This window comes from Poeciliopsis prolifica, unplaced genomic scaffold (genome assembly GCF_027474105.1).
Source record: "Poeciliopsis prolifica strain line A6 unplaced genomic scaffold, Auburn_PproV2 SCAFFOLD001, whole genome shotgun sequence".
Taxonomy (NCBI): Eukaryota; Metazoa; Chordata; class Actinopteri; order Cyprinodontiformes; family Poeciliidae; genus Poeciliopsis; species Poeciliopsis prolifica.
The window spans coordinates 9,652,740-9,724,828 of record NW_026562376.1 but is presented as its reverse complement, the minus strand read 5'-3'; the positions used below and the strand labels follow the sequence as shown (position 1 = coordinate 9,724,828).

Genomic DNA, 72,089 nt, shown 5'->3' with positions numbered 1-72,089 from the left:
TTTCTTATTTCCAGGTACGTTGCCAGTCTTTGTAATGAGAAAACAATTGGTTATCATCATTGGTTAAAAAAAAAAAGTTATTGCTAATAAAGTAACTAATAAATCCCTAATAAAAACAATTACGAAGTCGGTGTTTGTACATTTTTGATAAAATAAAATCCGAAAGGTTTGCCATGCATTCCTACTCAACCCCTGAGTGAATCTGCTGTTTATTATAATCACAGCTGCTTTTGGATATACATCTCTTTCTCACAAGTAAAAACTCCCTCCAGCCCCCCACTCTTGTTTTGAAAAAATAGCTTGAATCACACGTTGAAGTTTTGGATTGTAAGATGACATAATGTGATAGATACTGTGCCAGGCACTAGTGATAGAACTTTGCAAGTGTACATCATACATGAGATGAATATAAAAACTGACAGATGATTGCTTTAACAGTAAAAATACACACTGGACACATTAGCAACCCCAAAGTATAAAAGGCAAAAAAAAAAGAGAGAGAGTGTGGAAGCGTTTTCATGCAGGTAGAGCATAAATTATGTCCGATTGTGCAAGCTCGATGCCACCGTTGAACAGCTAGTCAATGGAGAGGGCAGGGAGAAGCAATGGAGCGATGTAATGTGTAATCTTACTACTCAATGGGCTGTGCCCGGCATCGGGCCTCTGAATGCTGGAAGTGTCAGAGAGATAAATAGCAGAGTGTCCCCCTCGAAAAACATGATTAATACCCCGCCTGGTGACGCTGCTGAAGATGAAGTGGGAGCAGCTGGCTCAGGCAGCGTAGGCACGCAGGGAGAGGTGGAAGAGGGTGGGGTTGGGGGGGGGATGGGTGGACTGGGTGGTTGGTGGGGTGGGGAGTGAGAGCAGCGGAGCAGAGAGGGCAAAAGAGTGGGACACACTGGCAGGTAAGGGAAAGAAAGGCAAGGCAAGGGCAATCTGGGCCACCACAGGCACAGGCACCCCTAACTCTGTTCATCTCCACATGATGGCAGCTTGATCTTTTCTTTTTTCAGTTTTTATCAAGGTTTAGTGGACCAATCTTCATCTATTTATTGCTGTATCACTTTCTTTAACATATCTTAAATAAAATCAGATCTGCAAGTTATTTAATCTTAGTTCAATTAATCATCACAATAGCTTTGCCATTTATGACGTCAGGAATAGAACTACATGTCCTATTAATATACTCTGTGAATGTACTGCCCATTTAAATTTCCATAGGCCCTCAAATAGTCACTTATTTTTTGAAAATTATAAGTCTACTTACCTATTTGCCCATTAATAGCTATTTCTCAGTGCTCTCTTCAGAGAAGAGCATGTCTTTAATGGAATAACTTGACAGTCTCAAAGCACAATTCCGACCACATGAAGTTATTGGGTTTATTCTGTTGTGTAAGTAAACATGTCGAGGGGAGGGCTACTTTTTCATGGTTCAGGGGCCCCCAAACCTCCCCTCACACAATTAACTTTTCCAGTGTAATGAGATGATTGATATGCTGGAAGTGTGTGCTTTAAGGAGATATTAATCATTCCCTCTGGTAATTTTAATCATGCGTTCCATCATCCCCAGCTGCTGAGGATCACCTTCCTCGCAAACAAAGGGCGGCCACGCCACTTGCATAGTCATTCTGTTCTAGTTTAACTTTATTTTATGCTGGTTCCTCCCATCTGTTCGCACAAGCCTCCGCAGCCCACGTTGCACGTTGACAAGCTGGGTAAGCAGTGTGTGGGCGGGTGATTGTACGAGTGTGTCTGTGAGTCTGCGCACTCATGTGTGCACGCATGTGTGTGTGTGTGTAAACTTTAGAAACATAGGCATCTTTGAAATGGTAAATCTAATCCTCCAGGTCCGTGACTGGTTGGTACATCGCCACCAGCCACCTCCACTAACATGCACAGTAAATGCACACAAACGGAGGACACACAGGCACATGCACGGCCTCCAATCAATGTGACACACACATACTGGCACACACACGCAGACATACACAAGCGCATATACCACATGGTGTGGGCAATATGTCAGAGCAAAGCATAATTTGGCATTTGAACCAGTCACTATTATTGGAAGTCTGAAAAAAAGTGCTGCAGGGAAGATTTATTTAGATGACAAACAACTTGGAAACTCTCTTCTTCTCCCCTGACTGCCTTGAAAGTCAAAGAGACATAATATTCCCAAAACGCTGATTAGTTCATGTTGAGTGCCTCCGTTGTGTTGTACTGTACATCTGCATTGTTGTTCCATGTTTTTACCTAAGGCTATGCGAGATTTGAAAGGGTATTCCAAAATGACTGGGATTTCTGCAAAGATTTTTACTCTTGGGGTCTGCTGGTTAACTTTCAGGCATGCCTTCAAACACTGAACAAATCTAATTGCAGAGAACCAAAAAAAGCAACAACTTACTTTGAATGTTAATGTTTTGCCTTCCTAGGATGCAGAATAGAAAAAAAAAATGTATCTAAGAAAATGTAAAAAAATTCTTACACCCACTGAAGACTTTCACAATTTGTTGTAATACATTCACAAACTTTTATTTATTTTAATGTCATTTTATGTAAAACAGCATTAGGAAGCAACATCTAATTGGAAAACTATTAGCCTTGCAGTCTAAAAATCAACTTTTTGTTGAAGAGAAACAAGAAGGAAGATGCTGCTAAAAAAAAAGTCCTAAAAAGATCTATTTCCAAACTTTTAAAAACAAAACATTTACAAACAAAACATACAGAACAAAATTCTGTATAACACTATAGATTTCAAACAGAAAGTTCTCACACATTTTGGCTTAATAAAAAAAGACTTATTTAGTTTTTGGATCAGTTGCTTTCAATCTTCTTGTTCCAGAGTTTGTTTATGGCTTGCTCTTAAAAACAAGAATGGTGCATGGGTCCTTCTTTGTTCGAAAACACAAATTTGACATCAAAAGTTACCAGAGGCAGCTTTTGAGTAAAAGTCTCTGGATGTTTGTTGTCCTATTAACTGTGAAACAAAAAAATAAAGACTTTATTTAATAACATATGGACACATTGTGATGACTGTCTCTTATATAAAATAAGATTTTATTTTGTTTGTTTGGGAAAACATTATACTTCAACAAAGAATGTATCAGCCTCCTTGGTTCACTGGACACATTTATAAAATTCTTGAATTGAAGATCTTGGTCACAAAATGACTTTTAAGAGTCACAGTAAATGATCTTGAATCAGGAAATGCTAGAGCATGTGATGCATGTGTTTAGGTGTGATCTGCAAGTCGCTACATAGAGCAGCAAAGTTGTTAAATTGGTGATTATTGTTAACCTTCTCAACCACACGTGCAAATCTGACCTGGTGGGTCTGTCAGTAAGCTTTCTCTCATGGCAGATCAAACAGGGACAGTAGCTGATTTTCAGACCTTTGTAGAGGTAGATAAAATCAAGAGATAAGATCAGTTTCACATGTATGTATCAGTCAATAAGGAAATTAGTGGCAAATCATCAGCACTCCCTTTCTATTTTATTCCAGGACAATATATTGAAGTTTGTGGTTGCAATATGACAAATTAAAAAAATTGAAGTGATGGGAATAGTCTTGCAAACACTTAATATCTCTGCGGTGAGATAGTGTACAAAACAAACACCTCGCAAGGTTGCACTCAAACTTCTGCTTCAGACATGTGTCTCCAGCAAGTGACAGTTTTAAAACTTCCACCTGACAAGTGTCCCATATGCACACTTAATCATGTACAAAATTAATGACATCCAGCTGACAGATATTCCATCATCACTGCTGAAGTTTTTGAAAGTTATTGAAGGGGGTTGGTCTGGTTGTGCACAGATTAGTAATGCTTTCCAGCAAGCAGATAGGTTAATCCACAGGACCAGTTAATAGGACACATTGCTTCTGAAATCTTTTAATTGAGCCAAATACAGCAGTGAAAAGGAAAACACAACTTTAAATACTGCCTCATCTGTTATCTGTGACACACTTCTGCAGAGCACATATAGGTAATAGAGGTTTTCAGGGGCTTTTCCCCACTTATTATCAAATAATGATGAATGAATCTGCCAGCAAGTGACAGCTGTTTAGAAGTACCCCATACCCCCCTTTGTTTTTTAATATGTGGGGGAGAGGCATCTATTTGTAACTTTTCAGTAAATCTGCTGCTGCTCACTTTGATAATGAAAACCAACTTTTGTGATCAGCTAATCTGATTCTTTTACATCAGGAAATATTACAGTTAAATACTACAGATGCATGTGTTAAAGGCAGTCATTTTCTCGACTGTCACCAAGGAAAAATATAGACATGCATTTTCTTTTTCAACAACATTATATTTAGAGATAATTTCAGTCAATTCTGTTAACAGACCCGTGGACTGTATCGTTAGGGTATTAAAATCAAAACTAAATGACCTAATTTTTGTGACCAAAATAAACAAGCAGGCCTTTTTGGAGGACTCCTCTGATGTGACAAGTGTGTTTTTACAAGTTGTGCAGCACTAGTATTTAAAACTCAAACTGAGCATTGCAGACTTGATAAGATCTTACATTTATTATGACTTAATGTTTATCTCTGCTCTACATGGCGTTGATTGTGTGAAAAGCCTGATAGGAAATGTTTTGTGAAAGGTGCTTTCAAAAAAGCATGACGACTGCTGGCTGGCCCTCAATATTTCCACCTTGCTTTACCCTGGCACCCCTGCTCTGCTGCATGACTAAGAGACAATTAATCCTAATAATCAGGGTCTTAGTCGTCATTCCTCATTCTGGCAGGCCTCTTTTTCCATAGGGGCATGGAGGGAGTGCCAGAGCCATGGATCTCTGCTGCACAGATGAACCTCGTACAGATGTTGAATGAGCACCATGGTTAATGGCTTAGCCTGCTTTATGGCCTCCACACATGTACAAAATTTGAAAAGTGAAGGTGCCATTTTATCATGTCTGCCACCGAATGAAATACTGGTCTGAACTGCTAAGTCTTTTAAAAATGTTACACTTACTGTAAAAGTTTAGCAATGTGGACATCTGTTGAGGGCATTGGCTAAAGCTTGTTGGAAAGCATCCGCCAATGACAACCGACTTTGCACAATCTGCGGATAGAACGTTATACCTGGTGACAGTGGAATTCTGTCCTCAAATTCAAAAGGACCTTCCATTTGTTTTGATCCTAAGCAAATATTAATAAAAATTAAGCATATAAACACTCTTTATTCAATCCCTGGTCCTAAACCAATGGTCTCAAACTTCATTTCTTGAGGAGGAAAGTGTTCCCAATCTTGAATTAATTTGTGAAACTGCTTCACTATGGAATCAAGTAATGCAGAACTCTACAAATGAGCTTACACTAGAGCCAGGTGTGCTGAAGAAGAGAGACATCTAAAAGCTACAAGACTTTGGCCCTCAAAACATACAGTTTGAGGCCCCTGTCCTAAGCTCTTATTCCAAATGGTCTACAAAATAAGCACGCAGCCATAAACTGCTGCCAGATTGCTTCTAATCCTGCCACCCTCTTTGGCCTTTCCAAAAATTGTGTCTTACCTTAATCTACTGTAAGCATGAAGTAATGAACGCATTCTTCGAAGTATGTATGACCCCATTTTAAACTTTTAGTTTAAAAGTTTATGAAGAGTGAAAAAAAATACACTCTGTTACTGCATCGGAATATTTTAGTTGTTTTTATTTTGTTTTTTTTTTCATATGTAAGAATCACCTGACCATGAGTGCCCCCAAGTGGACAAATATTTTTAGCAGAAAATAGACCAGAGCACAATGTCATTGAATCCATTTCCAGTATCCTGTGTGCTTAGGTGAGTGGATCTTCATCAATGCAGACAGAGCATCTGCATGATGCCGTAAGAGTTTAAATAACATTACAAAAGGGTCATTGCTGGACATAGCACTGCTATGGACTGCTATATAGCAGTGAAACATTTGGGTCATATAAAGATTTTATCTCTAAATTGGTAATCATACAATTGTATTTTTCAAGATCAACTCACGTAATTATATATATAAAAAATATTACGTTACAATTGTATTTATATTAAGAGGCTTGCTGTTATTTCACAATTTTTCCAGACTGCTTTGGTTTGTGGAGTCAAAACTCTTTGGATTTTCCTCACACACAATATTAGCTAACATTCAATGGAATTCTTTGTCTTTTTTGTTGTTTCCATTATTTGCTTAGTTACATAAATTAACCTGAATGCTTTGACTCACATGCTTAACAATAGCTAATACACAGTATGTCAACAGTACATTTGTAGCACTGGAAGATATTCTGAGTTTAAATTTTGTCTGTCCACTGTCTTCATTTTTTAAAGAAAAGTCTGACACAGAAAGGCATTTCTTTACATTCCTGAACACAGACTTGTGCTTAGATCACAGGTAAGATACCACCTGATGACTCTTACATGTGGAATGTGTAGAAAATGCAACAGCACCATATTTGCCTTGCAGCATAACTCCTGAACAATACTTTATGTTCTTCACGTATTTGTCCAGGAGAGGTGTTAGTTTCTGTGAATGTTGTGTTTTTGGTCAGGAGCTATTTCACAACATTTATTTAATGATGTAAAGGACAACAGATGCTGCAAGCAACAAGCAGTTATGACCCACTTCAGTTTCCTGGACAACAACTGGATTTATCTATTTATTTATTATTTATTTGCTACTGTAATGTTTGAAAATTTTGTAAATATTTACACAATAATAAATATTAAGCATTTGCCAAGTTCTGTTGTCATAAGGAAGTTAAAAGGTTGTCAAAACCTTCAGAATGCAACTTCTGCTTTTGCACAACATTGCTATCACCATCACAGCAAAAAAGTCTGAATGTGTGAGTTGTGTGGATCTTTACTTGTTGTGGAGTATGTCTGTTCCTTATATGCCCATCTTTTTCTATTTGTGCTTTGGTGGATAATAATGTAAGAAAACTTTTCAGATTTCAGAAATCTGAAAAGAGTGACGTGCATTTAAATTTAGTCCTTTTCAATCAGATACAGTGCCTCTAAATCCCAGTGCAATTAATTGCATTCAGAAGGGAGGCTATTTTTTATATAATAACTGTTCTGTGACAGGAGTACCAATCTAAATTGACAAGGCAATTTAGATTGCTCTGTTTGACATATGTCAAACTGAGCAGAATGAGAGGCAAGAGGTCCATCGTAACGTAGAGATGCAGAAATCCGCAGCTCAAGTACAAAAATTTGTGGACAGAAAAAAACTATCGGTTGTGCAATCTAAAAAAAAGTAGAAGTCTTGGTTTCAGATTGTCTTCAGTCTTGAAGGGGACCCATGAGACACAGAAGTTGATCTTATTCTTGCTATGATGAGCAAGAACAAAAGCAACTTGGTCTTTTTTGAGACCAAATCTAAAGAGTTTTAGCCATGTGCAAAAAGAGGCATGGTGGAAAACCAACTGCCAGAACACACAATCTCCATAATAAAACAGGGTGGAGGCACATTCATCTTGGGGGAATGCTCTCCATAGCAAGAAGAAGGCAAAGATAAACAGGAATACACGATGGACGGATGTGTTTACTTGTGAAACCATATTTCTGCTCTTATACAGAGAAACTGTGTTGCACTCTGAGTTATTAGGGTGGAAATCTAATCTTTGGAAATGCTAGCCCAAATCCCCTGAACATAGTGATGGTTTGGGATTCAAAAGGAGTGCAATGATCTCTGCACACAAGAGGCTCAAGTAGACAATCAAATGCTAAAAGTTTGATTTAAAAGAGACTGAAAAAAATCACTAACAGAATACAGCAATTATATGACTCTGAAATTCACCAAGCTGGAACTCGGTGTATCCTCACAGCATCTTAGCAGCACTCACAACATCCCACACAACAATCTCATTAGGCCTGCACACGCTCCCTCTGATTTGGGGTGAAGGAATAACTCTGAGAGAAATCCGTCGTGCTATCTACTGCCTTCTATTCTCCAGTTATGTATTGTCTTCGTTTTACTTGAAAGCTACATCTCTCTTTTTATTCCATGACTCTGTGTGTGTAGGACAAGAATATTAATCACTCACAGCTACTAATGCTAACAATCAGTCACCGCAGTTGGCCAGGTTTTTCATCTCTGGTGACATAAACGTTTGGCCCGAGAAGTGCTGATTTAAAAAGAAAAAAAAAGCCTTTTGGATGCAGCTTTTATAAATCCATTCATTGCATCACTTTCTAAATTAGATTAAAACCTAAAACAAATCGCAGTGATTCCTGAACATGAGAATTAAATTTATTTCCCTCTTGTAATTAAAAAAAAATGTATATCCCAGGGGCAGATCTAGATTGGAGACAACTCATTTGTTATTGTGGTGATTTTCAACAGCATAGATGCAACATATGTCAAACAGTCAAGTTTTGAGAAACAAACAGCTGGCTAGTTCAACTGAGAGGAAACTGCCTACTGAGCAAGAATGATCTCTCCCTGAGTGTCATCCACCAGCAGCATGAGGCAGAACCAGCATGTTTGGATTCCTACTGCACAACACGAATATGGCTCCTCTTGTCAACTTCACGCTGACAAGTGCAGCACTGACAGAAATTAATACAAAAAGCTTGGACAAATTCATCTCATTCTGGGCTCGCAAAGTTAGCAGGGAAATCCTCGGAATAAATGTGCCATAGAGTTTATACGCACAGTTGCTTATACAAGTCATGAGGAGCGAATCCTTTTGGTTTGTTTCAAGGTTTTTTTGATTGCTCAGAAAGAATCTCTAATTATTGGGCTTCAGGTACCGTAAAATGTGCAGCTGTGGTGACTGTCAGTGCTCGTTGGGCTATTGAGCTGGTGTGCAAAATGACAGTGGGTGGTGTCTAGTGGCTTCAAACTTAAAATCACACGGTTCTGTTGTCATCTTTTATTAATGTCAATCAGACAATTTCTTTAAAACAAACAATATTAAGTTGTTCTATATATTGAGCTCACGAACTTTAAAAAAAAAAATCTTTAACAACTGCCTGAATAAACTTACTGACCTCTTTTTGGGTGTTTATGCCTACCCAAAATGTGAATAAAAGCAACATTTTTCCAGTACATGAAGAAAGGTTAACACATGATATTTATACTTCAGATCCTCACACAGTGTTAACAGCCAGATGGCTGCTACAGTCCTTGCACAGCTCTTTTAAATGGAATCTGCTGCCAACAGCTGCATCATATCCTCCTCTGCTCCAGATGACTACATATCATAATTTGTTCATAAATAAATAAATGTTTCTTTACACTTTATACTTGTGTTTGGGCTGTAACACTTTAAAGGAAACTTTTTGAACTGCCTTGATGTGCCAGTTTTGATGTCTTAGTTAATGATGTGATACAGATGTTGTAGCATGGTCTAAATTGTTAGAGTACACTGGCAACGTACTTGGAGCTGTTGCATTTTTTTAAATTATGTGTTTTTTAATTGGGATCTTCTTGGAGAGTTTGATATTATCAAAATAGTTTAACGTTTGTCTCAAGATTACTAAATCACACAAAATTATAACTTGTGTGTCCATTTCTCATTTTAAAAAATCATTGAAAGTGTTTTGTTTAGTCATTCTGTCCTAAAAATAAAGTCAAAATTCTTAGATTATTATTACATTCATGCTGGTTAACTGATTGTAAACTTTTTGCTAACTCTATGATCCTTTGGACTAAAATATAAGTGTTTTGTATGCAATCAAAGTAACCTGTTTACTCTTTGACTCAGAATTCGTCTTTTTAACACATTTCTTAACATATGATGATGAAAAAGTAGAGCAAATATTTACCTACTGTAATATAATGATGAGAACTAGTACTGGTGTTTATCTGGATGTTAAGGATTATGTTTTCAAAATGCTGCTCTCTAAGGCAAACAATATGATTGCTGCATGATTAAGAGACACCTTTCATCTTAAATGAGACATGTTTTGACGAAGACTTAGATCTGGAAAAATGCAAACCTGTTTGTTTACCTCATGGTTGCAACACACTGTTTAACCTGCCTGTTTTCACACAGGTTTCATTTGAGTACATTATTGCACAACACTCTTTGCATTGGTACTGTATTTGCTTTCAGGGCTTTTTGCAACCTAAAATGTTTGTGTTTAGTTTAAAAAAATTCAAACAAGCAAGGACGTTTCTTTTTTTTTTTTTTTCCTTGAACCAGAAATGATAATGGGTGCAACCAGCCAATTCTGCAAACTGTGGATGGATCTGGTTATGTGATACTAAAAAAGCCCCATTAGTGGTTTCAGCCAATGGCTATACAACTATAGTTTCACTAGATGTAAGCTGATAGTTGGATTAGTGTTTTTTGGTGTTTTTTTTTTTACAACATTAGAACAAAGAGCAAAAGTCAGTCATTTAGTAAACACAGAAAATATGTTAATATCTTTCTTGATGATCAAGTTAGGCAAATAAAATGTATAAAATAGCTACCAATCATATAATCTAAGCACAGTACCCTGTATCAACCACTGAATTTAAATAAACTAACAGTGTGCTTAGTACTCCCTCCTGCTTTTAGGAACTAAAAGCATAGCAAGATAGATAATAAAAAAAAAAAACCAGGTAAAATGATTTAACTTACAAAATAATGGACCAAACATGTACCTGGTTTGTATGGCTTGTATGAAAAACAACTTAGAAAAGAAAAATAATAACAACAATGTATGCACACTTATACATTTATATGATTTCTTTTTCTTGAATAAATTTTGTTTTTGATTTGAACTGTAAGTGGAAAACAGCTCTGAAATTATTTACATGGGGTTTCATCACAAAAACCCAGCATTCTAGCAGGGGTGTGGACACTTTCAGAGTTATTGCATATTTTCTGGTATTAGATCATGGTTGAATAAACTGACCTCTTACATTTTAAAGCATATATTTTGCCATTTCTTCTTTAACCCCCAGACTTCTGAACTACAGTGTCTGCAAATTATACCAACCTTCCGAATGATACATTACCATCACCACTAAAAAGATTTCACAAACATGGCCTTGAGGGTGAAATCCTAAAAGAGCAGCATCCAACAGCAAGATGTGGGTATCAAGATCATAGGCCATAGTGAGGTCATTGTCTTGGAAACAATTTGTGACAGCTTGAAGGTAATACACTCATTGGAATATAAAAGTGTCTCTCCGTATAGGTCATTACCAAGGGACAAGACATTATACCCATGAACTTTTCTGAAATGACTTTTGACTTTCTTTTCTTTCTATAAAATCTGACTTATGACAGATTCGCACACCATATATTTTATGCTATGTTGTACATGTGTTATGTCCAAAAGGGCACAAGATATTTGAGGACACATGGCATAACATGAAGCTACTTACATGTTGTATATGGACATAAAGTCCATATAAAACAGCCCCAAAAGAAAAAAAAACATCAAAAAGGCTAGCAATTCATGACATGCATCCATTCAGTTAGTTCTAATATTCAAAGGATACCTACTGAATACATTTTGGTATCACAAAGCATCAAGTGCTTTGTGATACCAAAATATTATTAACTTGGTATTTTATGTTCCTGAGAAAGTCCTTCCACCACAGTGTCTCTCTGTTTGGCTGTTAATTTTCTTGCTATTGCTACATATAGCGATGTGTGTTCTCTTTATTTTAATCCATACAAATATACTACTAGACTTGTAATTTGGATTGAACTTAGCTGCGTTTAGCTCAATTGCAGTATGTGATTGGATTATATTAAAATGAAGTATATTGATTTTAAGTGACTTTAGACTGAATTTAATTAAGCATATGTGAATATGTAATATTATTGTCTGACAAAGTACCTTGAACTTTTATTTGTCATAAATTGGTGATAAATAAAGGAACTGAATTGAAATTGAAAAATCATACTAACGGAAAATTCTGATCTCTGGTTATGTTTGTTTTCTGTCAGTGTTTAATTTGACCTCCATATTTCTCTTAGAGCAAATGTTTCCTCCTTGCTCCCATCTTGAATGATAGATATGTAAAGTCTCTTTCTGTGTGTTTGTTTCTGAGTGCACTTCTCTATCATAGCAATAGTTCCATATCAACAGCTGCAAGAGCCTGGGGTAAGTACGATGTTCTAATCATGGGCACCTGATTTGATCATCCTATGAGTATCTTTAGCCATGTTAATTAGGAATGAACATTTGGATTTCTTAATTACTCCTCTCTCAAAATTGTATTTTTTTATTACATTCTACAGAAAATTTGAAAAGATCTTTCATTCTGATTCTACTATTTTATGTTGCATATTAAAGAAAAACAGGACATGTCATGTCCTAAGTGTGAGTCCTTATTTTTTAAATGTGTGAAGTGCTTTCAGTTTTGATTTGATTTTACACTGAGTCAGAATGAGGAAATACTTCAGACCTAGGGAGACTGTGAGACAACTGCAAACCCCGTCTGACAAACCTTGTCCGAGAAAGCTTTGGTGACCACAATGACAAGTGAAATATGGGGTCAACTATCAGTCATTCATCAATGAACCCATCCTGTCGTCATTTGAATTTTGAGCACAAGCTGACATTAACCTTCATAACCCTGAGTCGCATAGGACAGCTTAAGACTGACAGGCACAGTATCAAAGTAACTGTTGGGTGTCAGTGCAATAAATGCTTTCAGTCACATAAACCCATGGATGAAATGGTATCGGTATGATGATTGGTACTTCATAAAGTCATTTATGCTGAGCCTTTCACACCAAAGTCTGGAGCTTACAAAGCACATTTATTATGTTCAGAAAGAGTAACCAATCTTTGTGTTCTGTGCTGCATGTTTTCTGTGCTCTTAAAGACAAGTCTGACAAGTTGCCAGTGAAGTCAAAGCTCAAGGTTAATTATGGTGACTGTTACACTCAGTCACCATAATTAGTTTTGTTAAATATAGCATAAAAACAGTTTTTTATATAATTATTAAAACTGTTGTGATAGTATATTATGAAACAGATAATCTGTGAAAAAAGACAATCCAGGTCCTCCATCGCTTCCCTGAGCTTCTTCGCAATCTGCAGAAAAGCACCATTCCTGATCAGAAACAACCAATCAGACCCAGAAGAAAGGTCTTAGCGCTGTGAATCAATCGTGTGTATGTGCTAATGAATAAACAATTCACTGTTACAGAAAAACTGTTTTTCCACTGTCATTGGTGACCATGTTAACTAGCCTAAGCATTCAAGACAGGCTCTACTGTCAGGAAGAACCTATATAAGAGAGAGCGAAGGAGAAGGTGTGAGCAGCACATACTGAACACAAGTATGATTGGCAATGTTATGACATTCCTCCTCCGATCCTTCGAGGAGGATCCTCAGCCTGCTTCAGTCACTGTATTTCTGACTGAACAAATTGATCTGACCTAAACAATGAAGATAATCTATGGATATGTCAACTGTCCTATGTACTTTAAAAAATCCTTTTATTCATGATAAACTAATTTGGCCTTTTTTCCCTATTTCCCTAAACTTGACTTGACTATTGATAAATTACTTTTCTTGGAACTGGAGAATTAAACCAGATTTCCATATGAAAGCTTCATAATTTCAGCCATTTTCAATGCCCTTGGAATCCAATGGAAAAGACAGTGGAGAGAGTCTATAGAGGTAGCCTGCAGTGATATGCAGGCTATACAGGGTTTCTTTTTATGGCAGCAGCACTGTAACACAGAGAATCAGCAGCTTTCAACTGAAGCGAAGAATGAGATCACTAGTCTTTTGGAAGGTCAACTATGAAGCAAGACACATCGTGTTTAGAATTCAGTCTTATCCCTGCCAACCACTTGAAGCTCACTGTGCATGCTGATATGCAAAGAGCTGGTGGATTTTTAGTAAATGCGTAATCTTAATGAGTGCTGAAATCTGTAGAGGTCTGAGCAATGCAAGACTAAATCAGGCTGAGTAGAAACACACTGTGAATAATCCTCTATGTCAACGAGACACAACTTGTTTTCCACCCTAGTATATAATCATGTTTACTGTTAAAAGAACTCAAACGTTTTCTCACGTCGGAATAACTCCTACTGGCAAAACAGCCATGACCCATTGAATCATAGTGGCCACCAGATCCTTGGAGGCATGCATACAAAAAGTCCTCTGCAGTCCTCTATTTGGATAACACATTTCATAAATGCTTGATCTGAATAAAATCTAGGGAATCTTGATCCAAAATGAACTACTCAAATGTGTTGTTGTGATCCCAAAACAAATCCTGAAAAATTTTTGCTTTGTTTTTGCAAGTAGAAGTAGTATGAGTAGTTTCCTTTTATCATTTACATTTGATACTAAGCCAACATCCTTTGCCTAAGCAAGGTGTATTAGAGAAAATTAATTTGACCCAAACAGTTCCATGCACATTAAATGAAGTCAAGGCATTCCATTAGAATAGTCCCAGTGAGTAATAAAATCTGGAGGGGTCCAAGTTGTCTGATCAAGGGGGATAGACCTGGAATAATGATTGAATGGGTAAACCAGGCTGTTACACAAATCTTCAGAAAACTGGGGCATAGTTTCAAAAGTCTCATTGTCCTCATCCGCTTATTCTCAGAAGTAGTGGTGATTGAACAGGCAGAGATGGTGGCTAGCAGGCAGAGACAGTGGCTAACTGGCAAAGCTGGTAGCTAGCAGACAGGGAAGATGGCTGGCAGGCAGATTAGGTGGCTAGTGGGCAAAGCAAATAGCTAGCAGGCAGGACTAGCAGGCAGAGCTGGATGGCTATCAGGTGGTGCAGGTGCCTGGCAGGCAGAGAGGCTAGCGGGCAGAGCAGGTGGCTCGCAGGCATAGTTTCTGATCTGCAGTGGTGAGTATATCCCTTTTCCAGTTGAGTCAACCCCTGTAACATTATTTGTTTTGGTTATTCTAGTCTTCCATCTCTATCTGCTGCTGCTTCATTTGCCAGTAGTGCTTTTGCTTAATAGTTGTGCTTTTTAGGATGCGTGGAGAAATGCAAGCTAGTAACCCAAAACCGGGTGAATTCTGAGACTTGCTTGACCAGTTTGATGTTTTACCACACATGGAACATTACCATTGCTTGGATTGGGAAACTAACAACATGTAGGAATGTTGAAGTTGTCTGGATTAAATACAGTAAATAAAAAAATTCCTACATAGTGGACTGTCCTGTTATACTGTACATTCCATTTAGTACCAGGTGCAATCACAAAACATATTTAATGTTTATTCCTTAAACCCGAGGTTTAGTTTATTTTTTATGTAAGTGAGCAATGTAATGTAACAAGGAAAAGCTAATATAGGAAATCAGCCACACATTACAGCAGATGCTGAGGCCCAAGTGACAGACTTGGGACAGACTGGAGTATTTTAATTATTATTATTTTTTTTATTTCTTAAACATTATGTTAATTTTTTGCCTTCTAAGAGCTGGCTTTGTTTATTCGTCTTGTGACCTTTAAAATTGGCCCCAACTTATCCCTGATGGAAAGATCTAAAACAAAAGGACAGTCATTAGATGACATGTCACACAATATAGGGGTCTTATTCTGGACCTGTGCCTGCTGGCTCTGTCCTTTGCTTTGCCCACTTTGCTCTGCAAGTATGCCAGGACATTGAGCCTGACACATCAGAACTGCTGCTCTCTCTCTGTGCCCTCTTTCATTCGCGCTATCACAGAGTCAAAGCCTGCAGAGACGGAACTGTCCAAAGACTCAGCCCTGCTGGGTCTGACTGGGCCAAGATCCGATCAAGCCTGGAGGAGAGGGGTCATTCTCTTCCCTGACTTCTACTTGCTATGATCTCTGAACCGCTTCTAAAAAGGCCTGTGACTTGATTTGAGCAGACAGTCCCCCTTGAAAGCTGCCTTTGGTTTGGCTTCTGTAGCCTGGAATGGGAAGAGCAGGGTCATACTAGACAGAGGCAGGAAAAAGCTCAAGCGAAAGCAGCGTGGGGGGTTCGGGTGGGAAAGAGAGAACAGAGCTGATAGCCATGCTCCAGGTGCAGATGGCATACTGTTTTATGTGTGGCCTCAGTGGACTGTGTCAGTGGAGCTACTGGAGGCATATAACACACAGAGATCACACAAAAACATTGTCAACTGAAATTCAAAGATTCATTAACAAAGGTCATTTCCATGATATCAGATAGCAATGGCTGGCCAAGCCTTTTGAAGATATAAAAGCAGACTAAACAAAAAGGCCATGAACGAAAGACAGAAACTGCACTTTAACCAAATTTATTAAACTTTTTTGTTTTTCCTTTATCACTCCAAAAAAACTTAAATGAATAAAGAAATGAGAGAAAGCTTGCTCATCAGAATACGTTATTCAAGAGTCCATTTTTATTGGAGATGTGGTGCTGCTACTTCTACAAATAGTGATGACATGATCAAGGCAGACACAATGCCTAAGGAGCCGAGGTTGCAGCAGCCCTTAAAACCAATAATGGTCAGAGGTCAGAGAAGGAGAGGCAAAGATCCAAGTCCCATCCTATTGTGTGACATGCTTCCTTTGCCTACTCACCCCAAAGGCGCAGTGTCAGGGTTAACACTTCAAACACTCAATATCTTCACAAAACACAAAGGACACCACGACTTGCCATCCACGTGAATTCTTCTAGGAACAGAGATATGGATCCATCTTAAAGGTTGATGCAAGTTGAAGTTTTAATGATTAAGCAAAGGTTTGTCCTCTCACTTTGTTGCACTTTTAGGAATAAGTAAGCCAGTTAACTCAAAATTGTGCCAATATAACTAATTTCTTCTTTATGTGACAGCTTTAAGCTTCAAATGATGGCTATTTGTGTTTCTTAACTATTTTTAACTAAAATAAAAAAAAAATCACTTCTCAATTTTCATTTTCAATACAAAAAAGTTACTTATTGTCATTTTTATATCAGAGTATATATCATTTTTGTAGTATTAGTGAGGGGCGAATGGATGAATGGTGACTAAAGTAAATCAATATAAGTCTGTCAATCATATTAAGTAAATCCTTAGTGCATAAATGTGAACCACATGATGTAAGGCCTCCAAACCTTTTAGAAATAAAAGTCTGACAAGTGTTACTGGCATATGCACTCAGCCTAGACTTGACATGAATATGTTTTGATCTAAACCATTCCATTGTAGCTCACGCTGGATGTTTAGGGTCATTGTGCTATGGGTCCAGTCCCATAAAAAGCCCCCAGGCTACCCTATCTATTCTCAGCAGCAAGCAGGTTTTCATGAAACCAGTTGCATAAAAACAGTTGCAAACTTGCTCAGGGCATATTGGACAGATATTAATTTATTGAATACGTATGATTTAATCGTTCCCCTTCCTATGCTGCCTTGGGCAACTGCTCATATAGCCTCAAACAAGTTTTCTTCAAAGACAGTCCTATATTTAGCCAGATATTTAGATCAGTTCAGACATGCTTCAGTATTCATGCTGAAGTAACAGGGGTGGGATAACAGTTTGTATGATGTTGTCCAAAAAGTTACATGCTGATCTCATCAGCCCAGAGCAGCTCTCATTCAATTGTGAATGAAGGCAAAATGCAAAGGAACTTATCATGGGTTTCTTTTTTAAAAATGTGCTTCTTCTCACTTCAGAGTTCATGACAAGTCAGTTACCCTGTGGACAGATTCTCCTATCTGAGTTTAGGATGTCTGCAACAAGTCCAAAGCTAACTTTAGCCCTTTGGCTTGTCTGATTAATGCTCTCCTTGCCTTGCTTGTGTGTTTGGGTGGATGTCCATATCTTGGTACGTCAAGGCTTGAACAATACTTTTTGTGCATTATTGTTTTCTTACAAAAAAAAATGTGTCGTCACTGAATAACAAATTTTCTATTGAGAAAGAATTGACACTGGGTATCTGAAGGTAATTAGTTTAATTGGATTTTATTCTTTTAGAAAAAAACGGGGTCATGGATGAATGTCACACTTTTCAGATTATGTCTTTTACTTTTTTGAAAATATATTATGATGTAATATATTTAATCCATTTCACAGTTTTATACGCTGCACCAACACAACCACTTTGTAGTTGTCAAGCACATAAAATATTAGTAAACTGTATTAAAGTATGTTTTCACAAGTCCGGTATCGCTATGGTGCTGCTTGAGGATACTATGTTACACATTTATAAAATCGTCTACCAGAGCACAAACTAATCTCACAAGACCGGGATCTCATTTCACAAAAAATGATTCAAGAATCAATGTAGTTAGCTTGCTGTTCTCAGCCTGCTGCAATTTGTACTACAATTGTAGCTCCATAGCTCAAAGGGAGCCACACTTTATCATGGATACTTTTGTACCGCAAACAGTTCCAAACACAGATTTTCAAGAAACTTTTATATTTGTTGTTTCTCTCAATTTTGTATTTTCCCCTTTATTTTTTGAACACTCACAAACAACAGAAAAATAAAGAAATCTCTCACAAATGTGCCGGATAAATATATAATTGTTCAAGTGTGTTGTGCACAGTATGAGATCTTCCGTTTGCTTCACCAAGTAGAATGCACTGCAGGCAGTCTCTTGAGGGAAGGTCTCATTTTCTGCCTCCTGCCGTGAAATATTCAGTCCGGCCTGAAATAATATGGGACTCATTTCAAGGCTTAGCACTTTTCAAATATGCTGGCAATAATGGACAGGGCATCAAATGAAGCACAGACTCTCACAGAAAGGGGAACAGAGGTTTTGCATCCACAACCGCACAGTAAATTGAAGTGTTATCTACATGTACACTGTAGTGATTATTATTGAGTGTATGAATCTATAAATATTTGCAAACTCTTGAAAATATGGTTAAAGTGCACAACATGTACTTGGTTTTGATACTCAAGTATTACAATTATATTGCATGCTTCCATATTATTTCAAAATAACAAAACAAATTTTATCCAGCTTGAAAAATTAAATTAAAAGTGCAAGGCGTAAAGCCATATAAATAAAGTGCAGAAGAATGCAAGGCAAGAGGGCTTTGGTGAGGGGATTCAAGACTTTAACAATCCCACATCCTCTCAGCCTGTCCTTCATCTCTAATAATCAAGCTTGGCCACAGAATATCCCTCCGGATGGAGGGGGAAAAAGAAGAAACATGTTCCCCATCCGCCTCTCACTCATCTTTCGACTGCCAGTCTTGGGTCTTTTCTCTTGAAGTCCTCTGTCACGTTTATGACTTCAAACACAAAGCACAACCTCTCTCTTTCTTTTCTTTTCTTTTTTTTGCTTAAACTGACTGCCATGTCTTTAAAGCTAGGTATCTTCATTTTTTTTTTCTGGTCCTACATTAGCATGAGATGAAGGGGAGTTTGTGTGATGTGAATGAAGCCCTGAAAAGCTGAGACCACAGACACTGTGAACTTGTTTGTTGGTGGACTCCAAAGGCCACTAAATTACACTAACTGGTTTCAGGCTTTACTGATGCAGGGGCTGGGATTGATAATTACAACCATATATATATATATATATATATATATATATATATATATATATATATATATATATATATATATATATATATATATATTATATATATATTATATATATATATATATATATATTTATAGCCTCCCCGAAACACAAGAGACTAATTAAGTGGCTTTTGAGGTTCTGAAGACAATTGTTTGCATCGGAATTTATTTGGAAGTATAGAGAAAGTTTTATGGGTGTGTACAGGTATATAAGAATCTATCTATCTATCTATCTATCTATCTATCTATCTATCTATCTATCTATCTATCTATCTATCTATCTATCTATCTATCTATCTATCTATCTATCTATCTATCTATCTATCTATCTATCTATCTATCTATCTATCTATCTATCTATCTATCTATCTATCTATCTGTCTGTCTGTCTGTCTGTCTGTCTGTCTGTCTGTCTGTCTGTTTAAAAGTGTTTGAAAATGTAATTGAAGCCTAGAGGGAGTTCCATCGTTTGACAAAAATAAAATGCCAAAATGTCCACTGAGTGGCGCTGTAGCCCATCACTTCCTCCGGTGAGTAAGCCAGTCAGCCAGCCTCTCCCCGCTGCCTGCAGGTTCAGTCTTCTCCCTCTCTGGGTGACTCCGGCTCTCCCTCACTCCGTGTTGGGTTACAGTGACAAGGCCCCTGTCTGAACCAAGACTTTCAGAAAGATAATATTACAGGTAGGTGTGAGCCACGCACCGTGTCACTATCGATGGACGAATTAAGCACTGAAAAACAAGACCGTGACCCAGAAATTTCCCCCTTAATCGGGTCACCGTGCTCGTTTTCATCACCGAGCTGTAATGGCGGCCTCTTACTTACCGTCTTTACTATGGAAGTCCCTTTTACCTCAACCTGTAGCTTTTGTTGCTTTTACCAATGTTACTATATTTTTAGAGACTTCATGTGTGGCTTTCATTTTTCTTCAGCAGGTGCAAATCAGTTTCCTCCTACAAGGACTGATATTAGCAGAGATATCCCAGAACGAACTGAGTTGACCTAAATGAGATGTGAGTATGCTGGATATAATGCAATACTGGGGCACAATGTGTATATTTAAGAAAACATAGGACACGTGAATACGAGCGACAAAAACGAGCTGGCTTTGTTTTTTTCTCTCACTGATTTTGTAATATAGAAAACAGGGTTCAAAACTTTTCAGTAAAAAATGATTGATTGATAAAGCCATCTTGCAAATATAGCAGTTATAGGAGATGGATGGATAATATTTCCAATTAACCTTACAAGTTTGGACATAAAAATTTGTTAAATGTTCTGAACTCTTAGACTTTGTATGTATAAAGCTACATTTTGCTTAATAATTATGGTTGCAAAATGCATAGCTAATTTGATCAAATCATACTGCAAAGAACTGCATAGTCTGTGATAAATATTAACCTGTTTTATGAGTACCATGCATTCAGACTCCTCTATCACATTGATGAATGTGACGATACTTGTTTAATTCAGCAAAAACAGTTTTAGGAGGGTATTGAGCTTTTTCGGGTAAAGTCATAAAGAAACTACAATTAAGCTATTTCTTGCCAAAACAACATGTGGCCAGATGCAAGATTTCTTTTAATGAAAGCATGTTTCATGCATGAAAGCAATGCTATTTCTGTTCTTTTGTTTGTTTGTTTTTTTCCCATTACTGGACACCTTAGCGCTATTTTGGATCTATGTTTGGAATGACCCCAAAGCACAAAGAGATTCACATTGCTTTGTATTAATTCATTGCAAGTCCTATCATGATTGCAACCTTAACAAATGTCCTATATGCGTGTTTTCCAATTTTGTACAGTCGTATTTACAGTGCTCTCTTCACTAGCAGTACGGTGCATAATTCTGTAGTCTTTCCTTATTCCTTTACATTTTTGTGTCATACAGTCAGATAAATCAGGTGACTTGTACCTCAGAAAAATGGACCCCATGCTAAAAATTTAAACTGCCATTGTGCACTTAAAAACTGAAATGCTGGACTAATGTCTCTCCAATTACATCAAAACCTGTTGAAAAACCTATTTGATCAAAAATAACAAAATGTTTTGCCTTTTCATTTCATAGACATATTGGTCCTTAATTTAACCGAAAGCTAATCTTTTTGAATATGTCTTGAATGTCCTTTTGAATACATCTTTTTACCTTTAAAAATATTTATATAGCACATGCTGCTCCAAACTGAATGACATCCTGCTTACGTCCTGTTATAACATAAAGAACAGAAATATATTTTCAAGCAGGCTAATTGAGCATGTGTTCATCTACCAAATCAATAGAATTTTGTAATACATTTTGTTAAAAAACAACTAACAAATTACTGGTGAATTTCAAAAAGCACGTTCTGATCTCTAAGTTAAGTGTGTGTTTATTTTTACCAACAAACACATATTTATTGGTAAAACAAAAAATAAAACTTGACGATAAGCTATGGCGATTACAAATACAAAAGCTTTATGCTATCGGTATGAAATTGATAGCATAAAATTGCAAACCACTATCACAAATCAATGCCATGTCTTTACTACTTTTTTCTATAGAAAAAAAAAAATAAATAAAAAAAAATAAAGACCAAATTGGTCAGGTCTTGAAATTTAGAATTTAGTTCTAATCTTCATGTAGAATAGAATGCACTGATGTGTGGGGGAGATCGTCTAAAATAGGCCAAACAGAGAGTCTTTCTTTCTACTAGGGGGTTTTGTTCTTGGTTTCATCGAGGAAGCCCAATGCAAAGTGGGCCTACAGCCAACTGGGATGAATTCTTGGGTGGAACCTAAACAGATGGGAAATAGTATAAATTTGAACGGGAGGTCAGCGTGAGCCTTGCCGATAGTGCTGTGGGCACTGCTCATAGCAGTGTTTTAAAAGTTCACTTAAGAAAACAGATTGTGTGGTCGGAGTAAACTCTTAAGACCATATTGGACCATTTTTTTAAGGCTTCTTTTGTCTGTATAGCCACAGGCGGAAGCAGCAGACACCAAATGGTGAAATAAAAATTGTTCATCATGTTTGTCTGGAAAGCAGCAGAACGGGGTGTTGATTTGCAGCGGATTGTTTGTTTTTGTCCCTGTTTTCTATTCTAACCCAGATTTTCATATTAAGCAGGCTTCAATCAGGCCTGCCCTCTTGCACACAATTGACACAGAAGGTTAAAGAACAGTGAGTGCACAAGATCATCCGGCTGTTAATTAATGTCAGCTCAATGATAAACTTCATCAGTACATCCATGCTTGTAGTTATTTGTAGCTGGAGTAGCACAAACCAGAAGTGGATTTGTCTGTTAGTAAACACTTCATAGTCTGTGTTGTGACTGTGGAGGTAGAGGCGCTCCTCTCTGTCCAGTAGCAGTCATTTTTTGCCCCTCACCTTCTCGCTGCTGTAAAAACACTCACTGTTGCTTGGGTAGATTAACAGAGAGCCCCCTAATGGAGTAATTACACTGAGCCAAACATCTATTTTTCACCTGTGCTCTGCCATTATTCTCTGTCCCCCTATCCACTCCATTGGAAGTCACTTACTCTCCTTACAATGAGTTATCATTGACTGCCATTTAGGCGTTCTGGAGCAATTTGTCTTACTGAGGCCACGCACTGGCCTCATTGCAAAGAACAATCATTCTCCCTCCAATATATAAAACATTCATGGGGAAAAAGGAAGAGAAAATGTCCTGCGAACAGATAGCAGAGAGTGGCTAATAGATACTATAAAGGTGACAGACAAGGAAAATAATGTAGGCGATTACTGGAGCAGGAACAAGCTTGTGCCACCAGCACAAAAGCTTCAGGGACTAGGTTACTGGAAAAAAAAAAATCCTCCACAAGACAAATGTGCTAAATGGGTAGTGTGTCAGCTACTGGTGGTGGTAATTGTTCGCCTTACAAACAAACCATAAATCCCAATCTAAATCACAATTCTAAGCCTAATTTCCCATCATGATGTTTACCATCTTCACATTTTATGTAATTTTTATCCACTTTAGATCAGTTTCCTACCTGATGTGATACAAAATTTATTGGTTTTATTTTGATTGTCCATTTAATGCTATGTATCTTTAGTTTATTACTCAGATTTATAGTTGAGATAATGTGAAAAACCACAACACAGCACACAATGGCATAATACTTAGCATGTTTTCCAACCTTATTGGTTCATACTTTCGTCATTCATTTTAGAAACAAGCAGCTTCTTTTGAATCTTGGGGCTCTGAATCAAATTGACTCAGCTTCTGAGATTTAGGCATCAGTTGTGCATTCAGCTCCCCGTACATCCTGCTCAGCCTCACCAGCAAGGGTTAATGGTGTTGCTAACTGAGTGTTTTGTTAGATTAGTCTCCCACTGCTTAACACAATGACAAATAACCATTATTCTTTTTCTTGCACTGATAATCAGGACAACTTGAACATTTCTTACCAGCCGAAGTGAAACCATTAATCCTCGGTGATACTGCAGATAAGTGGTGACTTTCGAGTAATGGCCCTGTCACCTTCAGAAAAAAGGAAGAGAAAAATCTCAACAATTAAAACAAGATGCCCATTATATTTTGTGCATCCCGACCCTTTGTGTCATCGGCATGCATCTGCAAGTGGTAATAGACAAAGTAATTGAATGGGGTCCCTTTTATTATGTGGATTACAAAAAAAATATGTTGTGCACAGAAATGATCACTTTAATGCTGACAGTTTGACACATCTTCGTAAGCAAAAAATAAAATAAAATAAAACATGCCAAGTTACTTTTTTGGCTCACATATTTTGATTAACATCAGCAAAATGTAGACAGAAGCCATTAGAATATTTCTATGCCATGATAGCTTAAATTTAATATACTCCACTTTCACTGGATTTATAGAATCCAGTGATTAGAATACTTTAAAGCTGAACATTGTTTAAAAACTTTCTGCATCTTTTCAGCATTTGTTCTTTTTAAGAATAACGCATAGTCTGATGAAATTAAACTTGGAAATTTTGTGTAGGTATGGTAAAAGCACACCATATAAAAATAAAACATGGAAGAGACAGGATTGTGCTCTGAGGTTAATTTTCTTTGAATAACCATGGATAGATGGATAGAATAACTAGCAGTTCAAAAAAGCTGTTTGCTTCCAAACTTTCAGATTTTTGCTGAAAAGCTACAAATGAAAATGGGTTTTATTTTTAGAGCAACAGCTTTTTCAGCTCATTCAGCAACAACAAAAATTACTTAATTTGTGCAAAATTTCTAATTTTGCAATGGCCTATTCCAGAGCTAACATTATCCAGCTGTATGACTAAATCACTGGAGGTGTACCCGTAGAGAGCTTTGTATGTGCCATCAGTCTGATGAACTCATAGAACAAATCAATATAAAACATTCTAATAGATTCCTACCAGAAAAACTTAATGTTTAATTTAAATCAAAACATGCTTAAACAAAGCATCAGTTTAGAAGTTTGTCGACTTCTAAACTGTTGACTAAACTGTTTGTTGACTTCTTCTGCAACCACCTTATTGCACCCTTTTTTGGGGTTTATCTTTATCCTCTTGCTGATTGATTTTTCTTTAATTACATAGGATAAATGTCACATAGTAAATGGACAAGTTATAAAATTATGATATCCATTTTTTATATCACAAAAAGATTTAAAATATTTTAAATGGGTTTCATATGCCCTTATTAGCCTCTGTACCAACTAACTAAAGAGACAAATTTCTTATTTCAAGGCATTAAGTTACAAAGTCAAATTGCTTACAATTCATGTTTGATTTGACATTTGTAACAACTGAAATTAATATGGTTACTTGATTGTGCCAGGGAAAGTCATAATACTGCCTCTTTAATGCATGGATATGGTCTGATTTTAGCATGTCATTGAAACTTGCATGTGTTTTGACTCTTAGCCTCTACCTCATCCTGCAGCTGTGTGCACTTTCACACCTGCAAGTACTTTACACCTTTGCATTGGGAATTCCCAAAAATTTCCACTCTGAGAGAAGGTTTCAAAAAGTGCCGGTGTCAGAGACTCCAATCACTCATGTCGTATAAATGACCATTTTGATCACAACAAAAATGTTATGTGTTCACTGAAAAGCTGTCAGAGGAAACAGGACTTCAGATCACTCCACCACCTGCTCTGACATCTCATTAGAAAAACTTTAAGAAAAGAGGAACAGAATGAGAACATTTATCCAAGTATCAGTATAGGTTGATCCTGTATCCCACCCATTCCCAGTGTAATGTCTCCATTTTTATTGTTTGAATTATAGCTTAGGATGATAATTGTTATTTAGCAAAACTCAATATTTTCTAGAATGCACGTTGATACAGTTAGCCGACTTGCCCGATGGCATTGGCATTTGTCCCAAATTAGTGTCAATTAGATCAAAACGTTTGGGTTTATCTGTAGCTGTAGCTGCACTGTCATGAAGACCATCAAAGTAAACATGAGTTTAGCTTAGAAAAGACATTAACACTAAGTGCTGAAATTTATGAAAACCACAGTTGCAAAGATTGGTTCTGTAATGGTGCTGTGGGATGCTGCAACAAGCCTCAAACTGCTAATTTGTTTCACATCACTCTTAACCTATACAAAGAAAGGATAGCTCGGGGTAATTTATTTATACAAAATGATAGAATTGCTTGTTAAAACTGTTCTGCATTTTGAAAAGCCATTCACTGTAAAGTGTGGTAGGATGACAATTGTCTGAGCTTCAGTGGGCACAACACTTTGGTCCACACCTTATAGCTTTTGAATACTTTTAAAGTGGATTGAAAATGCAGCATAATCGAGGTCTAACCACAGCAACAATAGAGATGTTTACAGAGATCTTTTAGGGTGAATAAATTATCTGTATAATCAATCAGTCATCTCCAATCAGTTGTTTTTAAAGTGAAGCCCAGCTGTATGACACTTAAACTCATACATTTTATATATTGATTCATTTGATTGATTCTAGTTAAAGTTATGTTACTCTGGGCAAAAAACATTCCAAACAAGGTTTTTTTGTTTAACAAAACCTGACATAATTAAACATATTTACTCATGTATGTATGTATATGTGTATACAACTAGTTTCTATGAAACACAAACACTTAGGTAATGGCAGGTTTGTTTCTATGTTCAGTTTATTCTTCATGACTCCCCTATCCATCCATCCATCCATCCATCCATCCATCCATCCATCCATCCATTTTCTGATCACCCTCCTCCCTAATGGGGTCGGGAGTTGCTGGTGCCTATCTCCAGCTGCGTTCCGGGCGAGAGGCGGGATACACCCTGGACAGATCGCCAGTTTGTCGCAGGGCTGCTTTCATCTGAACAATCTTTAAAAAAATCTTTGTAAATAGGACCACTTGTTATTGTAAATGTGGTAGAAAAGTTGAACCAGTCTAACCTAGCCACATTTTTTGCATCTTTGTGTAGGTTACAGTGGACTGGACATAAAATCATAAAAAAGTAACATTTACAGTCTTTTATGTATTTTTGTTGGTGAAATCTACACTAGCATTACTAGGCATGATAATGTGTTTGGGGGGGTGACAAAACAATAACAAATAAAAAAAAAGCCCACAAGTCTATGCTTATGTTGGTATCAAACTTAGTGTTTATCTTCCCATGGCAACCTGTTAATTCTTTGGGAGCACCACAGTCTTGGGCATTTGATACTTAGTATTTCTATGGCTGTAGCTCTGTAGCTTGATCAAAGCTGTCCAGGGGCCTGGGTTTCAAATCCCTCAAAGCCCATTTTGGTTACTCTTTGTTTAGCCCATTGGCATTCTGACCCCATGCTTCTAAGACTTTGAACTCAAAGCTCAGAAAAGCCGTATTGCTTCTTTAAACACATTATCTGTGGGCTCGGTTTTAAGAATATCACTAATCATCTTAAGGTTTTAGTGCAGTGTGGCAATATAGTCAAAGCTCTGGGTCCCATTTACTCGTTTGAACGTGGCAAAGAATTTGTCAGAAGTAAACTATGTTTTAATGCCAGCAGATTGATTGTAAGTTTATGCATTTGTGAATAATTTATTCACTTACATATGCTATTGTGTAATGATGATTGGTGATGATTGGAGATGAAGTGCTATCTGACATAATAATATTTTTCTGTTTATTAAAGAGAAACATATTTTCCCGGCTCACATTGGGATTTTATAGCACAATCAAGAATATGTTACCTTCAGTTGTTATAAAAATGCTGTATATCTCAAGCATGACTTTAAAAAGATTGACTTTGCAATTTAATGCCTTAAAATTGGGCCTCTGTCTCTTTGTTCTTTCTGATCTTCAGTATGTGATCACAGCAATGTTTCTCCATTAAGCAACAACAGTCTTAGCAGTGATTTATCATTCATAACCTTTCCAGAATATTTAAATCTAAACGGTGTTTGCTGCTAGTTTATCTGTAGTTGGATGTGCATTAAGTCAAATACTTCAAAATCGTTTTTCTTCATTTCATTAAATGTACCAAACTGAAATCTCGCATTTCTGTCTAAGTTCACCAACTTATTATTTGTTGTACTTTTTATTAGTTTTGTACAAAAGTAAGTTTCTGTGAGGAAAATTTAAGCATTGTGGTGAACGTTTGTTTCATTTAAAATAAAAGTTTGCACCTGTAAGTTGTGTTTTGTATGTGTTGTTTTTTCTGGGAAAAACTGTCTAAGTGGCACACTTCTGATTTTAAATTTTTTTTGCATATTTTCTAGTTAGTTTGTCGTATTCTCAATAGAAATGTTTATATATTATTTACAGTAAATAATACATAAATCTGACAATATTACAAAATTTTACTTTGAATTCAAATTGCTCTTCCTGTACAAATTATAATTTGCTTGAGACTCGATCAACTTTCAAAGGCACTCAAAAATAAAAAATGTGTCTTTATGGGACAGGTGTGGAATGGTAGAAAATTGCCTGAATTAATTTCTTCAAATATTATATGTAAAGAATGAACTTCAAATAAATAGTTACCTTCTTCTCAACAGTGGACATTACAACTGAACAATAGAACAAACACTAACCATGCTTACTTTTAAAATTACATATTTATTTTTTGCAAACACAATTTTTTAATTACTGAAGTATATTTCACTATTTATTTTGTCTTTGAATTTAATCACTCAAAATTCTCCAAATGAAAACTAAAAATCATTTCGCTTTAATATAACTTTACATTCTGTATCTTTTTCTTAGCACAAGATAACATTTGTTGGATATTTTGCACTTATTTTTGTTACTTGCTGTTGGGCCTGCTTTTGCCAAACACCTCCTTAAGGACTTGTGACGGGTGTGGACCCATATAGTTATGAATTATTGGCTGATGTTCCATCATCCAATCCTCATTACATTAGATGATGACTTCATAAGCTTTCTTTGGTAGGAAACAAAAAACACGTTTTGCTTTTTTAAAGAAAAGGGTGATTTTTAAATTAGAAGGAGTAATTAACAATAGAGTAATACAATTTTCTAGTTGTTTCAAGTACAGTTTAAATCATGCTAGTTGAGAGCTAGAAAAGAATTGGATATCCAGTTCAGCTTAGTACTTGAACATAATGTAGATTAATTTCCTGCAAATATTGCACAGTTAAAAACTTATCTTTTTAATCAAGTATATAAGTGCTACCATTAATAGAAATGTCAAATGTTTATTAAGGAAACTATTGAGTTCTCTTGTAATTTCAAATAGGTTTCTAGGCAGATTTGTAATGTGAGACCACAAAGTAAGATTGCTTTAAGCTATCTTTTGTCACTTAAAAGCAGCTTTTAAGTGACAAAAGTGATATTGTTGTAATAATAAGCTCATTTCACTTATGGTAGACACTGGGAATGTTGAATATGTGGCCAAAACACTGAATTAGAATATTTGATTTGTCACATTATACTAAATCACATACTCTCCAACTCCCAGATACCCTCTGATGAAACCTCTGAAAGCAGGTAGACATAGCATGCTTTTATAGGTTTAATTTAAAGGCTAATGAAACGTACAACTCAATGCAGGCAAAGGTGTTTCTTCCCTTCTGGTCCACTCACACACCCTCAGTCGCTTTTGTCCCTTTGATGAAGATTCCGCACCTTGAATTATAGTGACTTTATCTGGAAATATTTTAGCTGCATTTTTCTTCTCTAAATGGAGATGAAGATAAAGAAGGAAACCACGTCCTGTTGTGTGAATCCTAGAGAAGGCCTTGAACCGTGCCATTCATCCCTTTCACTTCATCAGCTGAGCCTAATTGCAAGAGAGGACAGGATACCCAGGGCCCAATTGTTCTTTATCCTCTTTGGAGCCTCTGAGGCATGAAAAGCAAAAGGCCTGCTTTTGATCTCTTTTTTTTGTTAGTTTTTTTTTTTCTGATATCCTCTACCACCCTCTCCCTTAGAATGAGACACTCCTTTCAGACTGTGCCCTCTTCTTCATCCACGCAAAAATAATTATCAAGCTCTGCCTCATCAAATAATGGTGGATATTGGAGGTCGTGATGGGGAGGGCCAGAGGTCCGCTGGGTGGGCCGAGGACGGGGCGTAGCTTCCATCTAATCTTAGAGGCAGGCTCCTTAGCCTTGGCTACCTTTATATACCTTGACCTCGGTTTTCGTTTGCCTGTCCTAATGAGACCCTCTCCTACAACCGAGGCAATAGAGGTCTTGCAATGGCAGGGTTGGGAGGCCAAAGTACAATGAGACGCAAGGCTGTTGTGAGACAAGGGCACATCTGTGCTATCTTATTAAGCCTTGGAAAGGAGCTCATGCGTTTCAACGGTCCACAGGCGCTGAGAACAGATTTGTTGACACCTACTTGTCCTTTGTGGTCAACACCTTTCTCTGAGGAGGCAGGCACACCCAAGTTCTTACTGGACGTCATTCCTAGTGGAGCGTTTTGTTTGGGAAGTGTCTAACTTGCTTGGGGTGACCAAAGTGATAACAGCTTGAATGAATAAAAAAATAAAAAGAATTTAGTCCTCCAATTTGTTTTAGTAAAAGCTTCCATATTTGATTTCCTTGTCCTTTTTTTTTTTCTGTCTTTTCTTGCACTTATGGATTTTTTATTACCTATGTGCAGGAATTTGTACAAATGTAAAAACTGAAATATAAGCTGAAACCCCTGCTGGCAAGAACTACACAGCAAGAAAACAATAAATCTGAATAAAGCCAACCTTACTACGTATCAAAAAACAAAGCAAAAGGGACAACAGGAAATGCTATAAGTTGAGCAAAATGACAAACAAAAACACAAGTAGGCAAACAAAAACCTTTAAGCAATCATGTTAAGCACGCCCAACATCTGAGTGCTGTGTGAGAACAAAGCAGGGCCCCTGTCAGCGCATCGATCCACTCCTGAAGGCATACATCCACAGCTCTCTGATTGCTCCCTACCTCTTGCGCCTTTTCTCCCCCACGCCTCTAACTCTCTGCTCTGGCTCCTCTCTGAGAGTGTGTGTATTGATCTGGCCTACTTCGCTGGAGTTAACTCACTGATAAAATCTGACCAAAGGCTTCTAGTGCCCTGAAAGAGTTTGGAGAGTTGGTGAGAAGGATGATTAGTAAAAAGAAACCCATAAACATTTATATTAAAACTAGTTTTTTTTTTTTTTTATAACAATGTTTGATATAAGACATGCATTATTTCAATGAATGGTCAGATTTCACTTTTTCTTTTATTAAAGTATGTCTATAGACTATTTTAAATTTAGGCAATCTAACAACTTAATTCAGAATATTTTTGATAATACAGCAATTTTGTATTTCAATATAGAGTGGGAAAGAACTGAACACTGGTCTTACCCTTACAAATTGAAATATACTCTTTGGGACATTTTCCTTACCTCCTGAAAACTGCTGTACCCAGATTACTGTACAGATTTCTTTTATTCATTGGATTTATGTTTATTTCTGATATGATTATTAAGTATTTAATTCTATGTGTAAAAGGCCTCCTTTTTGCAGTATCAGCACTTAACAGATATGGACAAAAGCAAAGTTTTTCTGTTGTCCACAGTTTTTCTTCCTTCATATTTACACTGCTGTGTTTAATTTAACCTCATTTCAAAATGATAAGTTGTGATATCAGTAATGCATTATGTTGGTAGGTTAAACAAAATTAACAGAATAGCACAAATTAATTGGTTTCACATTTTGTTCCAAGGAAGAAACACTTATTCTACATTATATAAGTTGAATGCGATGCAAAAATGGAAAAACAAATGTTATCTGAGTAGTTCAAGTATTGCTGTGTTACTAATACAGATTTGAAAAAAAAAATTAGTCTTACCTGTGGGATTACAGTAATTTCTCATTACAGATGTTTGTGGGAATTTATCGGTATTAAAATAAGAGAGTAGTCCTTTGAAAATATTCCCTGTATACAAGCTGCTGCTAGAAGTTTAAAACTCAAAAAAACAAAAGTATGGTGAGACGAGCCTATGTGGTTCCCTTTTGTCAAAAAGTCAAAGCCAGAGAGGTTGTTTGAAGGTATTTTCCCTGTGAGGCAGATTGATAGGAAATGAAACCCTACTGGTAGTTTTGCTGCAGAACAGAGGCTGCAAAACTATGAAACTCTATAAACCAGTGAAGTCATAGAGAGGAACAATGATGTTTACAAGAAATTTAAAAATGTCAGTAAACTTCTGGATCTGTAATAACTGGTAACAACATGTAGGTAATTTTTATAAAGTACAGAACCGGAAAGGTCCAGGAGACCCTTGTCAGAACCTGCCATGCTGACTAGTTGAGCACCTGAAAATGAAAATAATACAAGGGCCTACCATTGTACATGTTTGCACTTACCAGATGTTATGTTGTAGAACATAGGTGTCAAACACAATTACTGCTGTCAATCACATATTTTATAATTCTCTAATTGAATCAACCATGGATTGCAACAGCCGAAGGAGTACACCAGGATATAGTTAAAGATTTTGGAGTTTCTTATGAAGTGAAAGGTTCAATAATTTACCCTAACAACTTTATGCTCTGCACAGTAATATTAATTTAAAAAAAATAAATGTTGACGTTTTGGTACACAGCTTTTTAAAACGTTTTTCTTTTACTTTCTGTTGTGCAACCAAATTTTGTCATTTTCAGTTTCTATTTCACACAGATATTTTGTTGACAGGAGCTTTACTGTGAATATATTATGCAGAATTATGTTTGAAATGCTGTAAGAAGCCACACTAATCATTTGTTAATTTGTCACTGCAATCGAGAAACTTTTAAGTAATTCACTGTAATGCAGCACGTTATTCTCTGTCAATGCTGCCAGCACAATTTATAGACTACAAAATTATTGATATCACACTAGCAGGATGTTTCTTGTAAAAGCCATATTTCTTTATTGACTTGACCCCTGCTGATTAGAAAATCAGCAGGGGGTACCAGCAGCTCCGTCTGTGTTTTTATTCAGTCATAAATCCTCTGTGATGAAATGGATCAAAATACAGGATGAGCAAATATCACACTTTCGGAAAGAAATACAGAATTTATTGTGTGTGCACTTCATTTAAGATCTGAAAAACTGTTTATCATGTTCCTCGAGAAAGCTTATAAATGATCTGAAGAATCCTGCGACTCATGTTTGTGAGTCAGTACGTGTAATTGCGTCTCCAGAGTGTGATTACATTGTATGTCGGTTTGTGTATATTTTTGCAAGTGTGTTGTGCTGTCATGTTTGTAGCATTCCATGTGGGAGGGTCTGTTGATAAGTAAGCCATCTGTAGTGTTCCGCCGAACGACATGTTGTAAAGCGTGATTTGAGAGTGTGGAGAGACTTGACTTGACAAATCTTGGCACATAATGAGACAGAAGGGAGTAAAGGCAGAAGTCTGTCCAGAGATAAACAATTAGATTTGTCCCTGAGGTAAAGGCCATGCAATGCAAGGACTCTCAGACTAACAAAATCAATATGGCTTCCAGTAAGAACACTCAGGGGGTAGAGTGATGAAGAGGTTATCATTCATTTCTCAGATTAGAACACACATGCACAAAGAAGCCCAGTCTCACATTTAAAAATCAATACGAAGACCAAAATGAGAGCTGCTTGTCAGTGATGTATATATTCAGAAGTATGTGTCTGCTGCTCAGCTCTGTTAGATTGGATCGGCATACAGAGATGTGATAACATGGACCATCAGGGATGCTGAACTGAGCTTGTCAAGCCAGGTTTCATCAGCAGCCAATTGTGTGTGGAGCTTAAAGGAGACAGCATTTGGGAATGATATTTTCACACCCGCAGATAAAAAGCATAATGGAGCATGAGCCATAGATGGAGTGGGCAGTCCCTGTGCGTTGCATCCCTCTTAGGCCCTGCCCAGACTTGTAGGACTAATCTAACATCCCACTACTGTTCCCAACAGGCCTCACAAGGGCAGCACTGCCAGGGCAAGGAGGGCTGGTCCAACCGCTGCTGTGCCTGTGCCGACAAAAAAGAAAAGGAGAAAAACAAAAACCAGAATGAATGGTCTTGGGGCTGTGAGTGGGGGCAATCGCGACTTGTGCAACTGCTGTTAGGCAGGGACATCTCCTCGGAGACGCCAAGTCGCTGACCATGAAGGTGTGAGGCTGAGGCGCGGCCAGCCTGTCGCCTCATCTCCATGGAGACAGAGTCAAGGCACCCCAGTGGGCCTGTCTCTGCTGTGGCCTGGAGCAGCAGGATCACTCGGGGATGCGGCCTGGCCATCACCTGGGATTCAGGGGAGCAGGAGGCACAGCTCCGATGACCTTAAACAACCTGCCAGTCTGTCAACGCGGTCTGGGGAATAATGTGAAGAAAAAAAGGAAAACAGCTAGGGATTTGTGTCGAGACACTGTTCACTCGACCATTGTAGTTTTGGAAGAGTCTCTTTGTTCCATTGGGAAGTAAAAGACATAGTTTGACAGCATGACCTGACCTGATGCTCAAATGCTCTTTTTCCATTTTCATTTGTTCATCCCAATATAGTAGTAATAGAATTTTAGGCCTATTAGAATTAGATTTTATTTTTTAATAGTTTTTCAGAATATTTAAATTTAAGCAAAATGTGCTTCAACATTTTAGAACACTTACAGCTGATATTCAGGATTAACAATGTACTTAAATTTATTACTATTTTACTTTTTTACTGTATTGTGGACGACTGTGTCACTGTCGTCCACAATAAGAGCAGGAAGCAGCTAGTGCCCCACCTCGCATAGCTTGCATGAATGGCAGGAAATGATGTTGTCCCCTTTGTCTCTAGAGTAAACACTTAAATGATGGCGGAGGCAGACACGAGCAATGTAGCAGAAAAAAAAAGTGCAGAGGCGGATGCTAATGTTGTTGCAGCTGAGAAAAACGCCATGGCAGAGGGTAGCATAATTGACAGAAATAACTTCTGTGTTTTATCTCTATTCTGTAATAATTTTCACCAGCCAAGGCTCCCTCATAAAGCTATTTTAAGGCTTACGGATATCAGAGCTTCATCTGTGGCTAGGAAACTGAAAGAAAACAGATGGATGCTGCTTCTGTCTATTACGCTTGATTTTAGGTTAAACTGCACTGTAATGTCATTTGTTCATTATGATGGACGCAACTCTGCCGAAGATGTGAAAATTGACCTGCGTCAATATGAAGTTGGTTGATTAATTTATTTGATTCCTTCCAACTGATGCTTTTGACACTGCTAGAATACAAATTTTTGTGTCTACCTTTCCATGTTTAATGTAGTTTATTTATTTTGTCTTTATTAAATGTAGCTTGTCATTGCTGTTTCTTAAGCAATCATCACCTAAAACAAGTCATTGTACAAGTTGATATAATTATGAGATATGTTACTAATATCTCCTAATATACTTATACAAAGAATGATATAAAAATAAAAAAATATATATACTTCTTTACATCCACTAACATCATATTGAAATACAGCACAGCCCCTCTTCTACATTTGCTGCACCCTGCTTCAGAGCTGACTAAAAGAATACATCCAGACATTTACATCACTTAAAAGAAAGACAAATTTGGTTGTTTGGAAATATTTCTACTGGAGATGAGCAGTGCAAAAAAGTCATGCCCCTGTTATATTTAGAAGTAACATTATTTCTATTCAACTGAGATGTTTGTTTCTGATAAGAAATAATACAGGAATCATTTAAATGTAGGACTATAAGTTTTCATGTTGGTTTTATATTGCCAGTGGTATTGTAAAGGATTATCTCTGCTGAGAAGTCACCCACCTCTTTCTTCAGATTCTCCACTATCTTCAGTGTAGAACGCCAAAATGTTAACCTAATGTTGACCTTCAGTCAGAAGTAATTAACTGATACACCAGCTAATATAAACTTATTTTGTTTTTGTTACTCATTGAAGTGTGAGAGAGGCAAAAAAATATTATTGAATTTTACCTGAAAACTGACAGTATTTGTTTATGTATTGAACTCAAAACACAAGAACATATCTGACCTTTAAGTGTTGATCAGTGTGCTGCATTATTTTAGAACATGTTGGACTAATTGCATCATTTCCTCTGTAAAAAAAAAAAAATAAGTCATGTTTTTTTTTTTTTTTTATGTTTTCTGCATAGAAACAGCAAAAGCAAATGGGCAAGAAGGTAATGGGTTAAAAACCCATGCAGGCATCTTTCTGAATGGAGTTTTTGTGCTCTTGCGGTTCATACATGGGTCCTCTCCGGATACTCTGGCTTCACAATATTATCAATATAATTTATAGATTACTTCATATATAGATGTAACTGGTCATATTGTTCAATCCTCTTTAGTACAACAAAGTCAAAATTATTTGTTTTCTTATTAAGGAATGCCATCATCAAGAGAAGGAAGACACATTGAAACATTGTAAAAGGACCCCAAAATGATTAGATGAGAAGAAAAATAAATCAAGACCATCGGAATAATTTTTGTACCCTTTCATCAACTATCATTCGTAATATAGTGAGAAATTACTGCCAAATAGGATCTCAAATCTTCATCACTCGTGTGTAAAGCAGCACGACGAGCACCATTCCCCCAGAGACACTCATGTTGCATTATCCGTCAAACCAGTACAGGAGATTGTGTGGAAAAATCTGTGCTTTCTTCCTTTCAGCCAAAAAAGAGAAAGAGGGTTTTGAATAGAGTGGCGATTCTTTATGCAGAGCTGAGACGCGACACCTTCCAGACGGTGAGAGATGGCGAGCCCTAATAATACAGAGCTGTACAATGGTTCTGACAGGCGAGCAATAAAGCAATCAGGGTCCCAGGCATTCCAAATCTTTTTACCGCCCACCCACTAACAGTCTCAGAGATGGGCGGCTGACCTGTGAGCTGTCAATCATGGGGGGGATACCTGCTGGAGCCTGATCAGGGAGAGCTGAGGGCACTGCTCCATCAGATCTGTTTTCACACTCCAGACACTAACATTGCAAGCATAACCACAGACACAAAAAAGCCCCACCGCCTCGCTCTTAATTAGGAGATGTGTGCATGTGTTGTTTTGGAAGGGGGTTGGACTGGTTTGGTTGAAATGGGAATGGGAGTATCTTAGATATAAGAAGATAGTAAGTGGAATCCCAGTGAGACACAAAATAACCTTTTCCCTTGATTTAAAAATCAGGCATTGATCTGTCATGCTGTTCTGAACGAGCAAGAGCTCTTTCAGAATTGCTTCTCGGTGTGTGTGGATATGCAGCGTGTGACATAGGGTGTGGATGGAGTGATTGTAAGGGGGGTTGAGATGAGACTTGTTCATTAGCTGTCTGTAAGCCCATCCCAGTGAGTAGATCATCATAATTCTGTGGTTAGTTAATGGCTTTCTGGTGTTTCCTCTAGAGTCTTCCTGTCTGAGGGATGGCTGTTGAAACTCCTTCACTGTTTTCTCCTCTGTCTTCCAAGTGTCTTGTGTTGTGATTCTGAACTCAGACAATTGGCTTCAGCCATTGGCGAAGTCTGTGAGAAGTCTACCCACATGGACTCACATTAGAGACGTATAAGCAATATCACAAAAAAATAAAAAATGCTGATTTGACATTCTCTCTTTGGAACTGTTCTTATTATGCACAGTTAGAGGGTGCCCATCACAGGACGTGTTCTTATTCTTCCATCTTCTTGACAATTTTTTAAAGGCATTTTTAAATGTGACATTTAGGTCAATAAAGAGGTAGTGTTGATATTAATAATAATAATAACAACTTTAAAAAAAACTTAACCCAAATTGTTACTTAAAACATTGAGAGATGATGCAAATTTCTAGTGAAAAATCAACCAAAGATTAAAAAAACTGGCCTTTTAGATTTTTGATTTTCCCTCAGAGTGGTTACTAAGCCTTAATCTACAAATATCTGTCTTTCCTTGAATAAGTTACTTTATTCATTAGGTGCTTCAGTGTAGAGTTATTACTGAACACTTGAGATTAGATATGTTAGTGTCAAACATTTGTCAAATAAAGTCACATGAAGCACATAAGTCGTTAAAAACTAGAAGAAACTGTTTTACCTACAAAGTCCCTCTCCTATAAGAAAAAGTAATATCCTTAAGTTAATTGTCCGTGTCCACATCATTTAATGTTTTAGAAAACTAACTTGAATTTTGGTAGGGAGACCCAGATCCGATCAAAATCAAACGTGTATTAATCAATAATACAGAACATTTCTGACAACTTAAAAAGATCTGAAACATTAACAACACATTATGATCTAACCTAAAGAAGAAATTCAAGAACAGATTAAAAACAAATCACAGACATCTACTTTGTGTGTGTGTGATTCCATTGCAATGTGCAGACAGAATAGAGTGGAATCCTCTAGTCTACTGCAGGCTGCTGCACAACAAGTCTGCTGTTAGTCAGACTGAATGCCTGCAAGCGCTTCGGACGTGAGAGGGGCTCCCAGCAGCTTCACTGGTCGTTTTAACTGCAATACAATCTTTGCTTTTTGTGTTGTTGCCAAAATCTCCCATAAACCAGAGATAGTTACTACATTTGTTGAAGTCACTTTATCGAAGAAAAAAAAGTTGGCAACAGGGCTCTCAATTCAAGCTGATGTCATGTTCTGCTTTGGTTTACGGCTGTCACTTCTCCAATGCTGCGTGTGTGTTGTTTCGAGACACTGACACTTTACCACCTCATAAAGGTAGCTACTAAGTGTTATTATTCCTATTAGGAGTTTAGAATGAATATATCTGATCCCAGATTGAAATGTAACCCTCGATTTTGATAGAGTCTGAAACCACGTTATCGGATCGAGACATCCCTAATTAAGATAAAAAATTAGGCATTTCTTAAGTGGGAACAACATAAATATGTATCTTGATACAATATTATCTCATTCAACATGCTGAAACTTACTAAATGCACCATCCCGCTGCACTTTATTATAGTAGGGCAGTATTATAATCTGCACTGTGAAACCCATATATCTGTTTATTGAACCCTCTATCACTTCCTTTCTCTTTCAGTTCTGCAGTATTTTGTGTTGGCCTATCAACTAAAGTCCTGAAGGAAAACATTGAAGTGTGTCACTGTAAAAAGAGAAAATGTGAAAAGCTAGAAGAGGTAAGCCTACTCTATATTGCATCTTTGTGAAAGAAGAATCTGTTTAAATTGTTTTTGTGTTGTGGCTTTTGGAAGAATGTTATAGATCATATTTCCTCAAATAAAAAAATAAAAAAATTGTTAGTTGAAGCAAAATAGTTTCATTAATTTATTTACGGTATTAAATATTCAAATTTTATAAGTTTGCAAGTTTCAAAATGATGTGCAAGATCCAATCTTACACTTGTTTATTTATAAAAATCTAAAATATGGTGGTCAGTTTCCTAAAAAAAGAAAAAAAAAGGCAGTCTTTGTCTGCATTTCTACTGTATTAATGTCAGACTTTGGCTGTACCTGTTTGTAGATAAAAATGACTGATATTCTCATAGGTTTTGCTACATGACCCACTTTGTATTGAGATGCAGCAGCTATGCGAACAGATGTTTGATACTTTCTTTTTTTTTTACAGTCTGCAGGTGGAAGTCAGAAGTCAGTGTTGGTGTATGGATAACAAGCCTTTCTTTTTACACTTTTATAAATAGGTTTTGAGATGTGCATTGGCTACATGATTTTCATTGTGCTATACTGAATAGTGCTTTACTTCCTGTGTTATTGTGTCACAGTTAAGTTGGATTTCAGCTATGTTTTGCTTGGCTGCTTGTAGTGAATGAAAAATCGGATATTGTAAATCTAAGGGTGTTAAAGCTTAGTGAAGGAAAATTAAAGGCAACATTATAATTTACGTTGATTGTTATTCCAACCATACTAACAAGCAGTGATTTGTCTAGTGGGATGTTTTAAAGAGCCTTCTTACCTTTCTAATTTTGAGAAACTGGATTACGTCTGATGGGTGATGTCCAAGTCTATGATCCAAAGAAACTTTTTCTTATTACGTCCAGTTATATAATGTCACCTCACTCTGCAACTAGAAGAGCAGTCCATATCAGTTTTATATGCGAGTGAAAAGCAGAGGTTACAGGTTCATTAGCCATCTGACATCACAAAGTCCAGCTAAGATGACTGTGTTTTTTTCCCAGAAATTCTATCCACTGACGGGAATGTCCACAACTTTCTCATTGTATATGATTCTGGATGACGTAAGTCATATTTCTGCATCCAGAGCTTTTACCAACCTCAAATTATTGTGGTGGGGTTTCTCCCAGTATATATGCATCGCTGCATAAACACAATGATTACTTCTATGTAGTTAAGTAGTTCTGCACATGTAATGGTTTTGTAATGGCTGAGTTGGCATATTGCTGTTCACATTAATTTTGTAATACACTTGGAAACAGTGGATCTAGTTGTACTTTCTTCATCTACTACTTCTTCAAGTTAGAAGTCCACCAACGCTGTTTTTTTTTTCTCAGGCTGATGCCTAAAAATTAGGGTAGCCGGTAAGTTCAGCTTCTGTAAAACTTGGAATGAGATCATTTGAGTATGAAACATGTGTGCACTGGTTGGCTAAAATTAGCAAACTGAAGCCTATGTACATGATGTTCTTCTGACTACTAATACAGTCGTACACAGACTTCTCACTCGTAGGCCACTGATGCCTGCTGCTGTGTCTCATGTTTATACTTCTTTTACAATCTGCAACCACAGCAACACTACATTGCAACCTTTTAACCTTCTTCATGGTGCCAACTGCTTCTGTTGAAGCTATTTCTTCTTTCTGGTTGTAGAGGTGGGTCTGGAAAGCAAAACTGAAGTTAATATTCCAGAAGTGTTTCTAATCACATTTAATTTATGATTTACCAAATAATGGGATTATTATTTCTTTCTTTTTGACATAGGGACCTCTTAGCTTTATTAACTTACACAACCCGTTTTTAAAGAAATCATCATTCTATACTGTCTTGGGTTATCTGAAACTGCTAATAAAATTTTTTTAATCATTTGAAAAAAACACTGAAGTCTGTGAAACAACTAAACAAGAAATCAGTATCGAGGCAAACAATTTTCTTTGCAATATGTTTTTTGTAATTTTCTTTTTCAGTTGTAGCACATTAAACTCTTGGCCCGTTTACAGTAGTGTGATGGCTCTTTAGAGTCTCCAAAAGAGACTGAGAGGGGAGCAGATCATGCAGTAATGACAACTGGCTTCCTCCTTCTCCATGTGGTCCGTGTGGAAGTTTTGTTCATTTTCTCATTTTTCAATTTTGACATCAACACATGGGAAAACAAACAAACTAAAAGCGTGCCCCGACAACGTTTCCCCTTTTATTGGCAGCTGATACATGAACAAGAGGTTGTCTTGGCTGAAAAAAGGGACTGCCGAGGCGTTTCGGGACCTCCAGACCTTTGTGACCAATGGCATGTCATCCCTCACTTTGTCATGTTTAAGTAAAACCAATCCCCATTCAAAGCAGCATCCATCAGTGTTAGTTGAGAACAATGACAGATTGCCTTTTTGCTGCACTCAAAGCATCTGGATCCTTTCTCTACTCCCCTTCTTTCATTTATGCTAAACAGCTTGAATAACAGCTGGGCAATGGGAGTTTACAAGTTAATCAATTGTTTGTTAGGGAGCCACAACATTCCCTATATCCAACCATCTGCAAGTTAATGTTCACTTACCATGCTAATTTTCCCACAGGCAGCATCATATCTATTTATTACATATCAAGAGATCTGTGCATCTGTACATTTTGGGTTATGGAATACTTGCCACAGAACAATTTTAAGTTTGGTAAATTTATAGTTTGCTGCAGGACAGAACTCATTCAGAAATTTCCATCCACGCTGTCTTTCCAATTCGCTTTAGGTGAAGTCACACACAGTTTTACTTGTAATGGATTTAGGTAACCGCTGCCTATTCAGGAAACTGTTTTCCTGTCAAAGTGAAATTCTCTTTGTTTGTTCTCTAATTTGTGCCTTTGGCAGGGTCTTGGTCTTTTGTTCCTCCCTGCTACTCTTGCGGCTCCACAAGATGACCCAAAACATCACAGGTCTCAGGGAGGTCAGTGGCAGGCATTTCCTATCATGTGGTCAGCTTTTTCACAAAACTTTCTCTTTCATACTGTTTACAACAGGAAAGCTGAGAAAAAGTAATCTAAGAATTTTTTAGAGATTGACCAATGTGAGATTTTTTGGGCAATTTCTGAGCTCTTAAACTTTTAAAGCCGACATTATCCAATATTTACAGTGTTTTAATTTTCCTTCAGATCATACAGCTTTCTTCACAGACACTACCAGGACCTTTTTTACTTACTTTATTTCAAAACAACATCATACAGAATGGTTAACGCAATGTTGATGCATTATCTGCGGTGTGGCACATCCACTCATATAAAGAAATGAAGAATTTTTGGTGCCTGATTCACCAAATACCACCCAGAGACATTCAGGATTAAATTTGGCTAAATCTCATCACCAATCTACTGTTCAGTTAATGAAATGTTTTACCTGAATATCTAATTAACATGAAATATTTGAGTCTTTTTGTACTGCAATAAACTATAAGCTCATGTTCCATGATATAAGTAGATGGGTATGAAATAGTTCACGAAGTGGAAGTTGCAAGGAGTAATCTGGAAAAATACTGGTACAAAACAGGGCATCGACTTAGTAAGAGGTCAATTGAGGTGGAGACTTCCACGACTTGTGACTTTCTTTTGTTGCTTTCTTCAGCATAAGAACAAAGCAATTAATTTATTTGTAGAAAAAGAATTCTCATTGAGAACAAAACAACAATTATTTTTTAATGCACATAAAATGCACAAAATAAAAGCAAGCGCCTTTGTAAAATAAAAGCATCTCATGTATGTAATTCCATTGGCCATGCTGTCTTGGCTCAGACAGGGTGCCATTTACAATTGTGCTGTGAGCACTGGTATTCACCTTTCCTCAGCTCAGAAACCACACACTACTTTATTTATAATCCAAGCAACCTTAATGCGTAACTCTTGCTCCGTATTCTTACTCACATCACACAGTGAGGTCACTTGCCTCTGCACCTCCACCGCTGCTCTGGTATTCCAACATGGCTCTAGGACAGCAGCCCGGCACAGCTCGGCTGCTCAAATCACAAAGCGGCCCAGATCAGAGCCGTCCTGGATAGGAGCCAGGATCCTACCCTCGCAAACCTATGCAGCTGGGGGCAGCCTATAATAAGTGGGAGACAATGAGCGCTAGCACACCTCCCACGCTTTGCATGTGGATGTTGGATCCAAATTTAAATTAAATGGTTTTATAAGGTTCTCCATAGAGCATGCTAATTATGAAACAATGTGAAACCTTCGAAGAAGGTTTAGCGGACATGCAGAGCGTGCGGAGGTTAAATTTTGAAATTCAGATTTAAGAGAATAGTGTTTTTTTATTTATTCTGGTGTTCTTTAAAATTGAATTATTGTAATACAAAATAAGAAATAAAATATAAATGTAAAGTTAAGTCTTTGACCTTATTTCTTTCTATTTTAGCTTATCAAGCTTGGGGTACTCTGAAAACTGGATAACTAGATTTGTATTTTTCTGCAACAGTCTTTTAAAAAGCATGTTCATTTTGTTAGGTTTCACATGGGGGAACTAGAGATATTAAAGGCATTTTGCTTTAATGAATAATAATGAACAATTCACTGTGATGTAGATGGTGGTGGTGCTTTAATGGTCCCTTGTAGCCTCTTAAGCCTCTGGTGATAAATCTTACACGGGCTCCCTCGTATAACTAAAACCCAAACCTCATTCAACTTCACATCCATCAGTGTTTGGCTGAAAGCGATGACAAAGCACTTTCAATTACACCAGTAACTGACTCTGGAAACAGTTCATAGCAGGGTCCAGCCTCGAAGACTACGGGGGGAAAAGAAAAAGAAAAAAAAAAAAAAAAACACAAGGGTGGGGAGAGGGGAAGAATGGCTGGTAGGGCATTTGTTTGACTTGCTCCCAAATAATAAAAAGGGTGGTGTGACTCAGGGGGGACACAAGGGATGCCGCCAGCATCGTGGAGCCAAGGACAATTCACCTATTTTGCGTCCTGTCACCCCTGTAGTCTGATTTATGGTCGGGACATCCTTCCTGCGACCCGCTTGCCTATCTGCTCAGCTTTGTAAGGATGCTCTGGTGATTAAAGGCTGAAGCATCAAAGCGTCCTCAGTCAGGGCCCTTGTCTAGTACCAGAGGGCCTTGCATTGCTGAATGGGGGGAGTGTGGCTGTTGGGAGGGAGAGCACTGCAGCAGCAGAGGAGAGCCATCCTTAACCCCGAACACCAGAGGAGAGAAGAGCTTTTTCGAGAATCCATCAACCGCGAACGCTTCATTTCAGATTGTTGCTATTTTCTTTTTTTTTTTCTGTCCCTCCCCTCATCCCACACACACATTCCAGTTTGTAATTACATTATGTAGAGTGTGTGTTCTCTAAAACTTAACATGGCACTGTTTAATTGGAGTGATTTTACTCATAATTGCATGATCCTCTCTGCCACTTTTGCCTCCCACTTTGGTTTTAATAAGCAGGCTAATTTCAAAATCCATCTTCAAAATTAATCAGTAAGGCATGCTCAATATCATAGCTTAAAACTGAAATCAGCAAAAACAACAATGACGGCAGCAGCAAATGAGTGATAATTCTTTTCCTCCTCATTCTGTTTTTAAAATGTCTTCATTACTTCAATAAAAACAAGGATGGATCCTCTTGAGTGCCTGATCTTTGAAAGCACCTCTGACTCCAACCCCCCTGATGAAAGGCCTGCACTAACATCAGGAGTCCAGAGCCTTTACTCTCTAACTTCAGGCAATTATGACACAGAGGAGATCTTTGCCTTCTGCACTCCAAAAGTTGAAGAAAAAGACATTTCTCCCATTTTTTTCCACCAAGCATAGTTGTAAAAATAAGCTTGCTCTCCTCAATTGCAGTCACCTCATGCCCTTTGCAATAGTAGCAAGGATGTATCGGAACAAGCCATGGGGCAAAACAAATCACTTGTGATTTACAGAATTATAAAGATTTTAATAGCTGCAACGTTTCTCTCTGAGATTGGTCTTTATTTCCAGGAGTCAAAGTTTCCTGGGTGCCTGAGGCTTTTGAAAAGCAGTAATTGGCCAACAGAGAGACTTAGGATCTCCCTGAGTGATGGTGGGTATTTGTTGCTGTGAACTTGAGGGTATCACTCTAAAGATCACAGGTCCGGCTTCTGAGAGACTGCAGCTTGTCAAGCACAATTCATTTTGCAGCCCTGAAAGTCAACCGCTTTTCCTCACAGCTTTGTCTAAAGTTTTAATCCCTCACCGGAACTTTTTATGTTTTTATTCTGAATGCTAAGTAGTTATCACTCTAAATAAATAATAGATGCAGGTTTATGACCTGATGTCAGATTTAAATGAATTCAGGGTTGTTATAGTGAGGGAAAAGAGTATACATTTTTACACAAAAAGGACATCTTCAGTGAAAAACATAGGTATTCTGATAAAAAAATTTTTTACGTCCCTCTGATAATGATACAAATTTTTACTAAGCAAACTGTACGCCTGGATGGGAAGTTGTGTAAGGGCTGATCAGATGTGGATCACTGTTTTGTTTTGTTTTGTTTTTTCTGAGGCAGTTGTTGAAAGTTTTCAGAGTTTTTAGTGATTATATTTGCTGTGTTGTTTTGATTGATGCTGAACATTATTTAATGCTAAATAAGCAAAAATAAATAAATAATTAATTCAGTATATAATCTTATAGGCATGTAATATAATCTAATGTAAGATTTACTTCAGGATTTTAACTGAAGGCAGACTGAATGGTGGAATTTAAATACACATTGATTTATGTATTTTTATTTCAGTTAGCTTAAATGTGTGGAAAAATATTCATTTGGAGACGGTTGCATTTTTTTTTGTCCATTTCTTCCTAATATTGTTCCCTCAATTTGTGTTAGAGGGAAAATAGGTGGTAAAAAATGTGTTTGCTTTAGTATAATTCCTTTACATTATAAAAAACAGACATTTTAACAGGTATTCGTAGCTTGGTTTTTAACAACAGTTGATTTGATGTTACAGACAAATTTACTGTCCATGTTTGAAAATAATTTGCTAACTTTTGAGCTGTACGAGTGGTTTGCACCGTTGTGGGTGAGTTGTGAGACCTTTTCCTCTTTTAAATTCAAGCATACATACTCTAATTCATATGGGGAAAATCTGGGAAAATTCATTATTTTCATAGAAACAAACCTGACATGCAGGGCTATTGTTCAAAATTTATAAGCCAACACTGCTAAGTAGTTTTCACTGATTTGATAGTGATGAACAATAATTGGCAATCAGCGTTACATGATAGGATAAATTCGATGCCAAAGAGCTTTTTAAATAATGCACAAAATGCCTTCATACACATCTACACGACAATGCAGGTGATGTTAAAAGCCTGTGCTTTCTGTTAGGAAAACAAGTCTGGCAGTAGCTTAGCTATATTAAGAAAATCCACCAGGGAGGCATAATCGAGTTTGACTCTCTACCGGTGGTCTCCTTGTTAGTGTTGCAGAGTGTCAGAACTGACAGTGTAGGTAGCTCAAATGCCACTTAAGGTTTTAGCTTCAGTGGCTTTTGGAAAGAAGTGACCGTGACCTGTGTAGCCTGAGCCCACATCCCACACCCTTTCTGCCTGACAGCCGCTCAATGGCAAGTGTCTGCCAGCATGCCGAGGGGAACGCTGCCAAGCAGCCGGAGATAGAGATGATTACCACATCCCTTTCTCCCTCCCAGGCTGCTCGCTGAAAACTGATACCTACTAACAAACTGCTGTCAACATGTTAGCGAGGCAGAGAGAGTGAGAGCGGTAGTATGCGCTGAGAGGAGAAAAAAGGGGTAGAAACAGAGATGTGTGGGAGAGTTGGTGTGAAGAGTCCAAACAAGTTGGGATTAATGACATTGAAACAGGTTTTTTTTTCCCTATTTTTTTCTCTGTTTTGAGAGCGAACGCTGTTGTGGCAGACTTGAAGAATGCAATCATCGCCATACGAAGCCGCCTGGTTAGGCATACACTTACCTACGAAGTGACAATCAAATGATGAATGTCAGGGAATGCAGTCAGGAGGTCACTTGTTTTCAGGCTACTGAATGTGGATCATTTCTTGAGCAAAACTTTTTTGTTCTTTCACTACAGCTTGTATAATTTATGCAGAATAAATGATACATCGTCGAGACTGTCTGTGGTGTTATGCTAATTGTTTTTGACCTTTAGCAGACTTGCTTCAAACTTTGGTTTTCCCGCTGAGCACAAAGTGAAAGCAGTTCTTCCAAATTTGAGTTGTAAATGTCATTGTTTTTGAATAAATCCCCCACTGTGCCACTTTACTGACAGCCATTTAAAGTTAAATAAAGGAGACAAAAAAAAATCACAGCTGACATATTTTTCTAATTGTTGCAAAGGACAAGAGGCAGGACAGAATAGCTTGAATCGCTGGTAATGAGAATATCACCATGCTAATTACAAAAGATTTTGATTGTCTGATTTTCACCAGAAGGCCTATTTTAGCTATCCTTAATACACATTTGTTTTTGAAAATTGGGAATAACAATTATGATATTGTGTGTCCCGACATTAAATACTTTTGTCAAAGAGAAAAACAAGAAACATTAAGTAAGACATGCAGATTTTGAGAAAAAAATGCTAATTATCTATATATTTTTATGTTTTTATGCTAAGTAGGAAATCAAGATTTTTTTAATGATTATTTTGCTTGAATGAGCTCAATCTTTGTTTAGGCGTGCATTCTAATCAGATTTTGTAAATACAGGTTCAAATACTTACAGCTGGTATAGTTTGTGTTTTAGTTTTTGTTTGTGCAGACAAAATGTTGATTATTTAGAGCTCTATTCAGCCATCATGAAGAAAGACTATACCAAAATCTTTTCAGACTAACAAGAAAGCCAAGAAAAAAAAAAACAGAGTCAACAGTGGGACATTCTGGAACTTTGTTGAGCCACAAGATAAGTATTTCTCCAAAAATCAATTTTCAAGAAGACTTGATGGAAACAAACCTAAGTGCTAGTTTGAAACAACCCCATAAGCCTTTAAGGGAAACCACCAAGCCTAAGAAGCACTTTATTAGCCATCATGGCGAGCTGGAAGTGGGGGGTCAGGAGGACCGGCCCTATCATTGACTGGGGTTGGAGGATGCATCCACAGCTGCACTTTCTCTAAATTTCTAAGAGTAAATATGCACCTTTTGAAGTGGGGGGTGCCTAGGAGCACTACTCTGCACGGATTGTGTGGGTTTCTGTGTGGAGCTGTAGTTACGGGAAAGATCAATGGACAGGGCATTAGGGGGCGGGTAGTGGGGGGAGAGCACACTACAGTGTCCAGCCCTCCAGCCTGCAGAACAACTCAGCAGCTCTGAGATGGCCAGAATTATCGAGCCAAGACTTGTTTTATTCTCTCTGCTATTTTGTGAAAATCTCTTGCACCGTGAGCTTTCAATGTATTTTTTTTTCTTTCTTCTAATCAGTATTTTAGAAAAATTTCTGTTATTTTGATTATTTAACATGTAATATTAAACATTACATGGCAGCTGTTTATTATCCATTTTAGTAACTTTTCTATGTTTGTTTGTTAGAATTGTAAAGCATACATTATTGTTTACATATTGAATTTATTTTTTTTAAACAGCAACAACAAAACAAAACAAAACAAAAAAAAAAAACATTTAATATTTTTGACTAGAACAGTGTTGGCAGTGTAATTACTGGCTGGAAAAAGCCATGGCCCGGGCGGTGAAAGCATGGAAAAACCCATATCCTGCTCATTCTGCGGCTGAATATGTGGGCTTGTGGCTGGCTTTAAGTGCATTAGGCTTGTGCTGAACACACAGCTTTCATATTGTGGTTTGTAAAGACTATGGCAAAGCCTTCTGGGCCAGCCACACTTCCAGATGAGGCTAATCTGCTTGTGGTTAGCAGAATGATAAGCAAGCAAAGGTTTTTTTTTTTTTAAGCTTTTGCTTGTGTGTCTGAATAAGCTTCAAATTCAGCTTAGCATTAGAAAAAGGACTGATTTAGGGGAAAAAATGCTGCAATTGTACATTCAAAATTAAATTAAAACAGGCTCTTCCATTATGAAATTATTGGCAGTTATACTGAAAGAGTTCAGTGCTGTTTTTTGGATAAGGATGACAGGACAATATTATCATCCCCTAACAGTGTGAAACACGCAGCTCCACTGCAGTCACAGGTGTCGTCGTGGGTTTGCCTCCGCCAGGCTCGGAGATCTAGCCAGAGAGAGTTAGCATTTACAACCCCTGTCACACTCCACAAAACGCCGTGTCACTCAAGTACAGCCCGCGTGGCAGCTCTGGCATTAATGGAGACGTTGACATCTTCCGACACAGTGTTTATCTAATACTAATGCTAAGCAACCGGAGCCAGTCGCCCCCACACACTGAGCCGTCCAACCCCGCCGCAGTCCACGGTGTCTGCCTGTCACGCTAGTTTTCTCATTCATCCAGAGACTCTTTGGATTTATAACAATACTGTTTCTGCCTCCCTGTGTCACAATTTTTTTCCTCTTTTTTTTTTCCTTATCATTCAGTCAGTTATCGTTCCATCGTCTGCAAGACAGTCCTACGCCATTGCAGGTGATGAAGACAAACTTGAGTCAATTACTGACATATTGTGTGATGCATCACTTGTGAATGCTGGCTTGAGTATTTTTTGTCAGGGATACCAACAAAAGTCGTTTACGTGTTTCTGGAGCCTTGTTATTCTCAAGGACTTCATTTTTCCTGTGAGTCAAATTTTTATCTTTTAAAAATCTGAATATGTGCTGCCAATGTAAGTATATTTAAAAAAATAACATTTGGGTCATAGTATGTGAAAGATTAGACTTTCCCAGGCCATTAATAATAACAGGTTTTCTTTATGTTTAGACTGACTTATTCTTGTTTTTCACTTTCTATGAAATATATGACACATAAAGAAGAAACAAGGTGCTGCAAAATCACTGAAACGGTTCTGAGTTCGATGGAAAGGGAGAAATGATCACTGTTGGTGATTTTAATCATATTGCTGCCAAATTTAAAATACAGGTCATCTCAAGCAACTGTAAGACAATGAGGGCTAATTCATATTCTGCTACTGGGATTCCAAATCAGTTAAAATTCAGCTCAGATTAGTCTTTATACTTATGTACCTTTTTCTACCAGACATTTTCCTTCTAGTCAATTTTCTATTAATATGCTTAGATAAACCATTTTGTGAACAGGCATCTCCTTTAGCAATGACCTTTTGTGACTTTTGTGACTTGCCATGCATGTGCAGAGTTGTCGATTGTCAGATCAAGAATCACATATTTTTTTACTTAGCCTTTTTCTTAAGTGTTAATTTTTTTTAGAAACCAATTAAACTGTTCATCCTTGATGCATACTCATCAAAATTAGCGTAGAAGGGCCTTAAAATTAGTTACTAGAAAGAATTAACTTTGATTTATATTCTGCTTTATTGAGAGGAACTTGTAATACAAAATCAAAGTTTGTCACAAATTTTAAATATTACATTTGATTTCTTGTGGAATCTAAGCAAATATACTTGCAGACAATATTTTAACAGTAGGAAGAATTTCTTTTGACACTTGTTTAACACTTTGTATACAATCTGCAAAGAGCCACAAAACATTTCTATATGTTGCTATATGTATCAGACACTGATGATGGGTTCAGAAAGTTTATGCAGCTATCTTTAGAGGATTGATTTCCTATACTGCCATGGAGTTGGCTGCATTTATATTCTATGCCTGTGGCTCTGTGACCCCTGGTCCTCCTTTGATGTGGCAGGCAGAAGCACAAACCAGGATGAGGCAGAGAGAGTGAAGGCTGAGGGATAGCAATAGGTGAGGCAATCTACAATGGAAGCTGAGGGGGGAGGAAGAAATCTTTCTTCAGGTGCAGCTTTCTAAGACGGATGAGAAGATGGAAAGACAGAGTATGCAGAAAGTCATGAGAACCAATGAAGCCATCATCTGACAGATCTGTAAGGGTTTGCATTGGTGGGCGCAGAGAAGATGCTAGGAATGGGATCAAGGGGGATCGGGTGAGCATAGTGGGTTGGGAGAGGGCATGACAGTGGCGCGAGCTGATAGAGACGTCAGCACCGCTTCAGTAATCTCTCGACGGCTGGCCGCAGCAAGGGGCCATCGAGGGGCCTGCAATAGTAGAGGCGTGATAGAGTAGACCACCCCGACAACACTAGCGGGGGGCCTGGCAGTACGGAAAAATCAAAGGAGGAAGAAGTAATTTTTGAGAAATTACAGAAATCTCCATGGAAATTAGCATGAAACACTTTCTAATCTCTTGCTTTTCACCGCAGACGATAGGGGTCAGCGCTTCAAGTTCCACTGCCCTTGCTTTCTCTTTCTCGCTCGCCCCCATCCCTAATTTCATTATTCCCTCTTGATTTTTTTTTTTTTTTTTATCTCCTGCTTCTTATGTGTACTCATTTTACAGCCTGCCACTCTGAAACAGCCCCTCCTCTCTGTTCATATTCCTCAACCATTCATTTGCTTGAACCTCCTTTCATTGACCACAATTAAACGTTTAGATTTCAAAAGCGAATCAAGGGAGAACCAAGCCTTGCCCTCAGAGTGACACGGGATCAAGCTGTTGGGTGCTCCGGAGCCTCAGATGGGGTGAATCCCCCAAGATGTGTCCTCTGCACCCTTCCTTTCGTTCATGTGCTGTCTGTCAGAGCTTAGGAGGCTGGTCAAATGAATGGGTGGAGTGAGGCACCCCTCGTCGTGACCGTGTGCGTATTGATAATCAGCCGCGTTTACAGCAACACAATGACTCCCTGAGACATAATTCTTCTCACAACCACAAAGCCTGCTCTGTTTCAGTATTACCAAATAAGACTTACATTAAGAGAGTATTTTGGATGTTTTCAGATCTTTGTTGGTGTTTAGTTTTGGTTTGATTTGCGGCGCAACCCTATATTATAAATTTGATTGCGAGCACAAGTTGTTAGATTAACCTGTTTTGGTGTTTGAACACAAATAAAGGAGTTTGCACCAGGAGTTTGGCATGTAGATCTATTTTCACACTTCTTGTTAATATAATTAGTTATGTCTACATCTCCCAAATATAGCATAGTACCTCTAACATGGAGAAGTTATGGTTTTCTTTTTTTCCCATGGCAACATGGAGTGTGCTCCTCGTTCAGGGCTTTGGTCTTTTTTTTTTTAAGTGGTTGTACAGAACAAGGCTGCCCCAGCTTTATTCAAATACCTGCACATGTTTTTCTTCCTCTTGTTTTCAGTTCAAGGACAGAATATTAAAAATACTTTTGAAAAATAATATTTAAAAAATCATATTCCTTAAAAAAAAGTATAAAAACAATCTAAATCATAGTCAAGTAATGAAAACAAAAAATGTAATTCATTAAAAAACCATCCAGAAAAACAAAATGTGCCAAAATTCCAATATATTGCAACTCCCACAGAACAAAGAACCAAAATAACAAAATGCATTAAGCTGCTGTTTAGTTCTTTACTACAGATAAATCAATGTTTATTCAAAATGACATTTGTTTCTGTAATTTCTGCAAAAAAAGTGACAAATGTAACATGGCCATTTATTTTATTTTTTTTGCAATATATATTTTAAAATACAAAACAAATGTACATATGTATTTCAATATTTAAACATATTTTATAATTGTAGTTTTTAAATTCTAAATGTATTGAAATTTAAAGCTGCGTTACTTTTTTTTTAATTATTGAAATATGTTGTAGAATTGTTAACTTATCTTTCAATCTGGGGAACTTTGTATTCACAAAGTCCTCATCAAAGCATATTCGGCGTATTAAACTTAAGTTGCACACAAAATCCTTCACCAGATTTAGCAGAAAAAAAAGAAATGAAGAGTTTTACGTCTCGTGTAAGTGCTGTTTGATTAGTATTGTTAGTGTGTGTGCTGATTCATGCAGCATAGCTTCTGTCTAACTTTGGTGGAGACTTAATTAAAGTGCTTGCAGACGTTGACACCGCAGTGACAAGCGGTGGAAACGTGTGTAAGCTATAGAAACCTTTCTGACCTCTAGTTAAACCCGCTCTTCTCCTCTAATAGTTTGCCCTCTAATTAAGCTCCAAAGTTGAATTGTCTAGTTGTTTCTTTAAAACTGCACACATGCAGTTCTGCTAATTGCATCTTTGTAAAAAATGACAGTATTCTCTGAAATTGTAGTGTATGCTATTGTCTCACATATTAGAAATCCAAGGAATTATGATTATGAGGAAGAGAAATATTTTTAAGTGTAAGATTTAAAGTTTTTGGACATCAGAAACTGGACAGACATAATGAATAAAGTAATGCATAAAGATTTTTAGAGTCATTTTGTGTTTTTAAGTGTTCTCCTTAACTTCATATCGAAGTTGTTCAACAATCAAATACTGGGAGCAAGTATAATTTCTCGTGAAACAACGGCTGTTGTTTTCTGATGGGATATAATAAGAAAATCAAATGTGTTGAGCTTGTAAACTGTTTTAACCCAGAAGACATTTGGCATGGACCAGAGTGAACCTGCTCCCACTTGCGGTTCTGCCAGCAATAGATAGATGGCACTGCATGCAAGGTAGAGCAAAGGGCCTGAGACTCCTCTCAACCAGTTTCAGGGTCTTAGTCTCATTATCTGTCTGAAAATTAACCTGTCAATTTATCAATCAACGCCATCTCCAGTGTTTTTTTTTCTTTCTTTTTTGCCTCCTGTTTTTCGAATAGCGCTACAACAACGCCAGACATGCAGATAACCAGGAGCTATGTGTTTGTTAGTGTAGTGAATGAGTGCATTATCACTTAAATGACTTCTATGAATCACAATTCTGCTTGGGGGTTGATAAGCAGCAAATGCACACGCAGTTTTATGTTAAAGTATGTAAACTGTTTATGTATTCTTTTATGTGCCAGGGAAATGATGTCGGGGCTGGATGGACTATTTAGCTTTGTTGAATATGTTTTTTTTAAGTCCCATGCCAGGTTATGGAAAGATTGCACGCAAGGAGAATTCTGAAGTTTACTATCAGTAGCGCCAAAAAAAAGCAATCTTTTTAGTTTTAAAGCGGAAACTTGAATTTAATTTTTAAAAAGAAAGCGTTATTTTTTTTTGTTTAAATAATAAAACATATGGAACAATTTATATTACTACAATAGAAATATCAATGTCTACTACTATCCAATTACTATTATTATTACTACTACTGTTAATATACTACTAATACAGAAGTTTATAGTAAAAAGCTATTTTGCTTTAATCAAATCTTATAGCATATCAATGATTATTATTATACAATATTTATATACATATCAAAACAAATTAAAATGCGTATTATAATAATAATAACAATAATAATAATAATAATAATAATAATAATTAGTAACAATACATTATTTAAGGAATATATACAGCCGATTCATACTGTTGTATCAGGTGGAATTATGGCTTCTTTATTCTTCACCTTCAGTAAATGGTAGCCTTTATTTATGTAATAGATAAAAACATAATACATAACATTATATATGTTAGCATCTTATTTTCAAAATTAAAATTAGATGCTCTTCATAGAGAACAGAACTTCTAATTCTTCATGGTTGACTTTGGAGTTAATAGAACAAGTACTCAGAGAAATATCATAAAGGGAGGCAGATTTAAATATGTGTTTCAATTCTCAGCATGCTGCACAGCCATAATAAGAGCCGGGACATGTCTTTATCTCTAAATGGGTTTTAATGTGATAAGCAAAAGTAGACCCTTTAAAAAAAATCCCCACCAAGTGCGACTGCGGGCGGTTTTATTCTTCTCCTGTGCTGCTCGCAGGCTATTAGCTACTACATGACTAGATCGGATGCAAAATGGAAGGGTGTGAACAGAACCAGATAGGACTCGTGAATAGCGGGAGGGGATTTTTCTTTTTCCAATTGTTGTTATTTGCAAAGGGCCTCATTGTGTAGAGACACGCTGTAGAGAGGAGGTGGCGCTAGCAAGGGAAACGAGAGGAGTGTATGTTAAAACGCTGACAAAAACAAAACGAGAGAAAAAGCAACACAACATCTGGTAATTTGTTTTAGCGAGCTTAGCCTAATGATGTAAGCAGATTACTTTCCAACAGGGTGGAAAAAAGGGGAGTAAGGTTTTCTGTTCTTTTTTTTGTGTCCCTTAATGGCTTTGCCCCATTACCGGCCGAGACAGAAGCCACCACCGCACTGCACAGCTAGTTCATGACGCTTACTTTATTCATGCTTTCCTCCACCATTTGATAATTCACACACTCAAGAACTGGATTCTGAGCAGATCAGAAAATTGCTTGGTACACAGTGGGGGTTCGTGGTTTGTTTTGGAGCCTATTTTAGTGCCTTGAAAGTCGGAAACTCTGTGATTATTGGAGGTGGGATGTAAGCCACGCAGTGCTGTGTGGGGTGCTCGCAGGGCCTGTTTTTTGCTCCCCTTCTCCTCAGAGAGCAGAGATCAGTGGTATGCCCAGATTGAAAGGGAGGGCAGGAACCTGGCGTGATGAAGGACACTGGCTCTCAGTCAACGTGTGGAGGAGACCGGAGGATGAAACACACCATTAAGGCCAATTTAGAGTGTTGCTCTAAATTTCAGCAGGACTGATCGATCGTGACAGTAGGGCATCGTACCGCCTGCCAGATCACTTAAACCACTGCCCCTTGTCTCACGTTGCTTAATGTCATGTCATTGGCTATCTCTCTCAGTCCAACGATGGGCTTCTGGATTTCATTTCAATTACTACTTGTAGAATTACCTTTTTATTTTTACACATCAGTAATCAATGCGGATTTTGATAATGTCATAATGCAATTTCAGCATTACATTATGTTCTCTTTCCCTCCTCTGTTCTTAATCCAAAGTGAAATCCTTTGAGACTGGCTGTCCTGTTGGTTTATTGATTTTCTTCCTATGCTCACTGAACATTGAACAGAAACTTAAGAGCCAAGGTAGAAAACAGACCATACCTTGCTAAAGGTTTAGGAGTCAGACATGCAGTGATAATAATACCCATCTCTATATATATATATATATATATATATATATATATATATATATATATATATATATATATATATATATATATATGTGTGTGTGTGTGTGTAATTTTTTTGGGGATCAGTATTTGATTTTCTTAGTGTAGCTTTTTTAACAAAATAGTAAAATATGTTTGGAAAAAAATTTTAAATCCGAAATGGTGCTGTAGAAAATTCAAGGATGAGTAAGAATAAGTAATAAAAACAAGCATTAATTTAAGTATAATTAATATAAGATGTATATTATCAGAGAGCCACTATCTGCTGGCACTGTGCTGACATTTTATATGCCATCTATTTATTAGTTGAGATGTTCATTGAGGCAGCTCAGGTTAAGTATCTTGCTCAGAGTCTGACTGCAGTTATTGAACCTGTAGCCCTCCTGTCCCAAGTTCAGTTCCCTAACCACAACCAGTTTGCCCCTTTGAAGGATGAGGTCTCAGCACAAGTGCTGCAATGTATACCACACAGACAGTGATCTATTCTGCAGCTGATATCATGTTGCAGCATGTCACTGACTGATGTTACCTGTATCCCGCGTGATGATTAGATCCATGACTGTGCCTACTGTTCCCCTTATAAAATCGGTTCCTTTCTTTTAACCCTCAGTGTGCCAAACCAGTTATCAGAGTGGGACTTGGGTGGGGAAATAACAATCACATGCATGTGTAAGGGAGGAAGAAGTTATTTTAAGGACATCATGTCTCAGATTTGTGGCGACATTCCACCCTTGACAAATGTTCTTCATCTGAGTTGGTGACAAGCCCCAGTTTATAACCAGATTACTGGCAAGAATATAAATTATGTAAGTCACAGTGCTGTGAGACATCTGCTAAGCAGATTCATATGTGATGAAAACATAATGTAATAAAATAAGAGAGGTAACACTGAAGATTTATTGTATTGTAAGTACCCTTGCTGTGCTTTATTGCAGCCCTGCAGCTATTCCCTGAACTATATATGGTATATAAACTCTGATCTCCAGATGAGCATAACCCTGAAAAGTGCACACACACGCACACACACATAACTATATATATATAGTTATGTGTGTGTTATTTTTATATATATATATATATATATATATATATATATATATATATATATATATATATATATATATATATATATATATATATATATGTGTGTGTGTGTGTGTGTGTGTGTGTGTGTGTGTGTGTATTGACTTTTACTGTAGTTTTTACGCCAGCCAAAAGATGTACCGTCCTTTTGTTTAATGTATTTTTTCTTTGTTTATGAAGTTGTTTGTTCTTGGATTGTAATTTATAAAATTCACTACCAGTAACTTTGAATTCATTACTTTAATAATAAAATAAAAAAAACATCCTTAAAAATAACCAGGAATTTTTATGTTAGATTTGTGATGTGGACTGAAGATAGCTTTTGACAAACATAAACTATTTTGCGCATGGATTATTTTTACAATGAATGTGTCATATAGAAAAGTTGTGTTACTTGTATGTTTGGGGTTGGTTCACACTAAAAGCTAGCAGTCCATTGTATCCTTAATGATTTTGCCTGGTGGTTGTCTTCAGGGGCTGTCTGCACCACCAGCTGAGGCGTTAATACAAATATAGCAGATAATTTGTGAACTAACCTGGTTTTAAGTGGCTTTCTACAAAAGTGCGATTGCCAGGTGGGGAAACAAGCAAAAAGTAATTAGATATTTGCTGCGGCAGAAATGCCCTGAGAATTTGTTTTTTTTTTTTGTTTGTTTTGTTTTATCTTTCAAGTTTTTCTATGACATTTATATGCAAAGATTTTTTTTAATGTAATTTATTTGTTTGATACGTGTGTAACAGCGAGCTACAGTCATAATGTAAAATATAAGAAAACAATTCTCACAACAAAAAGGACATCTTATATTAATTCATTAGCTTTAGCTTCTCTTTATCAAGAAATACTAGGGCAATTGATAAATCACAAACTCCACCTTCACTGCCTCTCCATTTTGTAATCACAGACAGTTTGGCAGCACAGCGTAATTAGTTTGCATGCCAGATTTCCCATGAGTCCCAGCTCAAAGCCAATCCCTTCCTCATCAGTGGTCCAGAGACTAAACATCTACTTTATCTGGTTCCCTCAAGGCTGTCCATCCATGGGGAGTGAGGGTGCCCTTAAAAACATTTCAGCAAGGGCTCTAATGCCTCAGGCTGATATGGGTGAAACTTCAGATGGCAGATGGCATGGTGAAGGAAGCACACTATATCTTTTAGGTAGAACTGCCAAACAAAAGTGGAACATCATATCCCTGGGCCTTGCTTCCTGCGGCGGAGATTAAAGCATAAAATATGTGTTTAGCAAAGCCACGACTGTCTTCATTTCAACTGGAAGTGCACATGATCAAAGGGTCTGGTGTGTGGAGGCATGCTGCGGGGCATTTTAATGTTTTCACTAGCTCACCATAAACAAGTAAAAGTTTTACGGCTTGTCCAAATGCCATTATTAATAAATGGAAATTGTGAAGTCGTAAAAATTAGGTTAGTCTGTTGATGGACTCTATATTGGAATCATCTGCTGTACTCGCAAAAAAAAAAAAAAAAAAGTCATTACGCTTTTATTCTTTTGTATTTATGTACAGTCTTATTTATTTCACTCTCAGCATTGCAGATATTTGTAGATGTACATACATCTGAATAACCACTGCTAGTCAACAAGATGTGATCGGGCAGTTTTTAATACCACTGGGCCCATCTGGGAGAAGGACCCTTTTCATTTAGCATACTTGGCTGCTTGTTGCCTCACCATAATGGGCATGCTGAACGAGCTCTGAAGCAATAGCCAATTAAATGCCTTGAAGGGGATGCCTCGAGGCCCTGCATGAAAGGCTTCAGGTGTGAAATGCTTGTTTTTCAAGAGTGCTGCAAATGTTGGCTGCTTTCAAGTTTGCTATTGCCCTGCTGGCTTCCCCTCGCAGCCCACCCCGGCAGCCCTTCTCATGTGGAGGAGGGTAGAGGTTAGAGGTGATGGGCAAGAGAAGACCACTTAAGTACAATTTTCTATTCAGCGTTCCAAACCTGTGCACTCTCATGTTTTTCACCGCTGTCTCGTAACAGCGAGCAGAGTTTCAGATGATGCAGACAATAGCTTTTTAGCGTACAATGGAGAGAAGAGGAGAAGCTGAAGGGCACACCGGCGGGTTAGGGGGGGATGATATGGATGGGACGGAAAGTCTGTGCATGAATCCAAACCAGACACTGCAGTATTTTGTGTTATAGCAGGGTTGGTTGGTGAGGGAGCTTAAAAGGAGATGGATTGTTTGCTAATTGTGGTCATCTCTGACCAGAACATGATAGTTAAATGATTACTTTGATGTGTTATTTAATATAGCAGAAACTTCAAATATAGTCCCTTACAAAAGTATTAATTCCTATTAAAGTTTTTTCAGTATTTTGCCACATACAACAAAAATGTATTATTTTTTTAAAGAATTTTATGTCATTGACTGTCCCATAGCAGACCATAACTACAAAATTTTGGGTTGTGTGTAACCCAATTTAAATGCAGCTGTTTTGTGAAACTCTTTGAAGGCTACTTGATAAAATGGGAAATAATAATGTAGTACCAGACTATTATGCTATGGGGTTCCTGTTAATTTTGTTTGAGCTACAGAAATCCACAGCACATGTGGTGTAATATGTAGAGGACAATTGTATTATTCATGCATTCAACAAATTTGGCCTTCAGTGAAGAGTGACAAAAAAAATCCACCGTTCAAAGAAAGACATAAGAAGTCCTATTTGCAGATTGTCTGTTGAGGATGCAATAAACATGTGGAAGAATGCGTTTTGGTTAAATGTGACCTAAATGTAATCACCCAACCAGTAACACAATGGATGGCAGAGAACTAACATTGCACATTACCTTGAACACACCACAATTACCATGAGACATACCGATGGCATATTGTGGGGATGCTTTTCCTTTTATCAGGGAGAGAGAAACTGGGAATCATTGATATGACAATTGAAAGAGTTCAAATTAAATACAGGTCAATCTTGGAGAAGAACTGTAAGGGGTAGCAAAACTTGAGACTGGCTGGAGTTTCACCAACAACATAAGAACCAGAAACTAAAATAAGAGAGACAATGGTAAAAGATGATATCCAATTGATTGTATTAGACTTCTGACTTCTAACTCTGCTTGAAAATGTTCAGTCTCTTGATCTGCAAAGCTAGTAGAGACATATCCCAAAACACCTGAATGTGTACTAGAATGTGTAATGCAAAGTGTTAACATAGGCTGACATATGCATGCAAAACTTACCAGATTTCTTTTTATAAAAGAAAACATTCACAATTTAGCACAATTCTATGTTGGTGTATTTCAGAAAGTTTCAATAAAATACATCGAGGTTTGTTTTTGGAGTGAGACAAATGTGAAAATGTTAAAGGGGAATCAATACAGGTACAGTACATTGCATCATTGCAACAGGGATACGCTTTGAAGTATAATGTATAGCCGTTAAAAACAAGACAATAATGTGTAATGAAGCACAATTGAATTCTATCTTTTCATATGGTTAAAACACTAAGATTTGTATTTTAAGTCAGTCACTGTCTGAAATCAAGCATTTGTTCAGAATGCTTGATTGCAACAATTTAGTTTTGATTTTAACAATATGTAGTTTTTTTTTGTTTTATTTTGTTTAAAACTCTCGATAGGAGCATTAAAGGATGTATGCAGGCACTAAGAGCAAATAAACACTGGCGGTATTAATCTTATTAGGATCATACATCACCATTGTGTCAGGTGAGGAGACAAATGAATGGGCCCCTGTTTATCTGAGCCTTGCTCTGTGGTTTACCTAGCCATTGCTCAGGATACCATATTGCCACTAATAAATTGGTTAAGTCTGAGCAGAGTGATTGTAATGAAGTTAAGGCAGTGTTCTTCCCTGTGCTCTCGCCACTGCAGGCCAGACATTCCTGCTACTCGCTCTTTATCTGTCCAGATTGGGAGAAGCCTTTCGATAAGATGAAGAGAGGAGAAATCAAAATTAATGGAGTCCATTAAAAACCTAATGTATCAACTGCTTGATGAAGTGATTAATACACAGGTTGGGATTGTGATTGATTAAAGCCTTTAATCAAACTGTAAAAAAGAGGACTATTGGCAACAGAGCATAGCTATCCTCTACATGGCTAAATGTAAAAAACATAGCTATGTTTTTTGTGTTTTGTTTCTCGCAAAATTTCAATTTAGTTTTTATCTGAAGAAGAAAAAACAAAACAAAAAAAAAACAAAGCAAAAAAGGTATATATGTAATTATTTATAAGCTTTGATTTGTAGATATTACAGCTCTTGGATTTTGGTGCCATTTCTTCTTATTTTAACAAAAGAGCAGTGATTGACTTAAGTGAACTCATTAAACATCTCTTAAATATGCCTGAATACACTTGCATTAGACTTCCACTTAGTAATCAATGGCTAAAATCACTTGCAAATTCTGAGGTTGTGGATGAGTAGGCAGTGGCAACCTGGTAACAACAGTTGTGAGAATTAAATGTCACTCAAACTCACTAATGCAAAGGGAAATACATAGAGCAGATTGACACTTTAAGCTCCGTAAAGTTCAGCCTTGATGTATAGCACAAGAAGACAGGAAATTACAGATGTTGTAATTATCAGCAATGAGTGACCTCATGTGCTAAATGGTGTAGGGTTAAAGTACTCATGCTTGGCTTTTAAGGTGGGAAGCACGAGAAAAGATTGCTAAGCATTTGCAAATGGCATGCTTTTATTAAAATGAAATAGGGAAAAATGTGACACAGTTAACATTTGGAATAATTTTCCACATGGAGTGAATTTGAGTTGTTTACTAACCTTTTTTAGCTGATGTGTTGGAAGTAGGTGCATTTTATTCTGCTAATTAATAGTATTTTTTTTAATTGTTCACATATAAAAAATATGTTATGTCTTGGCATCGCTAACAAAATACTACAGAAACTGCACAGCAAAACATAAAATATTGGCGTTACAATATGTTTGTTATTCGGTGTTGTCAGATTGTGGCATAGGAGAGGAACTTGTACTAGGACAAATGTTTTGCAGTTCTGGTTTTACACCTGCTTTCATAAACTCATTTTACTTGTACAAATTGCAGGTGGCTGGTAAGAAGGATGTTGGGCTTAAACACCCTCTGCAATAGAAGTGATGTCACTTTTTCCAATGAGAACTGACAACCATAATCGGATCATTATATCTCAGATAGGGTACTTCTTTCTGATGCTTTTGGTATTGACATTATGCAAATATCAAAGTGTATAGCTTGTGGTTTCTACTGTGCTTTCTGTCAGTAACCTTTATTTTTAGGCACTGCAAGTAAAGTAAGATATAGAAGGTATGGTTGTGTAATGTATTAGACATGGGTTTGATTTCCTCACAATAATATAGCTGAATGTAAATAAAGCTTTTACAATATTAACACAAATATTTTAAACATGATTTGATGCATTTTAAAAATGTATCTAAAACAGCTTCACAAGTTCAGCTTAAGATCACATGGAAATAAGGTCACTGTTTGACAAAAAGAAAAGAACAAACAGTACCAAACTCTCCAGTCAATATGTAGTCTGTCGTTTTCCTTCAGTGCCATATGAACCTGGTGGGCTGCCAGACTTCACTTGCTCCCTGCACCAAGTGATAAGCATCATGTGTTTATTTATTTTAAGAATGTGTTTTATACAGCAGTAGCACTGATAACAAAAACAGATTATTAACAGCATATTTGATAAAACAGTTGAAAGCCTAATGGTGACCTGTTGTCAGTCATAGATAAAGAATAAGAAAAACTGAGACTTTTTTCCTGAAGTCCGATAAGCAGCAGAGGAGATGATGAGTTTGCTTCTTCACCTGGTAACCGATCCAGCATTGATGTTAGCCATGCTGCAGCTAAATGAGGCACAGTGCACTGCAAGAAAAGAGGGATTTTTGACAGCTATTGACACCTAGCGTTGCCGTGCGCTTAAAGATTAAGGGCAAGAGTTTTATGTCAGAATGGAAAATTGTAGGGTACTGCACAGAATTGTCAAAAACTGTGTGTCCGTGTTGTTCTATCACCTCCCTTGGGCCTTGGTGAGGCTTTCATATTTAAGAAAAGTTGCTGGGAGCCATGCAAATCAACTATTGAGCACCGGCCTTTCTACCTATCATTCCTGTTGTAGCTCACACATTTTCCCTTCTTTGCACCACCCAGGTTTGTTAACCAGTTACAGGACCTGACCAAAACCCCTCAGTGTTATTACCTTGAGAAATAATGGGATTTTTTTTAAGTATAAAACAGGCATTAATGCCGAAAATGGTCTAATGTTACAAGTCATACAAATGGAACAAATGCAGAGTGACATTCACCATCCAGCGCTTGACCGCACTTAGCTCACCTTAGGGATGTGACCAAGTGTGCATCGCTAAGTACAATTTTCAGGGTGAATCTGATGGTGCATTGATAACATTGCATGTCTGGCAAGCTCATCCAACATTGTGTGGTGGAATGCAGACAGAGCGACCGCTGTACACATTTCCAAGAAGTGTTTTTGCTGACGTAAAAACACTGCGCTTCACATAAAGCAGGTCAGTTGTGTCATCATAATCTGGATTTTGTGATTAAACAATTCTAGTTTCCATTGAAACACTCAAACGAGTGTTTTAAAGGAATGTTGTAATATTACCTCAAAAAAGCCTGTATTCCATCATGTACTCTGCCAAATGCAGTGGTTCATTGTACAAAAAAATATTTTTGTGAAGAATATTCAAACTAAATGTTACTGTTCACTGATTGTTTTAATGAGTCCGGTCATATTGGGGTAGCAGTATGCATTCCATACAACAATACAGGGCTGAAAAAACTACAGATAATTTATCAGTCTATACAACCCAAGAGCTAAGAGTTGCTTAGCTGTTGGGTTTAAATTGAAGAACAGAATAGTTGAAAGGATGTGATAGCTTCTGATAAGAATATAAACATTTTTATTCTTTTTTTTTATAAAGTTTTTTTAGTTCAGCAATAAATATAACTTGGACATGATCAACCATATTTATTATATTCTGTATAAACTAAAAAGGAGACATGCTGAAGCTAACGTGAATGAAAAAGTCTGTGCTTTGTGTGAAATGGCGAAAAAAGTACTATTTTACAGAGATACTTTTTCAGTATCGTATTGATATTAAAGCGATGTCCAAGCAGAAAACAGCAGTTATTAACTTTTCTCTTCGGTTATAATGCAGTACATCAAGGCAGAGTGTGGTAAGCAAGAGATCGACAACATGGCGGACATGATGTTCAATATGAGGAAGGAGGGACGGGATGAAGCTGGTGTTCTGTCAATGCTACCTTGATAGATTTTTCTACCGTAGCATGGATTGATAGCTAAGTCTGTCAGTGCTACGCGTCCAAAACTGCTACCGTATTGTTTACAAACAGAAAACTAGCAGGTTATGTTATTGGATAACATTATTTGAGTGATGATACTAGTGAAAGCTTAATAGTTATGCTTAGCTTTATATACAATTTATATTATATATACAATTTATATATATGACGAAATCACAAGATCACTTCCTTCATCTGGATATTCTACCTGTTTAAAGTGAAAAGCTTCATTGAATTATGTTTCAGTATAATTCCATCACCCAGCACTATGTTTCAGTTGCGTGATTATTTGTTTTGCATAATGTTCTCAATTCCAACTATGATTTGATGACAAATGCTAAGATTAGCAGTATAACCTCCAGTTTTCAAGTTTGGTCCATGAAGATTTCATTGCTTGATGTCTGGGTTTTTATTGTTTTTTGGGTTGCCAAATGCAAACCCTTATATGTGTAGTGCGATGCCTGAAATACAACAGCCTTTCTTCTGCTGGAGCTGCTGCCTTGTGGCTGGTTCAGACAGGAGGCAGTGGGCTTAATGTAGTTAAACTAACTGGAAATACATTTGTCCACAAGATTGCATTAACTCTCAATCTCAACTGTGTCGCATAGAAAATAGTTCCTTGTGATCATTGTTGTCCACCGAGCAGTTTATAATGTGACGCTGAGCAAAACAAGAATTGTATTTTGTTTTGCTCCAACAAAGTATTTTGCAGACATTTCTGATGGACATCAGCTTTTGAGTCTATGCAGACCTCTGCAGAGTGAAATGCACATGAGTATGTAATAAAAGAAGAAAACTTTTTGGGAAAAAACCCTGTTGTCTATGAATAGCAGTGTTTTGCTTTGCTTTTATGAAAACCCACCAGAGACTGACATTGTGCAAGCTTGTTAGCTTATACCATTCAGTGGCTTTCTTTACTTTTCAACAAGGTAACAGTAATATGACATCTTTCTACTACAAGTAAGGGATATTTTATAAAACCTCACTTCCAAATGTTAGAACTAGTCCTTTATAAAGAGTGATATTTGGTGCTTCTTTATTTTTTACTTGTCTGATTACCATGACCAGAAATAATTCACAACAGCCAAATTGGATGATACTACCTGAAAAAAAATTGTGCCCTATCTCATTAAAATGATGGTAAAAGGTGGTCATGACCTGACAATGTTTTAAGAGTTTTGAAACCCCAACCTTTGTTTTAAATATTGCAATAAGAAACAATTCATACCCACCAAGGACAGAACTGGTTTGTACATTAATGATCAGAAGGTTTTACCTACTAAAAATGTAAAAGCATTTGGTATGACTAAAATTTAAGCACCAACACATTGTTAAAAATAATGGTTTGTTTTTTGCATTGTCAACTTCTGAAGTCTTTACAAATTTTATTTTGTATTTCAACTGGTTAGCTACCAACTTTCTGTTGTGTTACCATTACCACAACTTTATGACACAAGGCAGGTCATTTTGCTTTCAGTGATGTACATTTAAAAATGCATTTATGCACATCTACGCACACATCAAATGTTGAAATTATGAGGGATAAGAACTCTATCGTACAAAAGGAAACTATTCAAGATGGGACACTCACTTCTACAAATAGCAGCTAACTAAAAATCTAAAGTGAAAAGAGATAATTAATTTTTGGTTTGAGATTAAGGGGACTAAATAAAAAACAGACTAAAACAGTGGCAATAAAATGGGTTTAGGAAGCTGATGACAAATGAAATCCAGAGATGTTGGGATACATCACAAAATTTAGATGTTCAGATGGCAAAAAAAGAACACACAGCATACATAGGGCATTCACATTTAGCAAAGGCTTATAATTCTTTCCATTGTTGTCTTTTTTTAATGCTCCAATAATTTTCCCATCAACTCTGAATACTTCTTTGTCCTTACCAAAGGACATCATGCTGTGGAAAATGTTCCACCATGGTGATTATGTGTTCATAGTGACAGACATAGATTTTATTTACACATAGATGGCAAATTGCAAACAGAACTTCTTATGGCTTTCTTCATACCATCCCAACCTTTTTGTCATAATTCTATAGGCCAAATGTGTTGTGTTTATGACTAATAGATGTCTGTTCAAAAGATTATTCCAAGGTTTAGAATGTGTGGAGCTTCTGCAGCACTATAATAGAGACTTTATAATTAATGTTGTCCTTTCATGGCCTTGGACTTCAGGTAAGCATGACATTTACAGTTAGGTGAATATCCAAAATAAGTAACTTAAAACACAATGTTTATTTGCTGTTTTGTTAACAAAAAAGAAATGTTAAAATATCATCTGCCTTAGTCTAGCAACCATAGCTTACTGAGAGAGCCAGAAAGTATTCCTGTCTCAATCTCACAGTTCACATCCTCTGTGCACAAATAAACATACTATATCCTGTCATGGACAAGTTCTTGCAGATTTTTATACATTCTTTTTCTTAAATATTAGTTGATCAATCAATCCTAATTAGGGATTTTAGAGTAATGATTATGTTACACTATGCTGCATGTTTTGACATAATTATGCAATGTGGTGCTTGCAATTTAATCTGAAGTCTCCTGCAAATGAATAGCAGTAGCATGAATGACACATGAATGACTTGTTAATTATGCAAATGGAGTACTGCAGGAACCTAGTAAGTTGCGGGAACTCTGTCATCTTAAAAGGGTATGTTGAGTGTGATAATGTAGCGCCCTGGCACTGCTCTCTTGATGTAATGACAGGTCAATTTGACTGGCTTTATGCTTTGCACCCTGGCTCCTTTCTCTGGCTGTGTTGAAGCTTCCCTTGTCACCTCTCCCTGCTACCCCCTTTTTTGTGTCTCTTGGACTTTGATTTCTCCTTTGTGGCATTGGCTCTTTCAATGACACTTCCTAAGAATAAGAGATGGCTCACCACCCTGACCCTTTCGCACCACACCGATGACCTATGTCGCCTGCATGCATGACCCCTCACCTTAAAACTGACAGCTTGATTAATTGAAGAATGTTATGATTTATGAGTATCTTCTCAGCATGATTAACAAGGCAACAGGTGGCATAAAACCAAACAGCTAGCAGAAAGATTTCTTATAAAAGGGCAAACAATGGTTGATTATTCTTAGAAACCATGTTTTTGTCCAACCCTGACATTCTGTTTGGTAAAGCCATAGATCATTTTGACTTTTTTGTTTAGCACTGCAGTTTGAATATTTCAAGGAAAGGTTTCTTTGTATGTAGCTAACCAGATTATACAGAGAGATGTCACCACCCTACAATAGTAGTAAGTAAAAAGATCATGCAGTGCTTGATTGACTCAGCAATGGTTCTGTCATGGCCAAGAGAGACTCAGAACATGGAAGCTGGAGGAAAAAGGATATTGCAATGTTGCCTGTGCATATCTATTAATGACCCTTAGAACACAGGGTTACAAATGACAGCGTGTTAGTGTTTGACTCGGCACAGTAAAGAGTGTCATTTACAGAGCAGCAACAGTGTCATTCGTGACACAGGGCCACATTCGGTTGTCTCACCAAAGCTTTACAGGTTAACACAGCTGACAGTTTTCCAGATAAGTCTGTCTTGTAGTCAAGACATTTAACTGCTTAATGGAAGTTGGTGGCCCAACTCAGGTGTCAAGGGGACAGCAATATTGAGGAGGTCACATAAGACCCGCTCATTGACTAAGTCAGTCACAGGGAATGACTATAGAGCTGGATAGCAGTCTCTTGACACAGTGTCACCAGCAAGACTGTCCAGCTGAGCAAAAGCACATGGTAAGATGTGGCCTTTTCTTTTGACAAGGATTTGTTCTGACCTTAGCTCTAGGCTGTGACAACTGATGGATGACTGATGGTGCTGTTTCAGCAGTGTCAGGAGAAAGAGACCCCTGAAAAAGCATTCTGTAGACTCTCACTGATCTCTCGGATTGATCAATCTTAGGGTGGGAAAGGTGCTCGTTCAGAGTTTATCTGAGTGATTATCTTTATTATAGTTGAATTTTGAGCAAGTATTTGTGTTCAATCATCGGTAACGCTGGTGTGATTGAGCCATACTAATTACTTTCTTATACTGAAAACAACACAAGAAGAATACATACACACAATAGTGTACTGAAAATACACTATTGTATACTCACCTTGGTTTTAAACCTTGTTTAAAACCAAGGTGATCACAACCTTGTGATCACAACCTTGTTTAAAACCAAGGTGAAAGGAAGCAAAGACATTTAAGAAAGTTTTAACTTGTGCTTTCCATGACATGGTGAGACATGTCTATGGTTTACACAGTTGTGAGAGAGCCCTACTTTAAGCAGATAATAGGAAGGTGGAACTGAGCTGTTTAATCTTCTGATTTCTGTTTCTTGAAGCATGCAACACTTTAGAAGATCATACAGTTAAAACAAATATCCATATTCTGTAAAATATACTTTTAAAAAGGGCTCTGTTTGTTATGTTTGCTGCACAAAGAATACTAACTCCTGACATTAGATGCTAAAGACAAATTAAAATGTAAAATTTGTGATCACATTTTTTTGTGGATTCACTCATATTTCTTTAAAAATATGAGTGAATCCACAAAACAGCGACTGCTCTCTCTCTCACATACACAATGTAACAGTTCCGCTGCTTCTAGTCTAATTGATTATTTGGACATTAATGGCAAGAATGCTATAAAAATATATTTAGAGCTTTTGTATTTATTCTCAAAGTATTGTTCTGAAAGAAAAAATGGAATTGGTTAAAATCAGCTTTAGCAGGTAAAAGCTTCACAAAATTCTGATTGGTGGATATCTGCTCCCATTTTTTCTTTACACTGTTTTATTTAATTGAGTCACAAATTCCCCCAAAGTGCAATCCTGAAATAACAGCTGTATCATAAGGTTAGTATGCCTTAGGCACTGGGTTAAGAAATGTTTACATAGAACAGCCATCAATGAAAAATTAATTATCTGAGTGTCAGCAAAGGTTAATTTTGGTCAGAAACCTTTTGATCTGGAGGAGCTGACCCCAGCAGTGCTTGTCGTTGCACTCGTGCGTGGGTAAGGTGAGGCACACAGTGACCTGTGACATGGGCAGTGACAGTAGAGTAAACCAGGCCATGCTCCCAAGCCTCACTGCGCTTTGAAAGCTTAAGAGGCTCCCAGCTCAGAGGAGCAGGAGCACAGCGCTGCTCCTGTGTCACCAACTGGGGCCTATGATCAGTGGCTTCATCTTCAACAAACACTCCCCAGTCCTGCCACCCGACTCTGCTGTCTCCTAGAGACAGTGCTACCCACCGCTGGTTACCCCATATGTTTGGGCTGCGCACAAGGTGGTTTCTCGGATACTGTGGTTGCTAATTATAAATTTAATTTGCATTTTAATTAGAATGGTGGAAAATTAAAGCCTGCCAGCTGGAGAAACTCAAAACACTTTCCCTTCCTCTTTCCTCTCCCTCCTTGTTTGGAGAGACCCTGTCCTGTACTCATTTGTACAAACATAGCAGAAGCACAATCAGAAGATGGGACACTGAGATTTTTGCTGACTTACAATATGTGATGAGGAAGTGGGCTCATTTGAAAGATCACATAATGTAGTTACGATCTAAAAATTCATTGCCAATTTTATACAAATTCTAATGAGTTATCTAATATTTTCCTCTTTATTATTGGGGCAAGGTCCAAAACCCTGTCATGGTCATCAAATTGACTTACTTTTCACATGTTGGGAAGTAAGTGATCTGCTTGTGTGGGCTGGTAATATCATTCAGTTTTGGTCATTATTTTCCAATCTCCATAATTCGTCCCGATCTCAGTGTCTCTCCCCCATGGTCAATCTCATTCCCTCTCTCGCCTCCCACGGGCGTCCTTGCTCAATAATTGTCATTAATTGATTGACAGCTCTGATAGACCCAGCTAACCCCAGTTCTGCTCTCATGTCTATATTTTAAATGAGAGCTTGTACATTCACTGACCTTGTCTGCCCATCAGCTCTCAGCAAATGTGAAGCCAATCCAGAGAGTGTCTCACCTTAGCCAACGAGACCATCCTAAATGGCTGTAATTGGTTTCTATCTTGATTCTATCTTGCGTGGTACTAAGCTTTGCATGGTAAATGGAAGTGCGAGTTTTGAGTAAACTCTTTGTATTAGATCCATATTGAAAGTTCCTGTAATTTTAGATTTTTGTAAAGTTTTAAAGGAAGTAAAGTTTTACAAAATCTATAAAATACCCATATTTCTTATTGCTTACATGATTTAACTATGTTTCTATTAACTTTTTGCTATTTTTTTCTGTGAAATACAGAAAAGCACATCCACAATAGAAGTGTAACCCTAAATGCCACACATTATTTTTGATACAAGCATTTGAGTTTTACCTCTTTAAAAACTGTATTTTTGTAATGCATACAAAATGTATCTTAATAGTTATAATTACATCCATGTGAAAAGCTTATGTATCAACTATAACACTAAATCAGAAAAACATATATATATTTTTTAGTCAATTTAGTAAAAACCATCAAATAAGCAGTTTAATCTTTAAAAATAAGACTTTTTTCCTCACAAATATTTTTTTTAATTAGGTTTAAAAAATAAATATTACATGTTTCGCTTTGGCTGAGTCTAGGTAGTTTTTGGATAAGATGCAATTTTGCCTAAAGAGGTAGAAATTATCTTTGCATTATTGAGTGAAATTTTCCAGTAGGGAGCTGGACCACTGTTAACATTGTCCTAACAGTTTCCTTCTCTACAGTAATCCATGCATGTACTCTGTCACAGGAACATGCATCGTCTGACATTCTTCCAGGTTGTTTTGGTTTGGGAGGCTGCCAGCCCCAGTTTTGCACCTCTTTGCAGGCCCAGTTTGATGTGGTGTGAATAACATTCAGACATGGACACACGCCCTCATTAGCATTCATTCAGGGAAGCAATGCAGGACACCCTCTCCGCTCTGAGGGTGGCATTTGGCAAGGACCTAATACACCTGGCAAAAAAAGCACCCTTCATTCCCCAGTCCATCATCTGGTGTTCCAACACACAAAAAAACTTTGTTTTCTATGTTACTGACTCTTACATAGCCCTCCACATTTATTAGCTCTTCTGTTATAGATGTGTTCAAAGTCTTATAAATGAATCTTTTTATTTTAATAGCATAATCTCACACACTTTAGTCTGTATATTTTTGTAAGATGAAAATACACTTCAGAAGTTAATTTTGTAACATACCTAAAATTTGCTGTGAAATAAATCAAACTAAAGCATTTTTATTTTAAGTTGACAAAAGTGTCTCAACTTTTAGTTTGTAATCCATATCTTCTTGGTCTATGTTTGTCTCGATCTTGAGGCCCAATTCATGTCTTCATAATTCTGTTGTGATTACATGCTCGAGGTAGAATGTCCGAAAGAGATACAAACCCAATTTCAAGGAAATGTTTTTGGAAAGTCAAATTTCTTTTTAGTCACATTTGACATATACAGCAACAGAAGATAACATAGTCACTTGATTGTACTATAAAATGGGACTTTGTAAAACATGTAATACGCTCCCTTTATGTAAAAAAGATGCATTGATTAGCATAAGCATCTGCAATAAAATTACTTATTATATGAACATGAATCTATGGTAGGAATTGCAATTAAAATATAAAAAAAAAACAAAGAAATGTAACTGTTACTATTTGATGACCCCTTGCACTGTCAAGGGAGTGTTAAGGAAAAGAAAATCTCCTGTTATAAGCTATCTTTATTAAAATAAATTTATTTTCCACTTTAAAATAATTATCTTTAAAAACTACAATTCATCTTTTATTTTGTTTAATGTATGTTGATCAGATATAAAAAAAAAGAATGAACATGTGTTCATCATGCCATCAATCCAAGATATTTGAGGTTCCATAATAGTCTTCAGAGGCAGAATATTTAA

At 37.1% G+C, this 72,089-nt stretch overlaps 1 long non-coding RNA gene across 1 annotated transcript; it reads left to right on the top strand.

Moving 5' to 3' along the window:
* Nucleotides 1-19,960: 19,960 nt before the first annotated feature.
* Nucleotides 19,961-38,805, top strand: LOC129366727 (uncharacterized). The gene is made up of 3 exons (XR_008606646.1): nucleotides 19,961-20,042; nucleotides 20,292-20,372; nucleotides 38,731-38,805. It is a non-coding gene; the product is annotated as an uncharacterized LOC129366727 (long non-coding RNA).
* Nucleotides 38,806-72,089: the final 33,284 nt, after the last annotated feature.